Source organism: Lactuca sativa, chromosome 8, assembly GCF_002870075.4.
Source record: "Lactuca sativa cultivar Salinas chromosome 8, Lsat_Salinas_v11, whole genome shotgun sequence".
NCBI classification, from domain to species: Eukaryota; Viridiplantae; Streptophyta; class Magnoliopsida; order Asterales; family Asteraceae; genus Lactuca; species Lactuca sativa.
In genome coordinates this window covers 125,093,838-125,165,926 of record NC_056630.2, presented here as the reverse complement: position 1 = coordinate 125,165,926, position 72,089 = coordinate 125,093,838, and the positions used below count along the sequence as shown (strand labels likewise).

The following is a 72,089-nucleotide window of genomic DNA, read 5'->3' as shown; positions in this document are numbered from 1 at the left end:
TGTTAAATAATCTTAGAATGAAGGACTTGGACCTATTGCACAACTCTTGTCTGAGTCGAACTAGTGTAGGGTTGAGTCCTTTAGTCAAAAGATTATTTAAGCTTTGTTGCATGTAATTGTATTCATGAAGTGGTTAGATGACATTAGTAGGGGTTCTTCAGCAGCTGATGGCAAGGGAGGTGGGTGGGAATCCTAGGATATCCTAGGGAGTATTTTAGTGTGGTTGTTTCGCTGAGGAGAAGGTATTGAGGATATTATTATGAGTAAGTCTTGTAGGACCGGGGCTGATCGATGAGGAAAGTATGGATAGGTGTGTGTCACACCCCCTAACCGGAACGGCGGAAACGTTCGGGGGCGGATGACGTCATGTATAGTATCACAAAAATTGCATAATAGTAATCAAATTACAACCACCATCACATTGATAAAGTATAGTCTTAAATCCGTGTTCAAATCAATGTATACTTGACACCAAAATGTATAGCAAAAACTAAAAGACATGAGTCTATGGAGCTCCGTCTTCTCAAAACCTGTGAATATTTCTTAGGAATACAAGTAGTTTTGAAAAGAGTGTCAACAATTAAGTTTATTAGTTCATAAGCATGTTTGTAGCTGAAATCTGCTATTTATTCCTTGAAAATGTAAGTATGTTTTCCCAGAAAATCCTATATTTTCTGTTGTAATGTGTTGTAGTCTTAATACTCTAAGACCAAAACATGTAAATGTTATTGTACTCTGAGATAGTATAATGTAGTTTTAATTCACATAAAACCATGAAAACTATGTTTTCTCTGTACTAGAATAGTATTTTGCATTTGTACTTTATAAAAATTGTGTAATTGTGAGTGTCTAGAATTACCAGTTGTAATGTAAAATATTGTATTATAGTTTTATTATTTAATAAAACTATGTGAAGTTGTTTACTTGTTCATACACTAATCGTATTGTTTAATACCAGATTGTGAGTTATCATAACCATGCTTGATGACCTAAGATGGTCTGAACACGACGTTCTCCAGGCGTCGTAATCGGTACGATATTTTGTCACCCCAGGCTTGCCGGCCTAACTGTAATGAATAGTTAAGGTGTGGGATTGTCAATCCCGTATAGATCTATACGCAAGTGTTACGCTCTCCCTCCAGGAGACTCTGATTATAATTTCAGGACTTGGTTGGTACTTAAATAAGTACGTGAAGCGTGTCTCACAAATGCTATATGGACAGTTATATGTAAAATAATGAAAAGTTATCATGTAATAGATAAATTGTAAGTATATCTCATAAACTATATTTATTATAGCTTATATGTTTTTTATCCACAATATTTTATGAGTAAGTAACTAGTGCATGTGATCCATAAACTATATCTATTATAATTTATATGTCGATTTTCCGTATTGTATTATGAACTTTGAAAAATAATATGTAAGTTCCATAAACTATACCTATTATAGTTTATATGTTTGTGTTTGAATATAACGAAAACTTTTGTATTGTTAATAATTCGTTAAATTTAAATTATAAAATCCATGATACTGTTGTCCCGTGAAATTCACATTTATGTTCAAATAGTACTGAAATAGATTGCAAAAATAACATTTTTGTTTTACAAGTTTTAAATGGTTTTATACTTATATAAATATAATATTTTTATAATAATGATTAAAAAGGCGGTCGAATAAATAATTTCACCCTAGGCCCACAACCAAACAAGGAACATGAAATAGAGTAAAATTATCAATTCTAAGCATGTTGAACCTTAATTATAATATATATATATATATATATATATATATATATATATATATATATATATATATATATATATATATATATATAGGAGTAGGTTCAAATGAGAACGCCAAAAAGGTTGAGAATGCGAGAACAAATCTGAACCATATAAATATTAAAATCTAAGGCTATTATCAAACAGACCATTTATGTTAATTCTAAATTTTTTGGCATTTAAGTGTAACTTCAAAATGTTAGAAGGGCATGTTAGTAATTACAACTTTCCATGATCCTATAATTTCTCACTCTCTCACCCATTTACTTCCATTTTCCCGTATTTCTCTGTCTCTCTCTATATACTTAGGGTTTCTTCAATAAGATCGCCTCCCTCATCTGCACACCAACATTTTCGTCCACCATAGAAATTTTTTTCGGCCGAGCAAAAGCTCCGATCTGCGTTGTTATTGACGAAAACGATGACAACAGGGTTGTCGGCGATAGACGATTGCTCAGAGCATATACATGTACATTTCTGATTCCAAAAATGAAGACTCTATCGTGCGAAACATGTTGCGGCTGATTCTTTTTAAAATCGATTGTTCTTTTTTTTTTTTGTAGATGTTGTCGGCGATAGAGACAATTGTTAAGAGCATACACATGTATATTTCTAATGCTAAAAATGAAAACCTTATCGTGCGAAAGGTTGTTGCTGATTCTTTCAAAATTGATTGTTCCTTTTTTTTATTACCGGTTGATCTTTGCATGTTTTTGTGCCTAATTGATTTTTACATTTGATTTTCATGAGTTAAAACAAATGATGAAGAATTTTGAAATGTAAGAACTCGTGGAGCATAATTTCCTTTAAACACATTATGGGCTTTATCACTAATTATTTTCTTATTAATTTGAGTTTATTGGTATTGCTGCAAGTTTGGTTTTATGGGAGTCACTGTTTATTCTTAAATCTTTATTGTTAGAAAATAGTGGAATTTAAACTTAAAATATTATGTAGAGCACTAGCCCTCAATTTCAAGTAAATAGACTACCGGATTTTGTTATAGTTGGGTTTGAATTTTGAATAGAAGCCATTTGTAATGGTGTATTTTGTATAATTATTTAAGAATGTTTTGTTGTATTGTTCTTCTATGCATTAATCATTTAGGAATATACAGTTCTTTTATGCATTAATCATGTATGAAGATGTATTTTTTTATTAATGTGTAAGTCTTTTGTTTATGTATTAATCATTTGTGAATATGTGTTTTTTTGTGATTTAAGTCTTTTATTTAGTCAATATTAATTTATGAATATACTGTATTTTAGATATAATTGTTGTATAATAAATATTTTTATTCATTAATCATTATGAATATGTCGTTATTATTGTTTAAATTTATTATTCGTTAGTGAATATAACAAACACTACAAGAAACAAACAATGAGTTTTTCATTTTGAGAGATAACGTATGAAAATGGAACACAAATTGTGAACCGTATGAATAAAGTGATATAAAAGCTTTTATTTGTTCAAATTTATAAGAGATTACAAACTTATATTGTTAAATACCAAAATCAATCAAATTTAAAATTATTGTATTTTATTACAAACTTATATTTTACAGTATGTTAATGTGATATTTGAAAAATAATTAAGAAAACTTGACAAAATTGATATTTACCTTCCATTACTATTAAAATAATTATTTTTAAGAAAACTTTACTACGATTCCTAAATTTATGGAAACATAGATTCAATTTTAATTTCTCATTAATTAATGAAAATACATGGTTATAAATATACCCTTACATATTGAGTGGTCTAAAATTATTCTCGCGTTCTCAACCTTTTTGGTGTTCTTAATTAATCCTCTCCCTATATATATATATATATATATATATATATATATATATATATATATATATATATATATATATATATATATATATATATATATATATATATATATATATATATATGTTTTTAATAACAACAACGATTGACAAAATACTGAAAACATTTAGATATTAACACAAAATCTCTTGTATTACACTTGTATTCCCCCCTTAAAACAGTGAAAATTCATGAAAACGTAGGAGTATGAACTCACCTTGAGTGTGCTCTTGGATGTGAAACGGTGTAAATGACGATGTTCTTCGCGTTAAAATACGTGAATTATTCGATGTCCTAATAGTATTTAAACATATTATAATATGCGATTAATATGATACAAGTAATATAAGTGTTGTATAACACAAGTTTTTATGAATAAACTTACCGAAGCTTGAAGTATTTGGAAGCAAAATAGTTTCCTAAAGTTGTTTGATCTTGGAATGAAAGGAAAATAAGTTTGATAATTTAAGAGTGTTTGGGGATTGCTTTTCGTTTACTGGAAGTAAAAAGGACATGATTTCTATTAGGTATCTTAAATATGAAGTAAAATACGAGGCGGTCACTTGGTAAATCTGTAACAGCCCGGAATTTCAGGTATTGTTATAATTATGTTTTGGGTGTTTTAAGAGGGGACTCGGCGAGTTGGAGCCTAGACTCGCCAAGTAGGATCGCGGATCTGGTCGCGGGTTCGCGACTGGACTCGACGAGTCCGGATATGGACTCGGCGAGTCTGCGCTATTTAGCGAAAACCCTAACCGTTCAGGTATGGGACGTATATGAGGGACCTTATGGCCGTCATTGTTCACCCTAGCCTTCTGAGAGAAACCCTATTTCGATTGTGAGCATCTGGAGCAAGGGTGAAGACCATTGTTGATTTTGGAAGTGTTGTTTTGCAAGGAAGAAGAGGCTTGGTTAAGGGAACAACAAGAGAAGCCACGTTCTGAGGATTTGGGGACATAGAGAGCACGTTATTCAGGTAATATTTCGAGTGCATTCTCTTATGTTGATGTGTATATGGATTTAGGGTTTATGGAACCCTTTTGTGGCTAGATTAAATGTTACCTTAGTCCCCCAAACGATTGGAACCCTGTATTGGGACCTTTGGAGGTCCAGAATGTCCCATGCCTGAGCATTTCGGGAATCAATGAAGGTTTTGGATTGGAATCCGTATGCCTTAGGTCAAAATGTAAATTATGAGTCATGGGGTGTATTATGAGCACCGAAGTGAGGACATTACATGATGAATCAGGCTAGGAAGGCCAGACCTATGAATGGTCGGAGCAGTTCTGACCTTAGAAAGCAGTTTGAGCGGTTGCATGGCATGGACTCGCCGAGTCCGATGAACAGACTCGGCGAGTAGCTTGAAGATTAACTGGGACTCGTCGAGTTGTTCTTCAGACTCGGCGAGTTGAGTCGGGGTGGCCCCGCGATTCTTCCAGGAGGAACTCGTCGAGTCAAGGAGGATACTCGACGAGTAGAAAGGGAATCTTAGAGAATTGGTGAGGACGTCTAGACTCGCCGAGTCGCCCTAGCACTCACCGAGTCCGGTCAAGTTGACCATTGACCGTTGACCGTTGACCAGAGTTGACCTATGTCTGACTTCTTAGGGATAGTCAAACTTAAAAGATAAACGTGTTAATAAGAGATATATGATGTTATAGGGAGATTGTAGTTCGGCGGATCGAGCACGAGTGATTTCGGGATTTGCCAGCTTTCGATATTCACGAGGTGAGTCTTCTCACTATGCTGTACCCGGAAGGGTTTGACTGTGTGACCGGAAGATCAAATATGATATGTGATATATGTGCTATATGTGGTAAGTTATTTATTATACGTGCTATGTATGTTATGGGCCGGAAGGCGATTATATTATGGGCCGGAAGGCATTATGTTATGGGCCGGAAGGCGATTATGTTATGGGCCGGAAGGCGTTGTGTTATGGACCGGAAGGTCGGCGTGGGTAGGACCGGAAGGTTTACCCAGCAGGGACGGAAGTCCCCTGAGACACATGGACCGGAAGGTCAGGGCCTGGAAAGGCGTATGTGCGTAAGTTGTATATTGGGGAACTCACTAAGCATTTATGCTTACAGTTGTTATGTATGTGTTTCAGGTACTAGCGAGGACCGTGGGAAGGCGCCGGCGTGATCTGTATACACTGAAGGATGTTTTGTGATCTTGGGATTTAGATGATTTGTATTTTGACATGACACTTGAAATGTTTATGCCTTGTTTTGAATGAAACTACTATATTTTGAAATGAAAAATTTGTTTGAAAATTTACGGTGTTACAAATTGGTATCAGAGCCTTGGTTTGAGGGATTCGGGTGCACCTTCGTGCGTAACTGAACTCAAACCGAGGATTTTAGGAAAACTTTTAAAAATAAAGGCATAAACTTTTACGAATGATTTTGTGGTAAACAAGAAAGAAGCAGTGTGTACGATCAGTCAGCGCCCGAACGGTAAAGATCCCCAAAATACCTTACAATGTTATGTTATGAGATAAGTTATGATATGAAATGTTATGCATGCTAGAAGACTAGGTATTCATGATAGGACTAGAGTGGCCTGATTTGTGATGCCTTAGTCTAGGGAGTTTGCCGATATGAGATGCTTGATAGCGTGCAGGTAGATAGTGCATATCAAAAGTAGAGTACTCACTATCCGGGGTTTGGGGAGGAAGATTTGGGATGAATGCTGATGCGGTGTGGTCGGTAGTATTGGGCCCGTACTACCGAAGACACCGGGTCAGTGGGAGACCCAAGTAAGAATCCCTGGATATCGGAGACTGAGTATGGTTGCGTTATCAAGTGCGATTATACTCGATGGAGTCTCTGATAGTTTTATGTTGTATTTCAGAGACATCATGGTTAGACCACGCCATGGAGCGAGTTCGAGCGGTGTGAGTGACGAGGAGATTCGTCAGATGATTCATGAGGAGGTGGCTGCAGCGACCCGGGCTGAGATTCCGGAGATGTTTGGGTCTATTAAGACCACCTTGATGGAAACTTTTGAGGAGCGGTACGCCGCATTGACTGAGGCTGCAGCCGCTGCAGCTACCGCAGCTGTGGCCGCTGCCAGGCCACAGGGGGGGTGACTCGTTGCTGTTTCGGGAGTTCAGCAACACGAAGCCACCTGAGTTTGATGGGACGCAGGATCCGATTGCTGCGATGAGGTGGATAGCTGATATTGAGGGGTGCTTCTACACTTGTTCATGTCCGGAGCATCTGAGGGTACGGTTCGCCTTAAACCAGCTCCGTTTGGGAGCGAAGGATTGGTGGAAGTTCGTGACGGCGAACTTCACATTGGCAGAGATTTCAGCAGTGACATGGGAGGGGTTTACCTCTATGTTCAGAGACGAGTACGTTCCCCCGGTGGAGAGGGAACGATTGGTTCAGGAGTTCTTGACCCTCAAGCAGGGTACTGATTCGGTTGCGGTGATCACGCGGAAGTTTCATGAGAGGGCGATGTTCTGCCCCGAGCTGGTGTCCACAGAGCAGGCTCGGATGAGCCGGTACTTGGGTGTTTTGAGGAGGGATATCCGGGAGTTTGTGTCAAACTCCACCTATCATACCTTTGCTGAGCTTCAGGCGAATGCCAGGAAGCGCGAGATTGAGTTGGAGACCCAGGCCAGGGAGGAGGCCGAGTCTCAGCGGGTGGACCGGCGGCCGGCTCAGTCTCAGCCGGCAGCCAAGCAGACCAAGTCCGCCGATTCGAGGACGGGAGGTTCGAAGGGCCGCACTTGCGGAAAGTGCGGCAAGGGTCATGATGGGGCGTGTCGATCTGGTGCTTGCTACAAGTGTGGCAAGGAGGGGCACATTGCTAGGGAGTGCCCCAAGGGGTTTACGATTTGCTTTCATTGCAACCAGACAGGCCATCGGAAGGCCGAGTGCCCTCAGCTTCTTCAGGGATCCGCACCTACTGCCAGAGCTACATCGACTCGACCGGTGAAGGCCGAGGCCCCGAGGGCTCGTGGGAGAGCCTTTCAGCTGACTGCGGAGGAGGTCCGCGCTGCGCCCGATGTTGTGGCAGGTATGCTGTATTTCATGTATTTATTTTGATGTCGAGATGTTATGCTTATGTTATGATATGCGTAGGTACTTTCCTCGTGAACTCTGTGACTGCTTTAGTGTTATTTGACTCGGGTGCGAGTAGGTCCTTTGTATCTTTAGCTTTTAGTCAGCATATCAGCGTTAGTCGTGAGTCGTTGAGTCGGCCTCTGAGAGTTTCTATAGCTGACGAGAGAGTGATTTGTGCCACAGAGGTTCTCCGGGGATGCGTGCTAGAGATTTTCGGGGTTGAGTTTCCGATTGACCTGATTCCTATTGCGATGGGTGATGTCTGTGTCATTGCGGGCATGGACTGGTTGAGCCGATTCGGCGCCGTCATCGACTGTGAGCGTCAGTTGGTGACTATACGAGACCCTAGTGGGGGAGTTCTTTCGGTGTACGGCGAGGGTACCCGTTCGGGATCAGCTTTTTGTTCGGCCGCTAGGGCGAGGCAGTGTCTACAGCAGGGCTGTAAGGGTTTTGTGGCATATGTGATGGATACGCGGGAGGTTTCCGAGAGACCGAGATCAGTTGAGGAGGTTCCAGTGGTGCGTGAGTTTCCAGATGTTTTCCCCGAGGAACTACCGGGAGTACCTCCTGTGAGGAAAGTAGAGTTTGGTATCGATATGGTTCCGGGGGCCGCGCCCATTGCTAAGGTGCCTTATCGTCTTGCACCTCCCGAGATGCAAGAGTTGTCCTCGTAGCTTCAGGAGTTGCTGGGGAAGGGATTCATTCGGCCGAGCAGCTCGCCGTGGGGAGCGCCTATTCTGTTCGTCAAGAAGAAGGATGGTTCACACCGGATGTGCATTGATTACCGGGAGTTGAACAAGTTGACGGTCAAGAACCGTTACCCGTTACCAAGGATCGATGATTTATTCGATCAGTTGCAGGGAGCATCCTGGTTTTCCAAGATCGATCTGAGGTCAGGGTACCATCAGGTGAGAGTGCGGGATGAAGACGTCCAGAAGACAGCGTTTAGGACGCGATATGGGCATTATGAGTTTGTGGTGATGCCTTTCGGGCTCACCAATGCCCCGGCTGTGTTCATGGATCTCATGAACAGGGTATGCAGGCCGATGTTGGATCGGTTAGTGATTGTATTTATCGACGATATTCTAGTGTATTCGAGATCTAGAGAGCAGCATGAGGAGCATTTGAGAGAGGTCCTTGAGGTATCGAGGTTGGAGAAGCTTTATGCAAAGTTCTCCAAATGTGACTTCTGGTTGCGGGAGGTCCAATTCCTAGGACATGTTCTTAATCAGGAAGGGATATTGGTCGATCCGGCCAAGGTGGAGGCGGTGATGAGTTGGGAGGTGCCGAAGTCACCCTCTGAGATCAGGAGCTTCCTTGGGTTGGCAGGGTATTATCGGAGATTTATTAAGGATTTCTCTAAGATCGCAGTGCCGCTCACCAGATTGACCCGGAAGGGTGTTGCATTCTCATGGGGACCCGGGCAGCAGACCTCCTTTGAGACACTTCGCCAAAGGTTGTGCGAAGCCCCGATATTAGCCCTCCTGGAAGGAATGGAGGATTTTGTGGTATATTGCGATGCATCAATCTCGGGGCTGGGTGCAGTGTTGATGCAGAGGGGTCATGTGATAGCTTATGCGTCGAGGCAGCTGAAGCCTCATGAGGCGAGATATCCCACACATGATTTAGAGTTGGGGGCAGTAGTGTTCGCTCTCAAGATTTGGCGTCACTACTTGTATGGGGTTCGATGTACGATATACACGGACCATAAGAGCTTGAAGTATTTGATGGATCAGCCCAACCTAAATATGCGTCAGAGGAGGCGGTTGGATGTGGTCAAGGATTATGATTGTGAGATCCTGTACCACCCAGGCAAGGCTAATGTGGTAGCCGATGCATTGAGCCGCAGGGCGGAGAGCACTCCACTGCGAGATGTATGTTTGAGGTTGACTGTGATAGCTCCAGTATTGGATGCTATTCGTGGGGCACAGGCCGAGGCTGTGCGACCAGAGATGCAGAAGAAAGAGCGGGTCGTTGGTTTGGTTTCAGAGTTCGTTGCGGATGGACGAGGGCTTATGACGTTTCAGGGTCGGATCTGGGTACCGTTCGTGGGTGGTACACGTATTACTTTGATGGAAGAGGCTTATCGATCGAAATTCTCGATCCATCCCGGGGCTACGAAGATGTATTTGGATTTGAGGAAAAAGTATTGGTGGCCCTGTATGAAGAGGAACGTCGCATGGTTCGTTGAGAGGTGCTTGACCTGCCGTAGGGTCAAGGCCGAGCACCAGAGACCGCATGGCAAGTTGCAGCCATTGGAGGTTCCCGAGTGGAAGTGGGAACAGATCACTATGGATTTCATCACCAAATTGCCAAGGACTGCCAGAGGAGTCGATGCCATTTGGGTGATTGTGGATAGGTTGACGAAGAGTGCACACTTCCTTGCCATCAGTGAGAGTTCTTCAGCGGAGAAGTTGGCGGAGATATATGTGAGAGAAGTGGTATCTCGGCATGGGGTGCCGATCTCGATTGTTTCAGACCGTGATGTGCGCTTCACTTCCAGATTCTTGAAGAAATTCCATGAGGAGCTGGGTACTAAATTGCATTTTAGTACCGCATACCATCCCCAGACAGACGGCCAGAGTGAGCGAACGATTCAGACGCTGGAGGACATGCTTCGAGCGTGTGTGTTAGATTTCGGGGGTAGCTGGGATGCATAATTACCCTTGGCAGAGTTTTCCTACAACAACAGCCATCATTCGAGCATTGGTATGCCACCCTTTGAGCTGTTGTATGGTAGGAGGTGTCGAACCCCCATTTGCTGGGGAGAGGTGGGGCAGAGAGTGATGGGCAGTACATAGATCGTGCTCCAGACGACAGAGCAGATTCAGCAGGTTAGACAGAGGTTATTGACCGCCCAGAGCCGACAGAAGAGTTATGCAGACAGACGTCGATCCGAGCTTGAGTTTCAAGTCGGCGACTTCGTTCTCCTAAAGGTCTCTCCTTGGAAAGGAGTGATTCGATTCAGGAAGAGGGGCAAGTTGGGACCCCGGTATATTGGGCCATTTCGTGTGATTGCAAGGATAGGCCGGGTAGCCTATCGTTTGGAGTTGCCAGCAGAGTTGGGGCAGATCCACGACACTTTTCATGTGTCGCAACTGAGGAAGTGTATAGCCGATGAGTCGGCAGTGGTTCCATTAGAGGATATTCAGGTGGATGCGAGCCTGAATTATGCCGAGAGACCAGTGGCCATCAGGGATCGGAAGATCAAGGTTTTGAGGAACAAGGAGGTACCTCTGGTGTTGGTTCAGTGGCAACACCGGAAGGGATCGGAAATGACTTGGGAGCCGGAGCGTGAGATGCGGGAGCAGCATCCAGAGCTATTTTCAGAGTGAGACTTCGAGGGCGAAGTCTAGTCCTAGTGGGGGAGAGTTGTAACAGCCCGAAATTTCAGGTATTGTTATAATTATGTTTTGGGTGTTTTAAGAGGGGACTCGGCGAGTTGGAGCCTAGACTCGCCGAGTAGGATCGCGGATCTGGTCGCGGGTTCGCGACTGGACTCGACGAGTCCGGATATGGACTCGGCGAGTCTGCGCTGTTTAGCGAAAACCCTAACCGTTCAGGTTTGGGACGTATATGAGGGACCTTATGGCCGTCATTGTTCACCCTAGCCTTCTGAGAGAAACCCTATTTCGATTGTGAGCATCTGGAGCAAGGGTGAAGACCATTGTTGATTTTGGAAGTGTTGTTTTGTAAGGAAGAAGAGGCTTGGTTAAGGGAACAACAAGAGAAGCCACGTTCTGAGGATTTGGGGACACAGAGAGCACGTTATTCAGGTAATATTTCGAGTGCATTCTCTTATGTTGATGTGTATATGGATTTAGGGTTTATGGAACCCTTTTGTGGCTAGATTGAATGTTACCTTAGTCCCCCAAACGATTGGAACCCTGTATTGGGACCTTTGGAGGTCCAGAATGTCCCATGCCTGAGCATTTCGGGAATCAATGAAGGTTTTGGATTGGAATCCTTATGCCTTAGGTCAAAATGTAAATTATGAGTCATGGGGTGTATTATGAGCACCGAAGTGAGACATTACATGATGAATCAGGCTAGGAAGGCCAGACCTATGAATGGTCGGAGCAGTTCTGACCTTAGAAAGCAGTTTGAGCGGTTGTATGGCATGGACTCGCCGAGTCCGATGAACAGACTCGGCGAGTAGCTTGAAGATTAACTGGGACTCGTCGAGTTATTCTTCAGACTCGGCGAGTTGAGTCGGGGTGGCCCCGCGATTCTTCTAGGAGGAACTCGTCGAGTCAAGGAGGATACTCGACGAGTAGAAAGGGAATCTTAGAGAATTGGTGAGGACGTCTAGACTCGCCGAGTCGCCCTAGCACTCACCGAGTCCGGTCAAGTTGACCATTGACCGTTGACCGTTGACCAGAGTTGACCTATGTCTGACTTCTTAGGGATAGTCAAACTTAAAAGATAAACGTGTTAATAAGAGATATATGATGTTATAGGGAGATTGTAGTTCGGCGGATCGAGCACGAGTGATTTCGGGATTTGCCAGCTTTCGATATTCACGAGGTGAGTCTTCTCACTATGCTGTACCCGGAAGGGTTTGACTGTGTGACCGGAAGGTCAGATATGATATGTGATATATGTGCTATATGTGGTAAGTTATTTATTATACGTGCTATGTATGTTATGGGCCGGAAGGCGATTATATTATGGGCCGGAAGGCATTATGTTATCGGCCGGAAGGCGATTATGTTATGGGCCGGAAGGCGTTGTGTTATGGACCGGAAGGTCGGCGTGGGTAGGACCGGAAGGTTTACCCAGCAGGGACGGAAGTCCCCTGAGACACATGGACCGGAAGGTCAGGGCCTGGAAAGGCGTATGTGCGTAAGTTGTATATTGGGGAACTCACTAAGCATTTATGCTTACAGTTGTTATGTATGTGTTTCAGGTACTAACGAGGACCGTAGGAAGGCGCCGGCGTGATCTGTATACACTGAAGGATGTTTTGTGATCTTGGGATTTAGATGATTTGTATTTTGACATGACACTTGAAATGTTTATGCCTTGTTTTGAATGAAACTACTATATTTTGAAATGAAAAATTTGTTTGAAAATTTACGGTGTTACAAAATCATCTTGAAAAGTGTGTCAAAAGGAATAAAAGTTGCAGATTTCGGCCGAGAAAGGGTTTGCGGTCATGATGGAAATCCTGATTTTGGTCTGAGGAGTGTGGAGCCAGCGAAGGTTTTCGTTGGGGATTTCGGTTGGTGCGTTCTCGGTCTAGCATGAAATCACCAAGTGGTGATTTCGGTCCATACATATTGGGACTTAATTCTCAACATCGAAGTTTATAAAAATGGAATATAATTCATTATATTTTGGAGTTAAAATTTAACCATTTATTTCGTTAACTTATGTTAAATTCGTTTAACAATGCTTTATCTTGTTTGACTTTTGTTGACTTGAAATAACTGGTTGTTACAGTGTGGAAGGTAGCATTGGATTTGTACTACTAGAAACACAAGATCCATACTTGAATCAATGAAAGTTTTGGGGATTCTGAAGGCTGGTCGGGGAAGATAGCATGGTTGGATACCATGATTCGTGGCAATAGCTCCGTATCTGACGATCTTTGGTTATGGTTTCTCAGGCATGGAGTTGGATCTGGAAATTGTTTTGGGCCTCAGTGGCGAAATCGATTTGGGTTGTTTGGTGCAGACCTAAATGAGCTTGTTGGTGTTGAGGTCTCGAAGATTTCGCTCGAGGCCGTGTATTCGAGTTGCAGGACTCAAGAATGGAATGACAATTATGATCGACGTGGGAATTACAGTTGGGAGTAGAATGGTTGAGTGATGGTTTGGTATGTCACTATCCATGGTGGGGATTTTGCCTTTTTCGTTTTCCGAGTTTGGGGAAGGAGTGAGCAGGCTTATGACCTTCAAGATGGGATGTAAGACCAACGTGGGTTCTGTTGGTCGTGGGGTCTGGCAACAGTATGTCAGCACAGGAGTGCGCAGGTGGATTGATGTGTTACGGATGTTTTGGGATGTGATTAAGGGTTCGTGTTTTTGGGTTATAGCAGGTTAGGTATCGGATCATCGGTTGGGATTGCAGGCAAGGAAGGTACGTTTTGGATCGTAAGTCGGTAGTTGCTTATGCTTTTGTGTGAAATCCTTAATGATAAGAGGTCATGATTGGAAAACTTTCAAAGGTATTCAGCTGAAATTCAGGATTCTCTTAGGATTGGTTTGATCCCTATCTGGAAGGTCATCCTACGTGTGTTATTCATTCCTAGGTTAGGAATGGTAGTACATGCTTAAGCCGGTTTGAGTTATGATATGGTTTCAAAACCAGTGGGTGGTTTTTCGAGCACTAAGTGGGGGAGAACTAGGTATTCTGCTTGGAGGAGCATTGACCTATTCGGGTTTGTGGAATGGAAATAATGGTCTTTGGGGATCTGGCAGTGCGAGTATGAGGGATCTCGGTTCAGGGTTGGACAAGAGAGGAGTATATAGCAGGTGGTGATTGTATGCATATGTTCATAAGACACTTTGATTGTCCCTCAACAAGAAGTGGATAATCAAGGAGCTTGTTGCAACTATTGGTTCCATTCGGGGCACCAACGAATAGACAAGGAGCCACTGGGATTACTCGGGTTAAGAATCTGGTGCGGAGGGAAATTGTCATTCGGTGGTATGAAATTCTATTTATGGTCTAGCTTGGGCAGAGATCGATCAGGGAATCCGTTTTAGAAACTGGTACATCCAGCTCCGCGTAGGTTTTGGTTCATTGGATTTAATGGCAATGTGACCTCAGTTAATGGTCGCATCATGGTCATTTAGCAAAGGTTCTCTGAAGGTTTTGAGTTGTGGCAGTTTAATTTTCGTTGGTCTTTGGGTATGTTCACCCTCAGTGGTGATGTCGAAGTTTGGTTCATATTAGGCTCAAGATTTAGTGGCATTCAGGGTACTTTGGATGTTTTTTCGAGCTAGTTATGTATGGGTGGAATCTATTCAGTCTCAATCAAGTATGGGATCTTTTTTCGATCATTCATGAGGATGTCTTCTGATTATGTTTGAGAGTTGTCGTTTCGTTGGAACTCTGGTATTCTTTCCTTTTTGGGATGAGGTTATGGGTTCCCTAAGGGTATGCATTATGGTAGATTCATTATATTTCCGAGAGCGGTGTAAGCGGTCTGGTTAAGATAACTTTGGTAGCAACTTGCTTTCTGAAAGGATTTGTGCATGGTAAGATTTTACTATGGTTGTGCTCAGTTCGTGTTGAGAGGAACATTGATTAGGTCCCTGCCAGGTGAATGAAGTAATGTCGACGAGATCGATGTAGTATCAGGAGTGTTCCAGACATTGGTTGTGGACTCCGTATCCATGATTGTTTCATTTCTTATAATAATGGTAATTTCGGTATTCATGCATTAATGGAGGCCGGGAGGCTCACCAATCAGTGGGTTTAGATAAAGGGAACATTTAAAGGTTGATGGGAGTAAGGATCGTATATCAAAAAGTCCCTGTCTAATGGTTGTAGCATAACTCCCGATTGTTCGCAAGTTGTTATTAGGGGTTGGTTACCAAGGTTGGGTATCAGTAATGTAGTCTCAAATCATGAAGTTCATTGTAAATGTTTCGGGTGATCTGCTAGGTGGAGGTACACTTGAGTTGATTAGGATCGGAGGTAAATGTGGAAATTCTTGGACTAATCATAATTACTCGTAGAAACGGTGGTTGGAATGACGTGTTAAGTAGGCAACGGTTCATTTAAGGTTTTAATTACATCTTATGGATTTGGAATTTGGTTGAAACTCGCGATTTATGTGTTTTGGGTACTTTTTTCCGTGGGTTTTGTGGTGTTCTTAGTCAAGCCAAGGGGTGGGTTCAATAAAAAGAATGAATATCAGTTCTAGAATATGGGTTTTAAAGTTTAGATCTATTGGGTTCCAAGTCTAGGGGATCATATTGATTGAGGCGATTCGGTCTTATAGTTAGGAAGTTGTAGATTATGTTGGCGTTGATGGTGTTCATCTGCATCGGTTATATAGTTGAGACTCGCATAGGAAATCGTCACCATATTTTTGAATCATATGTTTTTTTTTTCAGCAAGTCAATGTTAAGGAATATGTATGAAGGGTTATTAGTTGGAGGGTCAGAGCTAAAGGATGTTTCCAGTTCAATTGGTATAAAAAGACTCCTGTGATTGTGGTTCAGATTGATTCCACCTGTGTGGAAGTTAGGCAAGTTTTGGGGTTTCGGAATTATAGCATTAATGTTTTGACTCGTCAGTAAAAGGATCCGTATTTGTTCTCGGTTCGGAGTGCGTGGTTTCCAGGTGCGTATTAAGGAGTGATTTCGAGGACGGAATCTAATTTAGGTAGGGGAGAGTTGTAACGCTTTGTTCCGAATCGATTCCTAATTTGTGGTTGTGGCCCGAAGATCGATCATCATAAGGCTTAGGGCCTTTGTAAAGGTGAGTTCTAGGCCCATTTGGGTGCGAATAATGTAATTGAGGTGATATGGGTGTTCGGTTTGTGTTTTGGATCCTAGGGGTATTTCGGTAAAGTATCAGTTCGGGCTTTTATGGAAATTGAATTTTTATTCGGGAAGTTTTAAGGCGATTATGAGATGATAAAAGCGTAGAGTTTCTCTTTATCTTTTCATGGATATAAGGATCGTCGAAAACGGATTTGTAATGAAGAAGTTATGGCCCTCAGAAGAATTTAGGGTTTGGGGAAAACCCTAGTACACGAGGCGTACACGGGAAGTACGTTGGGGGTATTGGTGCGAGGATCATTACGCGAGGCAAAAAATGGCGTACGCTGAGCATAGTCGGCAGATGGATCGTGAAGCATCAGCCTTGTACGAGGAGTTCAAGAAACCATAATTTAAATGTGTTATACCCTATTTAAGCACCTTAAGTCTTTTGGGTTGGCCGCTTTACCAGCCTCCAAACTTCCTAAACCCCTAAATCGACCCTTAAGACTTCCTTGTGGTGTTCTTGAGCTCTGAGAAGATTTTAGTGGTTATTTTTCCCTTTGTGAAGGAAGTAAAGAAGATTGGAGGTGTCTTGCTTGGTGGGAAGTTTTAGATCCAAAATCATCACCCTTGTTGCCAGCTTTTTGAGGTATCAAGTTCAAACCTTGCCTTTTTCATGCTTAGATCTCTTCATATCTTGGTTTTTATGCTTTTGGTCCCTTTTTGGGGTTGGTTTGAGGAGTTGGGACGTTTTAAGGACTTATTCTTTTAGATATGAGCTTATTATGGATTCATTAAGCATAAAGGTGCAAGATTTATGGAATTTTTGGTCACTTGCATGCATTAAGTCACCTATAAGTCCTTTTGAGTTTTAAGAGTTTCATTTAGCCATGCATGAACGTAAAGTTAGCAACTTTACGTGATAATCCAGCTCAGGATGTCAAATCTACATTTTGGAGCAATGTCTTAAGGGATTAAGGGTTGAATGCGAAATACAACTGAATAGGAGGAGTACAATGGGCATACAAGCCTGTACATGCAACGTACAAGCCCTGAAGCATGTACGCTTAGCGTACAGCTGAGTACACCCCGCGTACTCAGTCAGTGGGCTTCGGACGTTTTGGCTTCAGTTTGGGCCATTCTTTTAGGCTTTGATGCTTAGGGATTTGTGGGCCATTTGAATGCAATTATTATTTTGGACCAGGAATGTTGTTGGGCTTTGGGGCAAGGCTCGTGTATGGGGTTTGAGCCCAATTTGTAAAAGTGGGCCATGTATGGTTAGTAAACTTACATTCCTCCTGAAAAATCATTGTACTCCAACAAATATTCTTATTCTTCAAGTTTATCTAAATCTAATGTAAATTTTATACATGGAAAAAAATCATATTTTTTATTGCTTTTTATTGAAGCTTGTAGACTCTTGAGACTGCCGAGGAAGAAGAAAGTCCAAACTTTTAAACAAATCCGCCATGCCTAAGAAACTAATCATATACACAAAGAGAGAAAAAGACATGTTAAAATCTCAAACTATAGTTTTCAAAACCAGAGATGTACAAACCGTAAATTCTCAATTACTAATTTTAGGTTTAAAGAGATAGTAACAGAGAGCTAATTAATAGTGTTTATATTTATGAATAATGTCATGGAACCATAAATCAATAGAAAATTGCTTAACTATTCAACATACAAAAAACTAGAACCTAAGAAATAAATACATAAACTCGAACCTGGAAAAGTAGAAAAACATAATGGTTATGTGTATTATTAGCTTAATGGTTTGGACGTCTTAAAAAAATAATATTATTATATTCAATCTTATTTATAGAAACAATGTGATTTATTTTATAACATAGTATATATATATATATATATATATATATATATATATATATATATATATATATATATATATATATATATATATATTACATATGCATTTCTAATTCTAAGAGTTCATACAATACAACTATTATATGAAAATAATACATCACTACAAAAATACATCATATCCAACTATGAAATACATGCCGAATACGAAAAAAAACAACCCATTTTGGAAATGTTATTTGGATTTTAGTTTGAGTTTTCATGTCGGGCAATGTTTTCATGTTCTTAATATAACTACATAACCAAATACGACTTGTATAACCTATAGACAACAAAATATATTTGAAATACCTATTATAATAAATAAAAAATAACGCATTCCGAAAATATTCTTTGAATTACGAGCTATGCTTTGCATTTCGGACACTTTTGTTTTCCAAGATTTGAACAACAAAATATGGAGAATAAAAAGTATTGTGTTAATATAGTTCACTATAATTTTCTTCAAATGAGAATCTATACTTTATTTTTTCCCTGTAATTTCCTTCAAATGAGAATCCATACTTTGTTTCTTCACCGTAATTTCCTTCAAATGAGAATCCATATTTTGTTTCGTCGAAATCATTGAGAGAATTTGAATTTTTATTTCGGGAAGTGGACATGTCATATTCTCTTTTAAAAAATAGGGACTAACAATGGGTAGAACCTTATTGTCAACCGACTCGAAATAATCCATTTTATATTAAAAATAATTTTGTAAATAATAAAATTTTTGGTTATTCTTTTATAATTATTAAAACATGTAGTTATTTTTATGAGTATTAGTCCTTAAATCCTTAGGGGGTGTTTGGGATAACTTTTCAGACCAAAAAGTCCTTTTTAGAAAAGAACTTTTTGATTCATATCTTTTTCCAAAAGATGGTTTTAAAATGTGTTTGTTTAAACTTTTTGAGGGGGGAAAGCAAAAAAGGACAAAAGTTGTCAAAAGTCACACATACGTGACTTCTTAAAAGTCTCATTTTCTTCTTCTCAAAAAGCTATTTTAAAAGATTTTTTTCAATTACCAAACAACTTTTTAAACTTTTGACTTTTTGGAAAAGCCAAAAGCTTCCAAAGTCATTTTAAAAGCAAAGTCAAACACCCTCTTAATGTATCCACATGATTTAAAACATTTATCATTGTCAATAACTAATCCAAACTCTATTCGTTATTTATTGGTCCATGCATAATTCAACATATTAATTGGGTCTACTATCTTCTATTAATTAGGATCAATCACAATATGCGATAGATATCGTTCGAACCCGGTCTTTCTTATCATCCTTATTCCAATCGACAACAAATCAGTTTATTATACAAAAATACAAATTTCATTGCATAACATACAAAACAGTAGATCACTACGGTTCTAAAATTTATTATATATTAAAAAAATGAAGGATTAACCGAAAACATAGAATAAAAAGCACAACTATATATTGCGTCGTGAATTATATTAGTTAGATGGCTAATCCAAATAATAATGGGGTCTGAAAAAGAAAATGTATCATACATCAGGTGCCAAATCTGAAAACACGATAATTCGTTAGGGGATAATCGCGTAACTACTTCTTTTCCATTTTTAAACTGTTTGGGCGGAGCATCGAATGTCACGTTCACGGGCATCCATACTTACAGCCGACCACCCTCATCTTTTCATCGTCTTTAAAGATATCGAAAATCCTTAATTATAACAAAATTGCAAGATTGATCATCCTTTTCTATCCAATCACATTGGTCCACGTGGACGGTCAAAACTAGGTGATTAAAAAATATTTTAAAACTTGTGGATTTGTTTATCAATGCTGGAAGCATGGAAAGGCACATGGCATCATGCAGTTGCTTTTTGGCATGTCTGTCCTTTGATTTATTAATTCGGTTATGATGTTTATTTGTGTTATCGATTTGGAAAGAGAAAAAAGTTCAGTTTTATAACGACTTTTTGGCTGTATAGAATAAGTTGGTTTATGTCAGATGTAGCTTAGCTTCTGAAACAGATATATATATATATATATATATATATATATATATATATATATATATATATATATATATATATATATATATATATATATATATATATATATATATATATATATTTTTACGAATATATTCATATTTGAGAAGTAAATTAAAAAAGAATCTCCAAAAGAAAATCAAATGAAAACTGACTTTTCGTGTATAGTTTGGCGGGCCGGTTGAATTCGTTGGGACGTGGCCAGCGGTCGTTGATGCCAACGACGGGACCATATGCCACCACAACTTGTCTTGGCGTCAAGATTTATGTATTTTGAAATTAATGTATGTTAAATTCTTTATGTATAATATATTTTAATTTTTATCCCAAAATAATTATTTTACACAACTCTTAGTCTCTTACTAAAAAGATTATGAAAATATCTATAGTTAAAACATCATTTTTGTACAAAAATTCAAAAATTCACAAAAATGATAGGATTTTTTTTAACAACAAAGACACGCTCACTTTTTTACGTCAAAACCATTCATTTTGTCTTCATCAAAACCTGAAACTTCAACCAAGAAACTTGTTTTTTTACGAACATATGATAATACTTAGTTATAAGACTTCGGTGATGGAATGATTCTATTTTTTTATGCATTCATTCAATTAAACATGTAGGGGTCAACTATGGTGCATTTAATAATGAAGATATGAATGATAGCACCCAAAGTGATACCATCTGTAATGCGAGCCGCTTATAAAGAAATTATGTACTTTATGTGGAAAAAAAAAACTTTATTTCACAAAGTCCATTTCATAAAATAGGCTATTATTTTATAATTTAATTTTTTAATGGTAATAGAGTTATGATAGAACCACAAAAGGTGATGGCATAAGTAATAATTCTTTTCCCCCGGATACTTTTAAGAATAAATCTTGAGTCAAATAAAATATCATTTGAAATCATATGTATCTTGATCCTTGAACGTTAGAAGTACCAAGTATAAGAAAGTAAATGTATCGAGATCCTATTTTAAATTTTAATACATCAAGTCTTGTTAAACATGATACAGAACATGGAAGATTGGATGTCCCTACACCAAATTATCGATCTTAAAGCGCAATGCAATTAAATAACATATAATTTAAGACGATTCAATTGCATTTCGCATCATTTCAGAACTTTAGATAATAAGTCACAATAACTATAATTTGACTTAAATGCATTAAATAACAATATTTTGGTGAATTTTCCCTAAGTTACGATTAGTATAACAAACTCATGTTACGCTTTTAAGAAATTATTTATAGCATATAGATCGCGAAGATCGTAAGAGAAAAATCTTCATCAATAGTCTAAAATCTAGAAAAAAAAAATATTGCTAAAAGAATGCAAATGAATACGTCATGATTCTTGTAATTAATATTTCATTTGATATGGATCAAATTACGGTGATAATTGATTACATGAGACGACAAAAATACACGACACAAAATGAAATTGAGACGAAACTGAAATTTGAATTCGTGTCCGTGCCGTATTCATGTCAATTGTAAAAAACACGATGTCGTGTCGTGTCGTGTTCATGTTCAAATTTCAACACGAATTTGACTCGATTTAGCATTTGTTTGTTGTGTTTATCGTATTTGTTGTGTTATGGATGATTAAATATTAATTAAATAAATTAATTGTTATTTTATGTTGTCTTTGTCACGTCTTGTTGTGTTTGTCGTTTTTAATTGGTTCGTTTTCGTGTTAATTAAAAAAAAAAAAAAAAAAACATGACATCGTGTCGTGTCGTTGTAACACCCGTTGCCAAGTATTTTTCATTCCAGTCCTTGTGTTTCTTTTAAGTTTGCGTATCAGGTCCTTACGCGTACAAGGGGTATGTCGGGCGTAAGTCAACCAACTTTTGGGACGGGTCAAAATGTGAGTACGTTGGGGGTACATAGGCGTACGCCAGGCGTACTCGTGTTGTTTTCAAACCTTAGTCCTTTGGGTGTGACCACTATTTAAGCAACATAAACCCTCGTGGACCTTATCATGGCTAGCCTCCATATTCCCCAAACCATAAAATCGAACCCTAGCTTGTATATGAGAGTTTTGAAGCTTGGAAAGTGATTCTTGTGTGTTTAGTGTTAGAAGGAATATCTTTCAAGTGGAGGTGGTGCATTCTAGCTTGTAGATCCATCACCTTCGTCTCTTTGTGCACCTTTTCAAGGTATAAAGTTCAAATCTTGGAGCTTATGTGATTAGATCTTGCTTATTTTTGCATTTTGGTTCTTTTTGTCCCAAAGCTTGGATCTTTGTTAGTATGGAATACTCCAGAGCCATTATGTTGTCCTTTCAGACATTCTATGAAGTCAAAAGGCATAACAATGTTATCTTGGCTATTTCCTTTCTTCCATGTATGAGATATGGGGTTTTAATGAAGTAGAAAGTTAGGGTTTTTGGGGTTTAGCTCCTTGTAGCCATGCAAAGGCTTAAAGTCAGAGAATTTATGGGTTAGGGCGTTCTTTAAGGGATAAATCTGAGTTTTGGATGAAAGCCTTAATGATTAAGACGTTATTATGGTAGCTATTGAGATTAGCTTACGTATGTTGAGCGTATGCATGGCTACCCCCCGCGTAGCCAGATACGAGCCCGACGGACCCAACTTGCTCTCTGCGCCCATGGTAGGGTTGAGTACATCGAGCGTACTGACCGATGCTTGACTTTCGTTTACCTTTGTTGACTTTGACCACTTGTGCCTTAGATGGATTGTAAGGGGTTTTGTAAGGGCAAAACGGTCTTTTCATTGAGTGTGGACTAGTCTTGAATTGGGTTTGTTAGTGTGTGAGAAAAACATTAATTGAGGTTAATTGGTGTATTTAATTAGGCAAAGTCTAGTTCCGGTAGTTCGGGTGTGAGTTCGATCAGTCATCAGTGTCAGGTGAGTCTCTTAACTTGTTCTTACATGTGTGGTAGAATAGTTTTATATGTATGTGACGATGAACTGGGTCTAATATGTTATTACTGTGATTGTGTTGTCATATGTGTTGAGACTTTGAGTAGTCTCCAGAGTTATTGATAACCCACAGGGCATGTGGTTTACCCACTGAGACTTCGGGTTGTCTCCTGGGTTACTGATAGCCCATAGTTGATTTATGTGTTATGTTGTATGTGATATTTTAGGGAACTCACTTAGATTTGTGCTTACAGTTGTTGATTAAATGTGTTTCAGGTACTTCTGAGGACTGCAGGAAAGTGAAGGTTTGATTGCACATTCGTTGGGAGATTATGTTATTGGATATTTTTGGGACACTCTGATATTTTGATGTGAAATTGTATTTGACATTATGACTTTTCTTGGGTTGGTTATAATGAAAACAGTTTTATATGGATTTAAAAATGAAAAAAATTGGTTTAAAAATTTGGATGTTATAGTTGTATTCCTGTGACATAAAACATTAATGTTGTGTCGTTTAAGACAAAAACACGACATAAATACCCCATTTGTCACCCCCAAATGAAATATTTGTGTAGAAAATGTACTAGATTATTTATTTTGGGAAATATCCAAAAAAAATCATAATATTTTATCCTAATATACGAGAAAGTCTCAAACTAAAATTTATTTACGAAAAAGTATGAATTACCGATAAAAATAACGATTTGATATATTTTTTCCGGTTTCGTTACTTACATGTTTCTATTAAAGTCTCATTATTTTATCCTAATTTACAAATAAGTCTCAAACTAAAATTTAGTGATGATTTGACATTTTTCTCCATATAACATATATTTTACCGATTTCATTGTTGACCTAGACAAATCAGCTGAAAGAGATGGATACGATGGGTTATATAATGTTACGTTTACCGTAAAATTTTGATATCCATATCATTGGCTCATTTATAACTATGTATCTAGGTCAGAAATGAAACTGGTAAAATATGTGTTTTTGGAGAAAAAAAAAAGCGGAAAATGGGCTGATGTTTCATGAGATGGATATACTAGGTTACATAAGATTATATAGAAAATTTGAAATTTCTTATAAACTTAAAAAATGACGAAGTTTTGCTAGTTTATGTAATTATTGCAGTCTTCGTTGGATACATTTTATATTCCAAAAAATATATAATACATTAGGATATCAAGTTTTATGGTAAACATAAAATTATATAACCCAACATATTCATCCCATGAGATCATTTAATGACTAGGCATTCATGAAATCGATAAAATGTATATTACATGGAGGAGTAAATTACACGAATGGTCCATATGGTTTGGGATAATTTACGCGTTTGGTCCCTAACTTATTTTTTTAACTCGGAAGGCCCCTAATGTTTGTTTTTGTTACGCGTCTGATCCCTACTGTTTGTTTTTGTTACGCATTTGGTCTCTGTCTTACACAAAAAGATTATTATTCAAATAAGGAAAAATGACGGGGTAGATAAGGTAAGGTGAGGGGAGTGGGGTTGAATGTGTGTTTATTTAAATAAATTAAAAAACCAAGGGCAAAATAGTCATTTTAGGAACGACAGGGACCAAACGCGTAACAAAAACAAACTATAGGGACCTTCCGAGTTAAAAAAATAAGTTAGGGACCAAACACGCAAATTATCCTAAGCCATAAGGACCATTCGTGTAATTTACTCTACACGGAGAAAATGACCAAATCATACTAAATTTTAGTTTGTGATTTATTTGTAAATTAGATTAATATAATGAGACTTTAATGGAACCAGATAAGTAATGAAACAGATAAAACGGAAACATGGTCAAATCGTCATTTTAATCGGTAATTCATGTTTTTTCGTAAGCAAATTGTAGTTTGTGACTTTTTCATCAATTATGTTAAATATTAGGATTTTTTGCAAGTGATCGCCATCTTAACTAATTGTGATGCATCCTGGGTTATTGGGTTATAGGCCTCAGTGGGTGAGGTTAAGAGTTTTACTCTTGGCTGAGCACATTTGGGGGATTTTTTTTGGAGTTGCGTGGGTTCGATTATTCGTTCCCTTTGGTGGTGAGTGGTGCCCCTCTTGGTGGCCCACCAGGTATTTCTGATCCATCAGGTCGGGTTACCCTCTATTTATTTGCCGGTTCAAATATATATATATATATATATATATATATATATATATATATATATATATATATATATATATATATATATATATATATATATATATATATATATATATATATATATATATATATATATTAGGACTTTTTTTTTGGAGATTTTTCATTTTTTTTATAAAAATAGATTATCCACAAAGTGTTTAAAAATGAAAGTTCTTAAAAAATATTTGATAAACACATATTTTACAAAAAGAAAATATGAATTCTATAAAAAATAAATAATAGCATTTTCTTTCATTAAATCAAGAGTTATTTTAAGATATGTTTTTATTAACTTATATTAAATTTTGAAACAATGAATTTCTATAAACGGACAAACAATATTGTTAGATCTTCACTCTTTATTTTACAATATTCTATCTTTTATAAAAACTAGGATCAATGCATTCATATCTAAAATTGGGATAAAAAATGTATTCGAAATCAAAAATCAGCAGGGAATGTTAAGAAAAGAAATCCAAGTACTCCAGTTTTTTATAAACAGACAAACAATGTTCTTAGCTCTTCACTATTTATTTACAATATCTATCTTTTATAAAAACTAGGAACAATGCATTCATTTCTAAAATTGGGGTAAAAAATGTATTTGAAATTCAAAAATCAGAAGGGAATGTTAAGAAAAGAAATCCAAGTATTCCAGTTTTTTATTTTGTTTAATTGAAATGATAAAAATCATATTTTTCATTATTGTCTTTTTTAGAGGAAAAAAAAAACATTATTGATGCCGGTTTTTAAATACTAAACTCGGACATAAGAGTTCACTCGACATGCCAAACTTTGTTAGTGATCACCTCTTAAGTATAATAGTCTCTTGTTTATGTTGTTTCGTCACTTCTTGAATCTCGGTCATCTCTTATTGTTGTTATCTCACGTATAATTAAAGTACAATTCTTATATACGTCATTTTTTTTTTGCGTTTGACTATGATTTAATCCTCTCTAATAAATGAAGGTTTTTTTTTTTTTTTTTTTTTTTTTTTGTCACTTGTCAATCTCTTATGAGTTTTGACACTTGTTATTTTATAGTATTTTTAGAATAAATAATATTCACATGTCATTTTATGGATTTTTTTTTCAAATTTTATATGCATATATTAAAACCTAACACATCTGAAAACAATAAACTTCCAACATTTTAGACTTTCACCACATCAATTTGGACATAATTACTGTTTCGTCCTTCTACGTTTACAACATCTTAATATCGTATTCCACAAAAACATCGACATCAGTTTATAACCATCTACATCACTTTGTAAATTTCTCCACCCCTTTCTTTTTCATTCGTCTCACAATATCTTCCTTTTATTCTTGAATCGTCTCCGACTGTTCCTTTGATTCTCCCGACGAATTCATCCAAGAATATAGGAATTCAATTGCTCTCACCAAAAAAACTTATGCGCTCTATTGTCGCCACATAACGCCTGCAACCATGCAACCAAGCGACTGTACCCTGTTGTATGAGGAATTTCGGTATGTTGTTGGTTGTTTCACTTTTGTTTTGATTTTCGTACAATTGGTCTTCTTTCTATTCCTATTATGTTTCTGAGCAATGTCTCCGACTTCTTTGGTTTGACGGTCGACAATTTGCCGCCCAAGAAATAAGGATTTCGATTGTTGTTGCCAACCAACTTTGCTCTCAATTGTCGCTACCAAAAATCAGCCACCAATCGCCTGTTGTCTGTTATTTTTTTATAATTACGTTATGTCATATGTTTCTCCAACATCTTTGAATCCATCCTTCTTCCTTTCCGACTTCATGTGTTTGATGTTATCAACGTCTTTTCCTCCAAGAATTTAGGGTTTCAATTCCATTTGTTCTCATTGATAAGGTATTTCAAATGCAATATGTATATCTCTCTTACGCACACAATAAGCGCACTTCTAAAATAATTGACAAAATTGGGTCTTCTAATTAGGCACTCTTTTCTTTCTCTCTGTATTTTACAAAAATGAAGACAAATATGGTTTCATCGCTTTCACCATTCGTGTAGGAAACTCGATAAAGAGAGACTTCTCAGACTTAATTTCAACTTCCTGTTGTTTCATGTAAGTCTGATTCTCAAATTTGAAGCAATTTTTGCATATGCACGCGAATTGCAATTCTTTGCAAATATCAACCACATTGACAGTTAGAGAATCATGTAATCCATTTATTATCTATTTTTCTTTTAGTTTCCTTGTGATTATGTGATGTAATTGGTAATTTAAAGGTTTTACATTTATGTAGACAAGGTGTTTGTTGTTTTGTATTTATGAATAAGGAACTAATTTTGCTATTTTGTTTCATAACTTATAAGTGGTTGTGGATATAATATGTATGGTGACTGATACAAAGATGACAAGCATGACGTTATTTGGCTGATGTTTCAGAAACTTTATCAAGAATGTTTTTCCTGTGACTAATTAGATTGTAAATTTCATGCTATACAGGGTTTTCCAAACGGTAAGTATTGGTTTTTTAGTTTTTAAAAGTCAATTGCTACAATTATTTTTGTTTATATATATATATATATATATATATATTAATGAAATATTATTATTTTTCTTCTTTCAACAATTGAAACCACAAGGAATAGTCAACCCATCATCTTTGACTAACCTACCTGTTTCTTCACGAGCACTTATTCTTACTACTAACACTTCATGTAACTTAATTAATTTGTTTCTTGAATCTTGATAATGTCTCATTTTAAGCATAGGTTGATGATTAAATTTGAAATTGTAGATTTTGAGCATACCTTAAGGAGGGCAAGGCCTTTTGGGGTGTCAGAAGGTATATTTTTATTCCACAATTCTCATTAACATGTTTAAGAGCATGCTCAAATGTCACAAAATCTATAAGATTGTGTTAGTTGAAGAAAACCAAATCTATAAGATTACGCCACCTCTACATTGTCATACTCTAACTTTGATCATCTATTGATACATGGCAGCAATGCACTCTAACTTTGTTCATCTATTGATAAATAGCAGGAAGGCTGAAACCTGTTTTTTGTTTCTTTTTTTTTCCTTATTGAAGAGATATCCCTTTTAGGTCTTTTTGTTTTCCTCTGTTGTGTATAATTTATCTAAATGAATTTTGTATTTGATGGATTCGGCAACCACAGATTGATTTGAAGTTCGAGCTTGAGGTTGATGTACCCTTCAACAAAAATAATTAAATTGTAATTGTCGGTTTGAAGGTTGAATTTGAGGTAAACCAATTAGTTTTTTTTCACCCCTCATCTTATTGCTTTTGTTTATGGCTGGAATAAACCTGAATCATTCAAATTCCTAAGGTAAGGATCCCATTTGTTCCAAGAAAAACTAATAGTTAGTTATGTTGATTCCGGTGGATATGACGGAAATTGAAATCCTTGATTCCTTTATGCTAGACCCATTTTTTTGCTTTATTAATGGTCAAAAAAATCAATGAAATAATCCGACTTGCAAAGTCTAGTGGGCTTTTAAAGTTGGCTTATAAAGAGCCAGAAACTGTCCTAGTCTTTTTTTAGAAAAAAACCGGATTAATTAGTGGTAAACGGTCCGGTTTTAACTATTTTTTTATCTGTCCGCTGGTTTTCAATGGTTCAGTACACATCCGGTTTTTGAGACTTATAGAACCGGTGACTCAGCCGATTCCCGGTTGAACCGGTTTGACCGGGCAAATTGGTCTGATTTTCAAAATAGTGGTTATATCTTCGACTTCATCTTTCAAATTCAGAAACCAAAACTAGAATTTCTCACCCCAAAAACCATGAAATGGAATCTAGAATTCCAGTTCCATCAGGATTAAACGAAACACAATGTAATACTCATACCTCCACCCAATATCGAGAATAATGGAATAAATCAAGATTATTTATATCATACACAATATCTCTCACAGTCACACATCAGTAATAAAGTGGAGCCAAAGATGCAAACCTAGAAAAATACACAAACATATTTATTTATTTATTTATTTTATTTTTCTATAAGAAGGTATGAAAGATGGGAATCATGTACACCAAATCAACAAAAAGACATGTGAAAGATGGAAATAATACACAAAATGAATTTTATTTATTTATTTATTTATATATATTAAGGGTATTTTGGTCTTTTATTAGAAGATGTTACATTCAAGGTATTACCGAACGACAACAGTAGCCAATACCAAAAACCTAGGAATCGACTCTCTTCAAAACACTATAAAAGTTATGTACATTATGTCATTATCTTAATCTCCATGTTTGTTAAACTTGGATTGTATCTACGCACAATTACTAGCATTTTCATTAATCATATTAATACATAACTTTTTTTGTTTCAGACCTCTACGTCCGTCATCTTTTCCTCTAAGCACTTACAGTTTGGACTCTAACAATTCTAACTCAAAATTTGAAGTCTGGGTATGTTCTCTATCCTTTTGTATTTAATATTGATTTTCTATTCCTTAATCAATTTCGATTTTTCTCTCTTTCTTCCTTTCCAACTCTTAGGTTTGACATTTTAAAAGCCTTCTCGATTTCTCATGAATTTGTGTAAATAAAGAGTTATATAATTTTTGTGTTACATGAATCTGATATTCAACTCTACCTTGCATCAACAAAAATTAGGTAAGTTATTTTTAACCCTTTCACTATATATGATTTGTGTACATAATGACTACATGGATTAATACATTCACAGAGTATGCTATTACTTTGTTCTAAATTTTTGTTAAATATATACTAAAAATTAGTTACTAATAATTAGAATAGTTAGTTTCAAATTTACCTTTTTAGAATCTAATTTTCCATTTGGATTACATATAAAGTATGTTAAAAGTCGACGGAATTTTGATTTCTATTTCAGTAAATGTCTTCTTGTGATGCCTCCAAAAAGGCGACAAATGGCTTCTACTTCCAATACAATAGTTCCCCCGTCGTTCACATAGGAGTTCCCTTTTAGTAGAGATATCAGCGTTGCCTGTTTATTACAATTGTGGGAATTGTTCCTGTGTGTGTGAGCATTGTGAGGAGTTTTTTTGGTATCATGAAAGAGTATTGTATTTATCCTGAGCCAATCATCCGCAATATACAAAATGTTGTAAGTCGGATAATGTTCCTCCCTACCTTCTTCGTCTGCCTGATGTGCTTCTACAATTTTACGAAGATGATCACTTTATGCATAACATAAGAGCTTATAATTCCATGTTCTCTATGACGTCTTTTGGTGCAAACGAAGATGACTGAATCAATAAAGGTCGTGCACCATATGTGTTTAAGGTCAATGGTCAGATTTACCATTGGATTGGATCCTTTTATCCTCAAGACGTTCATCGGCCCCCTTTTCTATAGTTGTATATGAATGATACTGAAAGTGAGGTTGCTAATAGACTTCATTCTTTTCATGGTGATAATGAAGTACTTTTGTCTACAAATCTTGTAGATTCATTAAGTCATATGTTAAACACACATAGTGAGTATGTTCGTACGTTTAAGACTGCGAAAGAAATTGCTCAGTCATTGAATTTAGATTCATATGGTGTACGGTTATTTAGTCATTAAGCGAATACCTGCGCGTTGCACATAAATACACATATATAGTTGAAGTCTTTACAAATATATGTTTTTTTAATATAACAATAACATTGTTGTTAAATTTGATATAATAATTCGTATACTAAATTGATATAATGTATTGATTATTTTCAATTATATGATAATATATATATATATATATATATATATATATATATATATATATATATATATATATATATATATAATTGCATCATCTCAATCGTTTGAATAACTTCTACCCGTGAGTTACACATAAATAAAATTAAATATAATACATGGTTTAATGTTATTAGTTGTATTGTTAATTAATTTTTTAAAATTTATTTGCTTAATGTTTTAATTTTTATCATTATAATTATTTAAAACATCCAACATTGTTTTTTGATTTTAAAGGTAACAATATAATCATTTACATTGAGTTATTTTTAACTATTGTTATTGTAAGTTATTTTAAGCTATATATTTGAAAACTTTTAACGATTATAAAAATATATTTTGGAAATATTTTAGTTAAATTGAGATTACAATTTAGTTTTTCATTTATCACTACAATTTATCACTTTTAACTATTAACAAAATATTATTTGGTTTTTTAAGTGGAACATAAATTTATATTTAAGTTGACATTGTAATGTTATATTTAAAATAACAATTTAAATAGTTTGTTCAAATTGTACAAAAGTTGTAGCTTTAAACTGATAATATGTTACATACCACAACATATTAAATCTAATAAATTAAGTATGATATGTTAAAAGTTAAATACATAACTTTATAAGTAGAAATAAAGATATTATTTTAAAATTGAAATTTAGTATATTTATGATTTCACTTTAGGTTTGATATTTATTTAACCTTATTAACCAACTTGTAATCATTATTAGAAAAACACTACAGTTAATCATTTTTACTTATTTACAAAATATTATTTGAGTTGTTTAAGTTAAACTAAAATTTATATTTTAGTTGACCTTATAATGCTATATTCAAATTAATAATTTGAGTATTTTATATAAATTGTTCCAAAACTGTATCTTTAAAACAATAATGGTTTACATACAATATATTAGACTTAATTAATTAAGTATAATATGTTAAAAGTTAAAAACAAACTTTATAAGTAGAAGAAAATATATATTTTAATATTGAAATTTAGTTTATATATGATTACACTTTAGGTTTGATATTTATTTAACCTTATTAACCAGCTATAATAATTATTAGAAAGAAATTGAAAAGTCATGAGAGTTTCAAATGAATGTGGTGAAAAAAAATGCATGAGAGTTTCAAATGAATGTGGCTCAAGAAAAAATGCAAGCTTTATAAGTATATAATGAAATGATGTGCCTGAAAGAACCCTGGAAGTTTGGGTTGTATCGTTTGTGATGATGATGTTACTGGGGCTGTTTATGATATTGTTGTTTATTCAAACCTTTGCAGTATCCATTACTATTCCCATACGGAGAAGAAGGATGGTCTCCTGTCTTGCGTATGCGTATTGACTCTAATAGAAGCTTAACAAATAATATGTATTATAGTTATCAGATTCACGGTCGACACACTTACACTCTTATTTTACATGCACATCGCCTTTTCCAGCAATATTTGGTGGATGCCTGTACTTGAATTGAACAATCTAGACTTGACTTTATTGAACACCACCAACAACAATTACGTTTAGAGTACATCAGCGGTGTTTATGACGCTTTGTCCAAAGGCGATATGGACAACCGTGTCATTGGTAAGCGTGTATTTCTATTTGCAACTTTTGTTGGGGGACCTAGATATATGTATAAACATTATCAAGACGCTCTAGCCATATGTAGGGTTAATGGTAAGCCACAATATTTCATCACTTTCACTTGCAATGTAAAATGGTCTGAGTATAGAAGATACATGGATGCTGTTGGTCAGCATGATATTCAAGACAAACTAGATATCATTGCACGCATCTTTAAGATCAAAGTTCACGCTTTCATTAACTTCCTTAAAGAAGACAAACTTTTGGAGATGTTAATGCATGTACGTTTACACCTTCAACCATAATGGATCAACAAATCACCACAAATATCGAGTCCCTCACCCCTACTAAATCACATGAAACCGGAAGATGCCTCCAATTGGAACATACAGGTAAAAATAACATTTAGCAGTATATTTATATCCAACACGGAACCAACATCTTTCCATTTCACAGATACTACACATAAAAGACCACGTCCCAAACGAATGAAATACGAAAAACACGGCGGAGCGAACGAAGGGACATATGCCAAAAGTAGTAAACTATCTGATCTTTTCAAAACATACATACACTTAAACTGTACTCTCTTTGCTGTATCATTTTTCATCTAATCCGTAAATATTTAGTAAACATATCGTATTGGGACGAACATATATAACACAATTGTTGTCATCTCTTGTTGTATATATGAATTTGTTTGATATCAAATAATATTTACTTGTCATCTTTTGTTTAAATACCTTTTGCGAAAGGAAAAGACGAATAAATACCAAGAGTACATATCATATTACAAAGAGTTTGATGTACTTTTAACTTGATTATATTCTATGGTAATCTTGATTTCTATGCGGCTAATATATGTTATTATTCCATCCATGAAACATATTTTGAATGTGTATTCAATTGGGATATGTTAAATTGGAATGAAATGGTTTACACATCATATATGTGTATATCACTTATGATGGGTTGACTTTAGTGTTTTCGGGCATATATGGGATAAACTCTCATTTTCGTCTAAGTGACAGTTCATCTTAGTGACGCTATGTATGTGTAATGGCTAAGCTAAAATGCTTATGGATGGACTTTACAAACTCATTTCATGGTTACATGTAGGATGATGACATGTCTCTAAGATGTTAGCTTAGTGTCAGGGCCTCTAAACCAATTTTGGATGTGATGCTACTACCTTGTTTATGCTCTTGGACCATCAAGAACTTAGAATTAAAAGACTTGTTTGAGAGTACTAAACTTGGGTTGTGATTAGAAGCATATGCATTGCATATTTTGTTGGTTTAACTTGAATAGTACAAATGCTTATTACCATTATATACTTATACTATAAGATATATGGAATAGTTTTGGTAGTTATGACTTAGGAATTTGATTATTGTCATTACCTAATTTCATTCCAAAGTTTATCTCCGGGTTTACTTACTAGACTTTCCAAACTTAATGATATAATTATGATATATTCTTAGATCAAGAACAAGAATCATAGATAGAATGGTAGCTTGGACTTTTAGAAAGCTACAATATATATAGACTTGGACTTTTAAAGAATAACAAAAATACTTTTAACCCAAGACTATAATATATCAAGACTCATTTTGAGAAGCAACAAATTACCCCACCCATTCGGATTAGACGCTAAAAACCACGTCACATCTTATTACTTTTGGAATTTCATACTTTTAAAATGAGATAACTAACTCAAAATATGCAACCATTTAAATATTCACCAAATAGAGGATAATTTGGTTTAATTTGTTTTAGTTTTTAGAAAAGGTTGAATCAATTTGTTAATAACCAAGAGGCAAGAGCCCAATAAGCCAACCAACAATACTGAGTTACTCGAGACTCGAGTTACCCAATGGCCCATAACCAACTAATTGGGGTTGGCCCAAATAGATAGAAGTATCCTCCTAGGGTTTAATTTCTGCGATACCTGTATATAACTCAGGGTTCTATCAATCGATTTTCTCGTACTCAAGCTCTCAGTTCCAGGTAACATTTAAAGTAAAGTTATGTTTTTGTTGTAACTCTGGTTGGAAATGGGGTTGCAGATGATGAAAAAAATTCATAATATTTGGGCTGATTTAAACCATGAGGCTCCAAATCGAGCTTTTTAAAACTGATGCGTTCCCCTTCCACCACAGTAATCTATTATTCCTACTGATTAATGGTTTTCTTTCCTTCATGTGATTTACATCCCTGTAAGTCGGTTTATGTTTCTATAACCATATCAGCGTTTTCTTAATTGTATACTCGATTTATATGTTAGAATTTAAGTTCAACATTTGTTTTTCTAGAGGAATGAGGGTTGCAGATGATGAAAAAACTTGATATTATTTGGGCTGATTTAAACCATGAGGCTCCAAAATCGAGCTTTTTAAAACTGATGTTACCCCTTTTCATCATCTATCATGCTATCTATGGCTGCTGATTAGTTTTTAGTGGTTCGATTTTTAGCCAGGAGGCAAAAAACAGTGATTTTAGTAGGCAGAAACTGATGATTTGGATTTAGTTTTGATGACATAAATCAAGAAACATTAACTATGATCTTATGGTATATTTATAGTCATGTACAAGAGGTTTGTGCAAAAATGTTGATTACATAGAATTTATAAAATATTTGTTCCTCAACGAACAAAAAATATGGTTTGAGGCGAGATCGTTGATGCTGATGGTCTTATGTTCCGAACAATAAACGTTCGTTGACTTGAGTTTTTGAAGTTGGATTCGTCTATCAGAAAATTAACCTTAAACACCATTTCACTTTGAATCATCACCCTACACGGAAGAAATTACGAATGATTAAGGTTTCACGAATTGAAGGCAACTCTTACTAATAGATTTGGTGATGTCAAAAAATGACAGTAGGGTAACAATCTAAAAACATCAATCAAAAAACATCATTAAGGGCGAATATGATGTCATTGGATATATCATGTCTAACAAGTAACAAGTGAAAAAAGATAGTGATTGTATGGTCAACATCTGAAAAGATGGTGATTGCATTTCTCTCTCTGACGCTCTCTCTATCTCTCTCTAGATGGAGGAGTCGATGAACACCGTCTCCTTATGTTTAAGATATAGTTAACAAAGAAACAAAAGGTTTCACTTGTTGCATCACTTTGGTTTAAGGCAGAGAATTTGGATAGGATGTACTTAGGATATCTCTCTTGTTCATTGTTTTGGTTTTCTTCTTGTTCCTTGCTTAAGCAGCCAACAACCACCCACCACAGTTGCTAGTGGAGGTGGCTGTTGGTGTTCATTCCACTGCCACCACAGACCATTGGAGGGTGGCTGTGGGATGTGGTTCCTCTCCAACAGTTTTCATGGTTTACCTACTTGTAATTTCTTGTACTTTTTTTCACTTTTAACCCACTTAATGAAACACTTATTTCATGACTTAAATCATCTCTAATAAGTCATTTTGAAGCTTGTTAAAATTGGCCTCCATATGGTCTTAATTAGTGGCTTAATAAGCCTTTAGTAGTTAGGAAAAAGGATACAATGTTTGTTGTAATCATAGGAACCAACTCTTTAAATTGGATGTACAATAATAAACTAAAGTTTGGTAATTCAACCCAGAAAATTTAATTTTATTGGGTATTGTTTTGGTGGCATGATTGAGTGGTATGGTGGGATCAGATGCCACCTCATCGACAAACGAATCAAAATTTATTATCTGTTGATATAAATCATCCAAATTTTACCTAATAGATAAGGCGATTGTTGATATTTGGTTTATTCTGAATATCTATCATGGAGACCTTGTAAAAGATTGGAAATCTTTCAATCAAAAATTCAAAGAAAGTTTATATTATAATGGTCTACTAATGTCAATGGATTGGGTCTTCTATTTCATTGGCATAGCTGCTAGCCCTGTCGAAAATATCAGATATTCGAATCACCTGCTTGATTTTTTTTGGGTATCGGGGTAAATTGGGTATCGGGTAAAGTTTTCCGGGTAATCGGGTTATCCGATTTTTTTCGGGTCGGGTAAAGGGTATATTTTTTGGGTTCGGGTATACCCGAATTATCCGAATTACACAAATTATTTTAATAATTATTTTTTTTAGAGCTTGTACTATATAACAGATATTTGATCACGCTTAAATTAACTATCATTATTGTAAAACATAAATATATTTATTATGACAATACGACACTAATAATATTAAAAGTAATTTTTATATATCATTATGTTCTTTAAAACTTAACCGTTTTCTAGATTATAGTTTTTATTACAACTAACAAACTCATTATCTTTACGAAATTTTAGAACATGACGAAACTTATGGACATTTATCTTAAATATTTTAAACTTTTAAATTAAGATCTTTAGGTATTTGTTTTTTTCACATCTTATTAGATTAGATTAAGTTGTTAAAAAATTACTTGATATCTCATGTATCATTGACTAGAAAATCTCAATGTTCAAAGCTTGAGTAACTTCGTTTGTCTCGTTTGTTTATAAAACAACACTAATAAAGTACGACGTATTTATTTCATTAAATTTATTTGTAGGTGAAATTAAAAAAAAAAACCATATATTTCAGGTAATACCCAAATTACTCAAACCCGACCCGATACCTGAATTACCCGAATTTAGTTTGGGTAGGGTAACAGATAATTTTTCTAACTTGAAAAACCCTATTACCCGATCCGAATTACCCGAAACTCGAAAAAATTACCCGTTCAACACCCCTAATAGCCGCCAACGACTAACTAATTGTGGAAAGTCCTTTATGTAATCTACATATACATACTCGCGAGAATCTCAGAGTTAAATTGAGATTGGATAGATAATTTAATTTTTATAGAAAAAGTGAATATATATATATATATATATATATATATATATATATATAGGTTTAAAATCTAAGAATAGCCCCATATTATAGGTTTAACCTTATGGAATTAATTGATTAATATATATATATATATATATATATATATATATATATATATATATATATATATATATATATATATATATATAATATGGGGTTATTCTTAGATTTTAATACTTAAAAGACAAAAGTTTATAATTAGTCTTATGTTTGTATATATAACTATTAATTTATGATTTTGACATATATAATTTCTTTAAAAATATTTCTACATGAATTATTGGATCGGAGTATTCCCGAGTTCTCGCGACTTGATAACCGGCCGAACAGGTACCGAGTAAAGAGTTCTACAACCTTTCAGGGACCATAATTGTAATTTTAGTTAAAACCAAATTTAAATGATCCGTGTTTGAATGCTCCTCTTGACCTGTTTTTTTGAAAAAAAAGGTGTAGCCATTGATAAAGCTTAAAGCTTCAATCTCCTTTTTTTTTTACACCATTTAATTATTTGTAAGTTATTTCTCCATTTACTGTTAAATACTTCCACTAATCAAATGCTCTGTGAACGTTCGTGAGAAGAGCCACACCACCACACGCCTACGAGGCTTGAGACGGTGTTTACGCGTCATCAGGTGCGTCAGCTCGTATTCCACACGTAGAAAATGCCTCCACACTGGATGACCTTAGAAATACCCTTGAATTATTGTTAATGTCCTATACTTGCTACTTAGGCTCAAAAGGTTATCAAATCTAGAGGGTGTTTGGGATGACTTTTAAAACAACTTCTAACTTTTAACTTTTTCAAAAAGTTAGAAAAAATACAAAAGATGTTTGGGTATTAAAAAAGATCTTTTAAAATGACTTTTTGTATAGAAGGAAAAGAGAGTGTTTCAAAAGTCACAAAATTCTATCTTTTTGTGACTTTTGGGACTTTTTAACTTGAAAAGTTAGCTTTTACTTTAAAAGCAAATACAAACACTTTTTTAAGATTTTCTTTTGACAAAAGTCACTAGCCAAAAAGTCCTTTTACAAAAAGGACTTTTAACCTTGAAAAGTTTTCCCAAACACCCTCCTATTCAACTCGTTGTCACATTAATTTTTTTGTCTATTTTTTCTATCTTTCCAACCTACAACATATGTAAATGATATATTTGTCAAAAAACAAAATAACTAAAAAAACATATTACAAACAACAAACGAAAATTAAAGAAATACTTAAATTCTAAAAACATGTAATGTCCGGTTCCTGAAATATATTTAATTAAAAATTTATTCACTTTTGTATAGAAACTTGACGAGTTGGAGGCCCCAAACCCGTCGAGTAGGAATGGAGTTGGACGCGGGTTGTGAAGTATACTCAACGAGTTGAGAGTCTCAACTCGACGAGTAGGACTGACATAATGAAACCCTAATTTTTAGGGTTTTGCACCATATTTAAACAACTTAACCTCCATAGGTTCACCTCATTTACAGCCTCCAAGTCCCTAACCCTAAATCTCGAAACCCTAATGCATTATGTGAGTTTTGTGAGCCATCATTGAGAGAGTTTTGTGTGTTTAAAGCTTGTGGAAGAAGAAGACGCTTGAGGACTCAAGAAAGAGTTTGTAGATCCATAAACTTCACCCCATCCTTGTCACTTTTTGGTAAGCAAGTCTTAAACTTTCCAAATGATTGCTTAGATCTCTTTCTTAACACTTTTATTGGGTTTTTGGTCCAAATATCTCTTTTTTAATACCCTTGCAGATCTAGGGTCTTGAAGGGCTTTCATTGCATAAAGGTGCAAACTTTATGACCATAGAAGCTCCATACAACCTTTAGACTACCATTTTGGCCTTTTAAGCTCCAAAGGGCCATGCATGAAGAGAAAGTTGAAGGCTTTACTTGTTCATCTAGCCTCTAGGGTCCAGATCTCTGTTTGTACACCCTATCTTGAAGTATTGATGGCTTTTGGATCAAGATTTAATCTTTTAGAGTTAGGGTTTGAGCTAAATATCTTGGAGAAGGGTATTAACGGGTAAAGTTGGAAACTTTACCCTTCTAAGGACATTTTCAATCGATATCTAAAATATGGGACTTAGATTCGAAGAATAATGGCTTAATACATTAAGAAAGCTTAACAGACTGAAGAACTCGACGAGTTCATAAAGGAACTCGACGAGTTGGGTCGAAATCTCCCGATTCTGTAAAAGGAAGAACTCAACGAGTTCAATGATGACTCTACGAGTTGATTGGAGAAGTCCCGATTCTGTTGATAGGAGGAACTCGACGAGTTGGATCGCGATTTCAAGGTTTTATGATTTATGGAACTCGGCGAGTTGATGGACCAACTCGACGAGTTGAGTCAATCTAGATATTGACTTTGACTTTGACCAAAGTTGACCCTTAAGGGGTTATGAGTATGAAAAGGGTAATTAAGGGGAATATTTTATATATAGGAGTTTGAGTGGGGTTGATTTCAGAGTCGAGGACAATTCAACTACTTCACAACATCTGAGGTGAGTTACTTTCCAGTAGAAGTGGGTCGAAGGCACCAATGCCGACCCACTAATAATTGATTATAATTGGGATGATTGTCTTCGTGATAATTGTCTAGTATGTCATTATCTGTTATGCTTTATGTGCTAGTATGCGATAATATTATGTGATACTGGTAGAAGGGGTAGGTTAGACCCCGTAGTCGGTTGAGATAAACAGGAGGGTAGGTCGGACACTCAAATATGTCTGACAATATGTTTATGCTATGTATTATGTGGTAGTGATAGGGGTGAAATAGTCCCCGTAACCGGTTGAGATAAACCGGAGGGTAGGTCGGGCGCCCATATATGCTTGGCAGGGTAGGTCGAGCACCCATATATGACAGGGTATGTCGAGCACCCATATATGCTTGACAGGGTAGGTCGGGCACCCAGATATGCTTGATATGGTAGGTCGGGCACCCATATATGCTTGACATGGTAGGCCGGGCACCCATATATGTCTGGCAGTATGTGATTATGTGATATGATGGGGGAACTCACTAAACTTTGTGCTTACAGTTTCAGTTTTGGTTTTAGGTACTCCTCTTTGAAGGGAAAGGAGTCGGCATGATCGCAACGCATCACACTATATTTTTCCGCACATGAGATCTCTGGGAGTTATACTCCGATATTGTTTTACCATGACATATTTTGACTATTAATACATTGGTTTTTATATGAGTTGATATTATGGATGTTTTAAGACAAATGGTTTTATAGTTATTAAATTAAAAATGAAATTTTTGGTCTTAAATTTTGGGATGTTACAAAACAGAATGATGGTTTTTTGAAATATTTCATGCAGTCTCATAACGAAAAATATTTAATGTTCTCGTGTTCGCGATACTCATTTTTTGTTGCGTTTAAAAAGTCTTCATCAGAAACTCTAGACTCCCAAGTATTCATCCTTTTTGGAAGAAAGAAATGTGTGGTTTTGAAATGTTTGAAAGTGGTATTTATAATAGGAAATTTTATTTTAATAAAATAATAAAGAAAAAAAATTCTAAATTTTGTCCGTTGGAGAGAAGAAATCACGGGTTCCGACGGTACCGCCTTCCCAAAACCACTGACCAGTTGCTACTCCCCACTTTGTCGACCCTTATGGAAGAAAATGGAAAGAAAATTTCTTCTCTTGCTTCGTAGTTTTATACACAACATAACTTAAGCTTTTCTTTTGCAAAAATAACAAAAAACATGTTTGAAAATTGAACTAAATGAAAATAATCGATTAAATCAATTATCAGATTAAATTAAATGAAAATAATCAATTTGAAAATTTTAAACTTAATTAAATTAAATTCCTATAGAGATAAATAGTTTCAACCCACCTATCTTTTACATATATAGATTTATACATAAAACTGTAAAAGAATAGTAAAACTCTAAATTTAAAGTGTTTCTATTCAATTTTTCTTGGTTTTGTATATATGGGTTTGTTTAACTAGTTTTAATATCGTGTTTATGTAATTTAAGAATCGTTAATTATATTAGTAGGTGTGAGACCCATGTATTACATGGGTTTATTTAAAAAAAATAAATATGAAATTTTAACAATTTGAGAAGTTTGAATTTATAAGAAAAATGAGAAAAAAATTTTAATTATTAAAATTAATGACGCTTTAATACATTGAATATATTACATATATAAATCATTTATAATAAATACCTTACATATATATTACGTTACATATTAAATGTGGAATTTTAATTTAATAAAATGAAAAATACAATAAAATAACAAGTGGAAAATAGAAAATTCAAAAATTCTAGAAAATGTCATGTGTCAAAATGAAGGAGAAAATGACATGTGACAAAAAAAACCTTAATTTATTAAGGAGGATTATAATTTAAATGTGATTAAATTTTAAAATATTAGTAATACTTTTTAATAATATATAACCTGATAACATATTTCATAAAATGTCAAATTGAGATAAACCCATATATTACAAAAATTCAAATTGGCATCAATTAACTTTAAATGCATATGTAATATTTCTTCAAATATATGTAAAATATTTTTCTATAAACAAATATCTAAAATAGTGTGTAATATTTCTATATAAATTCAAACTGGCATAAAAACTTTTGTAACTGATTATATTTATTTAATAATATAAAATTTAATGTTATTGTAACAAAATGGTTTTAGACAAATTTGTAAAACATTATAATTTGAAGGGGTATTAATAAAAATAAAATAACTTAATATTTTAGGAATACTCTTTTTGGTTTTGAAAAAAGAATAGGTTGGAGATGAATCATTCTAAACTTTATTTTATTATTTAAAATAGAAATTGGTTAGAAATACTCTAAAGGATAGGAGTCGACCTTTTCAAAATATGAAGTCGAGAGATGACTTGCTCTAAATGTTGATGGAATGGAGCAGGGTTGAAAACAAGTTGCCTTTGGTATCGACGGTGCCACCGGGAACACCATTACGTAAAAGCTGTAACTACCAAATTTGAGCCAATTGTAGTTTAAAGGAGCCGATGATCCCTCTCTCTTTTCTCTCATCTCTACATGTACCATGAGCTTGCATACTTGTACCTAATTGTGTGGGATGGGAGGGTCCTATTTTCCACATGAGAGGAAAGAATTGTGTAAATGTGGACTTATCTTAACCACATTCTGGACTTGGGATATTAACTTTCATGGTTTAAATAAAAGTGAAGGGATTTAGAATGTCAAGTATTGGTTAAATTAGAAAATAAAAAATTGATGGACCATTTTTGATAAATCACGTAAATTTCTCTAAACACCCAAACCCTTCATCGAAATGAAAGGACGAGAGCTAGAAATTGAGTGGTTATTGGGTAAACCTAAGTTGAGAGTGAGATCTAACACAAAATCACTGAATTATTGTAATTTTTAAATGTTGAACTGATAAGAATTCATTGCCAAAATTAAGTTATAAAGCTTTGATGGGTAAATTTTGAAACCCTAGCTTCATTAATTGTCCATGGATTGACTGGAATTTGATTTTGATCATTTAATTAGGTTAGTAGTGTGAATTGGATGTAGGTTTTATAGTTCTAAATCCAAAGTATGGTAGTGACTATTGAATCCATCAAAGGGGTTAAAACTAAAAGTGAGTTTATGGTTTATCCCTTCATATATGGGCTGGATATGTAACTATCTGGTCCACATCATAAAGGCAACATAAATGTTTATCGGTTTAAATCCTTTTCCAGAATTATGAAATGACATTCTCTAAAAAAGATGCAAAAAAAAAAAGGAATAAATTGGGCGGGGTGAAATTTGGTGAAAAATGATAAGACGTGAATAGCTTTTTGTACGACTTTGTACGTGACTCACAATATTCCATTACCATTAGACATTAGTATACCATCAGCAGCTATATACCTAAAAACATAGCCTCCGCCACCTCCAAATTTTTACTCTCTTCCTCCCCATCCCCATCCCCATCCCATGCATTATTCATTCCCTCTCTAAAAGGTAAAAAAAAGTAAAAACTAATCTCTATATTCCATAATCCATCCTATACCCTCCCAACCGGCGACGGCGGTGGTTTGGAAGCATATTTTCCGGCGACTACTTCCACTTTGTCATCAATTCCGGTTAACATTCTTGACAATTCCGGAACTGAATTCACCTGAAAGATATGAGTCAGCTTGTGACTACTTACAACCGCCACACACACCGAGAACGCTTGAAGCAAACTCATCGATTGATCGTATTCAACCGAATAAAGCCCATCCTCAAGTGACACCAAACTAAAACCACACTGCTTCTTCCGTCCTCCCTAAAACCAATTAACAAAATTCTATTTCTAAAAAATTCTATAACATACAATAACCAATTAAATTAGCAAGTATCAAGTACCTGGTAAGAAAGGTCCACCCGATTTGAATTATTTGAGCTACATGGAGATGGAGGAGGCTTGCCGATTTCATTCAGATGAGGACCTAAAACACGAAATTGACAACCGATGTCCCATCCACCACAGTCGCAAGCTCCACCCGATCTCCACCGGCTAATCAACGGAGAAGGCAATCCAAAGTTAGGTAAGCTGTGAACACCATCAGGAAGAACCACCACCGTGCTGTTGGACCTCCCAATATCTCCACCGCTTTCATCGCTTAAATTCTTAACAATTATACCCGCCAACTCCCTGTCCACCATGCAATCAAGCATTTTCTGATCCGCCTGAACAGAATCGGTGCTATACAACACCGACTCTCGCACCACGTACAGGTCTTTCTCCGCTCCACTAAACTCAGCATGATAAGAACTCGAAATCTTCATCTGTCCAACAATGGTGTACCCGAACCTGTAATTTTTCTCTTTTGAACCTTGATACATCATCCAACTTCCACTCTTCTTCTTGTTCTCGTGTACTGAATAGAACGCGTAGATCAAACTCGAATCATCTTTTCCAGATGGTAGTTTTTTAACAGCAGCAGCTAGAATGTCGCTACTGCTCTCAATAACAAGTTTGAAAAAAGGGATTCCGTTCTTCATTGTAAGCTGTAAAAGGGCCTGTACGTTTGACGATCTGTTGTACTGCTTCTTGCTATGAATCGATTCATTATCGTTTAAATCTAATTTTGGTTTCTGAACCTTATCTGAAAAATGAGCACCTCCTTTGAGCTTCAGCAAAGGATCTAGCAACCTCCTTAATGGACTAGACCTCGATGGAGTCGTAGCATTTCCCTTCTTCCATCTATGATCCTCGGATTCAAGATTAACCGGTCCAGATTTCACAGATATATAAGTTGGACTTAGCTGTGGAATTGATGAGCTTTCCTTGAAGCTAAAGCTTCTGGTCATCTTCCCGAGGCTACTAAAGCTAAACCTCCTCATCGGAGATGAATGTCTCCCTTTTGCACCACTCTGCTCATCTGTCGATGGAGTCAATGGTAAATCTACCTCAGGCTCTGCCACGGAATCGAGAGATAAAGGAAAAGGGCAAGAGTGAGGAACATCGGAATACGGGATTACTGAATCAAACTCCACCTCCGCAGGAGAAAATGAATCGGATACTCTGCTCTCATTTGCTTCAATCAGATGAACATCAGATGAAATCAAAACATCATCGCCATGATTAATATCAATATCCTTGGATTGAATTTTTGTTTCTGATTGTTTCCCTTTTTTAGCGTCGAGCTCCACCGACTGAGTTTGCATATCATCCAACATTTGTCCAGAAGTTTCAGGAATTTGCAGTTTTAGTACCTGGCCTCTAGGCCATCTAACACCTGGGGGAAGTCTTTCTGAAGAAGATGAATTTGGAGTGGTGTTTGATCTTTGTTGATCCCTCCGATGTGGATTCATCTTTTTCCTATTGTGATTATGAGAGGGTGATGATGTCTTCTTCATGTTATATCTTGGTGGAATGCGTTTTTCGTTTGATTTCCAGTTTTCTAAACGACCCCAGTCAAGAACACCAAAATTTAACGCTTTCCCTTGAATATTTTTTTCACCCTTTTCTTCACGTTGGAGATAACCAGGCAAATTTCTCATGTGTTTCACAAGGCTTTCATCTTTTTCTCCGGTATGAATATGATCTTCACTTGCATTTTGTCTAGGTTCATGACGTTGACCAACATACAACGGGTTTTCCAGTTTAGTGTAGTCTAATGATTTTCTGATCCTATTTGCTCGTAGAGTTACTGTTTTCTCATGTAGCCCTTTGGGCGTTTGTTGTTCTCGTGAATTCATCATAAGCCGTGCACTGTATCTGATGCTTTCATTCATTCATGGCAACTGGCAACAATGAACAAGATAGTGTTTCAGTAAATACATTGCATATACTCAAAATCTAATATCCATTATATGTGTTTGCATTTTACAAAAGGCATAATGTTATGAAGAATACTATCACTAAGTAATCTATTGCAAGCAAGCTCTGAAAATCCATATACCATAAAAAATTGTTGGATCTACTCGCCCAGTTGCATTCAGTAGAAGACAAGAAGAAAATGACAAGTGAAATCACACTAACAACCAAAATTACTATATGTTTATACAAGTAAAAACTTTAGGGAATACGTAAAGACAAACAGATAAGGCATCTTCTTCGCCACCATTAATAATCCTTCAAGTTGCAGCGAATACTTTAAAATAAATCTAACACGGATGGAAAGAACATGAAAAAGCTATGTGAACAAACGTTGCATTTATTGATACTTTTTTTGGCAAGCACGTTTGGAATTTTCTGAAGGCATCTGAATATAGTTCTACCGGAGATCGGATAGCAACGAGGTAGATCCTATTTGAAACGAATCTGGAAGCGAAAGCATGTGACGGAAATAAATCAATAATACGAATCCCCGATAAATCTTCAAGTTCATACACAAAAATCACAGATCCAAGGAATCAAATAGCTAAAAACGAAGAAATTCAAACATACATTATAACTATATATCTGATAAAATAGGAAAGGGGAAAAAATCAAACAGAAAGGAAAGGAGTACGCCGACGCAAACAAACAAATCAAGAAAAGGAACGGAGACAAATCAAAAATCACAAATCTAGAAGCTACCTTCATTCGAAGCTTCAAGAAACCTAGTTCTATTCAGTCGCATTACACGAATAAGCCAAGAAGAAAATAATTACACAATAAGAAAGGAAAGAGAAAAACAAAAATCAACGAAATCTTACTCTGCAGTAGACTAATGTCCATTTCAGGAATAACACGATATGATTATTTGTTGTCTCCAATGGCGGAAAACGAAAGCAATCGAGAAGGTAACGTTGAATGTGAGGAAGAAAACCCCGCGAAATCTGCACCACTGTGTGGGTGAGTGTGTGTGTTTCTGTGAAAGATGAGAGGAGGAGAGGGGGGTTTTCGCTTTCAATCGAACGGTTAAAAGGGGAATGAATGGGAATCGATAGTGGGGCCCAGACGTTGCGTGCTGGTGGGGCCCACAGGGCGAGGAGGTGACGTCATACGGGTTTCCCGTGAGCCAAGAATGAATGCAGTAGTCGGACTGTAGGGACGATGAGCAGGTGAGTGGGACGGAGGAGCAGCGACTTCAGATTTGTCTTCGTGTGCTCTCGCACCACCAAATTTCCAATCATATTGGTGGGTGGTAGGAGTAGAAAGAATTCTACTAACCAATCATCTCATGCCACGTTGCCTATTTCATACTCTATGGGAACAACATTTATACAGTGTTTGTTAGTCTTTTACATTTTATATTGGATTGTTAATATTTCTATATTTGTAGGAACGAATGCAAGGTTATACCATTAATTTTTAAAGTTACATATGTGGGTAAGTGTTTTAAAGTTACATACGTGAGAACGTGAGAGGAACAATAACATATAGAGTTTATTAGGCACGAAGCGTTTAAAAGCTTCTATCTTTTATTATTTGACAAAACGTTTTGTTTTGAATAGGAAGCCTCGTTAGACGCTACAAGCTTCTAAGTAACGTTTAACAAGACCTTACCTGCTACCCGCTACCAATTATTTTTATTGAACATGCTCGTAATATGCAACAAGAATATTTTACAAACATGATTGTTATATTATCAGATAAAATAAACATAGTAAAAAAGAGAAATCAAATATTCTTTTTTTAATCATTTTTCTATATTTTATTTAAATTTATCATATTTAATAAAATTAATAATTTTTTATTAGACTTGTGATATATATATATATATATATATATATATATATATATATATATATATATATATATATATATAATTTTTATAAAAAAAGACATCTAACGGGGTGTTTGGATAGGAAAAAAAGAAGGTGTTTATTACTTATTGTTTATTCCCACCATAATAAGCTAAGTTTAAGTGTTTGAATAAAATTCTTAAAAATCAATTTTTTGTGTTGGGAATAAGCTAAATAAGCTAATTTTAATAAGCATCTCCCCTTGCTTATTGTTTATTCCCACCACAAATAAGCTAATAAGCAATAAGTTAATAAGCTAATCCAAACACCTCTTAAATAACTTACATGAATTAATTGCAAACGTAGTAATTTACATGAAGTATATGATGAACAAAAGATAACAACCTAATAGAACGAACATCTCCATGTTATTTACTTGATTTGAATAAGTAAAATGGATCGAAAATGATTAATATTGGAAATTGAGTATGTAAACCATTTTTGTATTGTTTATTTTAAAATATTATCAATTTGATTTTTTATATTTTTGAAAATTGATCATCTTGTCTAGAAAGGATTATTCCAAGACCATTTTGGTTGATGTTATCCAACCCAACCCATTTTGATTGGTTTCCAAATACATACAATTACATAACCTATTTCAAAATGCATATATTTCAAAATATGAGATCTCAGACTCAATGGACAAAGAAGATATGACATATGATTCCAATGAGTTTGAGGTTTTATGGGCAAGTTCTTGACTCCTTTGCTTATACTTGTTTAGTTTTTTTATTAAAATTGTAAAATCGTTAGTTTGAAACATGAAGAACAAGTCCGTAATGTTATGTTAATTTTTAGAATGTGCCTAAATTAGATAGTTTTTTTGGTGTTAGTAAAACCAAAGTATTAGAGAAATAGTTTTTAGTGTCTTACGTTATCCCACATTAATTTTTCGTATTCCGAAACACATCGACAAGCTTTTAAACATGTATGGAATACAACAAACTAGTCCAGAATACGATGAACTAGTCCGTAATACGAATAACTAATTTGAAATGTTCACCGCAATGTGTTCCGGAACACCATATACAGTCTGAGATTATCTTGAAAGTAATTTTTTTCTTTGTTTTTTGCAGCATGACGACATTTTTTATGCTTCTCTTACAATATCTTGCAAATCTGTCATTGTTACTAAGCGAGGCTATAGAAATGCATGTTTTGGTAGATGGTAAGATATTCCTTCTGTGGAAAAAGGGGATCTTTTTCATTTACATTATGTATTCTGCAAAGAATTTGTGACAAACCCTCAAAGCCCAGTATAAGATATGCTTTTAGAGATCGACAAGTACGAGTTGATGTTTGGGAAGATGGAATTATGCCTTATCATCAGTTTCGAGTTTAGTGAATATTTATAGCCTCATGTTTCAGTCACGCCTTCCAATCACAATTATTGGTTTTCTAGGTTACATTAAAAAAATATTTTCACATCGGAATCCACATAAAACAATTTATGAGCACATGCAACCTAGAGATCTATGGCATTTTCTCATTATAGCAACATACTATGAAAAACAAATATAGTCTAGGTATAATAGAAAATACATTATTAGAAGACATGCATTTTAGTATATTCAAATATACTAACTTTTTTTTATATCAAATGGTTCATAGAAAGCAAACATTCAATAGTGTGAATGTCTCTAATGACTCACACCAATACCATATAACACTTGAAATTGACAGGAGATGTGAGATATTTATGAAATTATTATTTCATTATTCCCAAAGGCTTACGAACGAAATTGTGATGTCAATGGGTCATATTTATAGCTAGGGAATCTCCATATAAACCATGATTTGAATAATAAAATAATCAGATGTTATCTATTTAAGACATTTATTCTTATCAATTATATAAGGCTTTTAGAAACCCTAGAATCCATCCCAAAACCGTCCATATAATAGAAAATACATTATTAGAAGACATGCATTTTAGTATATTCAAATATACTAACTTTTTTTTATATCAAATGGTTCATAGAAAGCAAACATTCAATAGTGTGAATGTCTCTAATGACTCACACCAATACCATATAACACTTGAAATTGACAGGAGATGTGAGATATTTATGAAATTATTATTTCATTATTCCCAAAGGCTTACGAACGAAATTGTGATGTCAATGGGTCATATTTATAGCTAGGGAATCTCCATATAAACCATGATTTGAATAATAAAATAATCAGATGTTATCTATTTAAGACATTTATTCTTATCAATTATATAAGGCTTTTAGAAACCCTAGAATCCATCCCAAAACCGTCCATACCATGGATGGTTTAGAATTGCTTCTTTTGTTCAACTATTGAATAATTATAATTCATCCCTTTCACTTTTCATTAATTCTAATTAATTCCGGTTTGGAACTAGAACCAGTTTTCCTATATTATGACTTTTTACATTCTAAATTGAAGTATAAACACTAAATTACATGATAAAAAAGAATTAAGTAATTCCGACTTCATGTGAGTGAGTTATGCGCATTTTAAAAGCGGTACATATTCCAAAAAATAAAAAACAAAATGTTGAAACAGAAAATACGCAACATTAATATGCTATCTTCCGAGGCCTATAATTGATTCAATATCTAATCAAAATATGTGTTCGTACAGTCTAAAATGAAGTAAAAACACCAAATTACATGCTGGAAAAAAATAAGTAATTCCAACGTTATATGAATGAGTTATGCACATTTAAAAAAAACAAAAAAAAAGTGTTGAAATAGAAAAAACGCAGTATCAATATTCTTTCTTTTGGGGCATGTATCTGATTCAGTATCTAACCAAAATACAAAAATGAATTACAAACTCCAAATTACATGTTGGAAAAAAAAATTCCGACTTTATATGAACGAGTTATACGCATTTTAAAAAACGAGAAAAATGTTAAACCGGTTCCGCTTTTAAAACTGAGACCGGTTCCCATATAAATGGAGAACTAGTAACTGGACCTTATTACTAATTCTGGTTTCGGTTTCGGTTTCGGTTCCAGTTCCAGTTCTGGTGATTCTAATGCTCATCACTAATTCCAGATTAATTCTTAATAATAATTAATTAATTACAACTATTTCTAATTAATTTACTAATCATATAATAAATTAATAATAATTTTATTTTTCTCACTCCTAAAGTCAAATGATAACTATTTCTAGTTATTAGGGCAACTCAAAAACAACTTTCCTTTTATTCTATAAAGTTATACAAATTTAGTTATGATCTTGACCAATTTAGTTATGACCTTGGAAACTTATTTCAACATTTCCCCGTGTAGACAAGTCATCAACTACAATTGCTAATATAGACTTCGAATAACCAACATAGTGTGTTTTCCACATCCAATGTCGAACTATGATATAATCAAACGTTTTCCCTTAGATAAGTGACCAACTATTCATTCGGTCTACAAGATATCATCTGGACACTAGACATGGATACAAATCAATCTCATAGTCCAAGATTTTGTTTTCCAATTTCCGATTTATGATAACTAAATTGTAACAGCCAAAAAACCAAGATAAAATTTTTCATTTTAAAACAAGAGTTACAATCATCAAATTGTTCCAAAACCGTAACATAATAACAATGTAAAATTATCAGAGTACCATATCAAAAGGTGCAGAAAAATAGTAAGGAGATAATGATGTGCCATCAACCCATTAAGTGCTTAATACGTAAGCGTTTTTGTCCAAAATAGAGATCCAATTCACAAATGTTGTCCTTGACCATAAAGTTTCCAATTGTATTGCATGGCGCTAAAGTGCTTAACACCAAAAACCCCAACATCTTAAGCCATTAAGACAACCAAACTCATGCATGGGGAAGAACTAAAGGTTAAGAACACATTTTTGTCACTCTAAGCCTAGAAAACGTCCAAAAGGACAACCCATTTGCTTTATAGCTTGCCATGCACAAGAAGACCATATTTGGGGACAAAAATTCATAATATCATCATATACATAAGATCTAACGAGCTAATCACCAAGGTATTAACTTTATACCTTCTGGAGATTGAAGATGATGCAAGACTTCCATATCCAAGCTTGCTTCTAGCTTCTAAGCTTCACCACCACCTTCTTCTTCCTTTGAAACACACAAAAACACACTCTCAAGCTTCAAAATGCAACAATAGGGCTACGGTTTGCAAGGGACAACGTTTCAAGTGATGGGGGCTGGAAATGGGATGATGGAATTGGACTTAAGGTTCAATATGTAGGGTCCAAACCCTAAGGATTAGGGTTTATGTCCATTGACTCACCGAGTTCCTATACTCAGAAAATCCTCATATCACGACTCAACTCGCCGAGTCACCCCATGACTCATCGAGTTCATCAATCCCCGAGTCATAGCCTGTCTAACTCACTGAGTCACCACTCAACTCTCTGATCCTTATCATAACCAGCTGGGTTAGGGTTTTGCGACCCGACTCAATATTTGACAAGTACGCCCAGTGTACATGTGTACGCATGGCGTACTCCCCCAAGGCTTATTTACGAAAATGCTACTAGGGCTCTTTATGTACATTTTCTTGAGCTTAGGGACCAAAATGCAACATAATTAAATTATAGGGTTAAAATTAGAAGTACCTTATTATAGGGATGTTACACTATGGTCATTGATTTTTTTCTTCTAGTTGGTGAGTTTTTCTTGGCGTCGTCAGATTAGGGGATGTGCGGAGATGGATCAACTTAACAATCTCATTAAGTTGTTAAGCTCAGTTTCTTTGGGTGCTCAACATGATAAATGGGTTTGTACTTTTGATCCTTCAGATGAATTTTCTCTCAAGTTAACTAGGAGGCTTATTGATGATGAGCGGTTACCCGGGAGGAGGGAGGGGGGGACTACTAGGTGGAATAAATTTGTTTCGATAAAGATCAACATTTTATTGTGGCATGTTTTGTTGGATCAACTGTCAGTTAGATTGAAAATAGATGAGAGAGGTGTGGATTTGGACTCGACTCCTTGTCCTATTTGTTAGGATAATCTCGAGACTATTTCTCATATTTTTTTTCTAGTGTTTGTTAGTTGTTCAAATTTGGAATTGCGTGGCTAAATGGCTGACATTTAGATTTATCGGTTTTTAATTTAGTGGTGGATATGATGGATTGGATTGACGTCAGATCAATGGCAAGATTGGAAAGATTGATTATTGACTCCATCTTCATGGTTGTTATTTGGGTTTTTTGAACTTATTGGAATGCAATTTTATTTCGGCAATCTAAGTTTAAGAAGCAGTTTATTTTTTATAGTATTTTAGATAACTTTTTCAATGATTTTCTTATGAAACTCTAAGACTAGCACTTATTGGGTTGCATGGTTGCGAAATCCAATTTTACCTTTATATATATATATATATATATATATATATATATATATATATATATATATATATATATATATATATATATATATATATATATATATATATATATATATATATATATATATATATATGCTAGCTTCTAGCTATAGCTTTTTCTCGATTAGTTTTAATATAATGTTGCTAAAAAATAATAATAATAAAGGTTCAGAGATTACATTTAATGAACATGTAAAATAGATTAAAAAAACAAAAAATGGTTGGTAATCTTACCCAAAAAATAATCCACTGGCCGCTCCAAATAATAAAAATTAACATAGATGTTACTAGTTTAAACTTTAAAATTCCGTAGGAGTGGTTCAATTTCAACAGTGACTAGTCAACACATAAAAAGCTATCAGCTTTAAGACAAAAAGAAAACAATTTTTTTGGGTTTGCATAATTGCATACTAATGAAGCTGCGTGATTTCCTCGAACACTTTTTTGAAAATTTAAACAATAAATTGGCTTATATTTGGCATGATAAAGTGGATGTCACTTTGTCAAACAAACGTTCTGTTTCACACAAATTAAAATAAACAAAAAAGTGATTCGGTAAGGACAATATTATTTTTGTAAAAACATGTGATAAAGTCATGTGACAAAAAAGATCATGGTCACCGGATAAATTCTATTTTGACTTGTCAAGTCAAAGGTTAAATTGTCTAAAAACATTTTAAACTTTGAGTTTACATATTTACATATTTTATAATATTATCGGAAAAACTTCAATAAAGGAATAGCATAGTGAGCAGTATGATTTGGGAGTTGGTGACAGTTGGCCCAACTTATAGAGGTTCTTTGGTAACCTCTGAATAGTTTGATTCAGAGACAATCTTTGAATAGTTTAACCATTAAAAACGTTTGTGCGGTTTAAACATCTTAATGAATCAAAGGCATTATGTATCATAATGGTTTAGATAAAACCTTTATTATGAACCCCAAATAAAAATCTTATATGATGAAAAACTATCGGCTAATAAACTATTTAGGTAAGTTACATGAAATAACATGATCATAAAAATTCATATCTAATCACAGCATAACAAATTATTTTAAAAAACTATTCAAATGAAACGGATAATATTCCTTCATTAACTAATGAGAAGATGCTTCCATAACATGATACCAAACAATCACAAACTCAACAGTACAGGTAAAAGAAAATCTATGAGAAAAAAGTCTTGTTTGTTCGTTATTTGAATTCTAAATACAAGCTTATATATATATATATATATATATATATATATATATATATATATATATATATATATATATATATATATATATATAAAGAGAGAGACTTCAATTAAGAAAACAAAAATTGAAATGAAAGAATGAATACGGACCAATCATTTGGAATCTGCCGCTTAAGCGTTCTAGCATACCGGGAGGACGACCAGGAGCGGTCCTACAGTGGGGGCAATGGGGGCAATTGCCCCCACAACAAAAAAATTCATTAAAAAATAGTTTTTTTTTTTAAATTATATTTTAATCCTTCAAAATTATATATTTTTACTCATCAAAAAATTCACCCCCCTTAAAAAGTTATAAATTTTTTTTGCCCCCTCTTCGGAAAATTCTTGGGTCCGCCCCTGAGGACGACTATGAATACAAATAAGTATATACTTATTCATTTATGAATAAATATGTGTTTGTTCCCAAATGATTATTCATATATGAATATGACGGTTGGTGACAGTGACAATGGTGGCGACGGTTGCGGTGGCAAGGATGGTGGTAGCAGTGTTGGTGGACACGGTGGCGAAGGTGGTGGTGGACATGGTGGTGGTAGACATAGTGACGGAGGTGGGGGCGGAGGTGGCGAAGATGGCAGCGGCAGCAATGGCGGTCAGCGGACACATGAAAAGCATAAGGAGTTGTACAATTTTTTAAGAGTTGCACTACTAGAAAAAAGAAAAACTCATTTTCAAATACAATTTCCGTCGCAAAATCTGCCACTAAAAAGGTTACACCTATATGTTTACATTAAATTTATACTTATTAGGATTTAATTTGAAGAATTTCCAACAGATTTCTAATGGATTGGTGACGGATTTTGACGAATTTACATTAAATTTTTGCACTTAACTATAAAATTTAAAGGGTTGTTCGTACCATCCCGGAACACCATGTAGCTCCGCCCTTGAGTGGCAGTGGGTAGGTTGCGGTGGAGAGGGGAGGTGGTGAATTTATATATAAATATATGTAAATTTATATTCATTTCCTCATCATGGTCGTGCCGGTATGACGGAAGGTTTTGCAGCAAGATATGAATGAGTTGTTTGACATTAATTCTCCTATTGTGAACGTTTTTTTCAATCGAAATCTATATAGGATGTTGAATAATAAGGTTTGTACTCTAACAAAATAAAAAGTACTAATTATTACGATGATATATACATATATTTGTCCAAAATCATGAACCTGACAATTTTATCAAAGAGTAATCTTATGTCTTTAAATAAATAAGCAACAAACTTACAAACATCATGTTTTACGTAACATACACGAAAACATTACATGAAAGGCTGCTTTCTTATGGTTTTGATAGATAAAAAGAGTGTATTTAGATCATCACTTTTTATGTGCAACCATCTTTATTTCCGTGAGTGCAAACTCGACATGGAAATGATAATTGATCGAAAATCATGCCAACTTTTACGTAAACATCACAAACCACAACTATCAACTAACTATTAAATTTTAATAAATAACAAGAAACAACGATTTATATATACAACTTTTCAATATATAACATATTGGAGTTGATCTAACTTGTAAAAAAAATTGTTAATCAGCATTCTCTCCCATTATAAACACAGCCCAAATCCCAAAAACACTTGAAACCTTCTCCATATAAATTGATGTTTCATGATCATGGCAAAGATGATCATGCATAACGACACCATGGATGGCAATGACATGGTGATGATGCACATGAGTTTCTTCTGGAGCAAAGATGTTGTGATGTTAATCAATGGGTGGCCGAATGGGAAATTAGGTATGTACATACTGGCTTTAGCATGTGTTCTTGTCCTCACCATTGTTGTCGAGTTTCTGTCAGTTTTTCCAGTCGTCAAGCTGCAGGGAAGTAGTCCCTTCATTGGTGGATTGATTCATGCTACGTTTTATGGACTACGAATGGCTCTTGTTTATCTAATTATGTTGTGTGTGATGTCGTACAATGTTGGCGTTTTTGTTTTTGTGGTGGCTGGACATGTTATTGGGTGTTTTTTAGTCAAATATCGGATGATTTCGAGGGCGGCTTCTAAATCTAGAATGGAATTGGATCATGTGTAATGGTTATATATGGTGTTTGAATTTTTGTGCATTTGATCAAAACTTTCACTTCGAATTAGAAAGAAATGTACAATTTTTAATGCAAAACATACAAGTTACTATAGCACTCTTGGCCAAAGGTAATCTGCCCGAAATAACAACAAATGTGTTTCATAAAGAAAAAACGAACATATCAACGCCATATGAACTCTACATAGATGCAGTAGCATTTAACTACCCCGAGATTAATGATCTAATTAAAAAAAGTTTAGTGACTTACTGAATGCAATTAAATCATAGTAGTAACTAAAAATGCAAAACAATAGTAGTTGATTGGTATATATTATATAGTGACATTAATTCTAGATTTTTTTTTAACAATTTAAACAACAATATTCCAATTTGTTTTACGAATTTATGCATAAAATCAATTTCTTACATTAACTTTGAGTCTTATGTTAGAAAACCAAAGTATGTCTGAGTTTTGTGTCACATATTACATGGATGATATTTTTAAGGGGAATTTTTGGGATATTTACAGATATAACCTTTACGAATGAAGAAATCAATAATATTAATATCAATTAATTTTTGAAGTGTTTTGAAAAAAAAATCATTTTGTCTAAAATGGGTCATTTCAGTCCTATGAATATATACTGTGTATTTTTTACTCATTCGCATCAAAAAATATTTAAAAAGCGTTTTGCTTATGTTCGAAATTGTCATTTGGAAGTTTCTTAAATCAACATTTGTCCAATCAAATGTCACATTTTAAGTTATTTTATATTTATTATTTGCTATATTTCTTTAAAAAAAAATAGTTTTAAATAAAAAACGAAATGTTTTCTCAAAACTCCAAAATTATATATCACATTTTGGACTTGTTCTAGGTGAAGATTAGAGAAGGAAGATGAAATTTTGAAACTATATGTTTCATTGTTTTGAAATTCCGATTTTTTTTTCTTCTAACTGTAATCCAAAATCAGAAATCCGGAATGCATATTTTTTTTCTTTATAGAAACTACTTTAATGGGGGAACCATTATAACCGGGTCAGTTACCCAACAATTGTCGGGTACAAAATGGATTAAAATAAATCAAGTTATTTGCTTTAAATTTATCTTCAGACGTGCTTGGTTTTGTTAATATCCTTTTTTTATATAAAAGTTTTCCATTATAACCAGCTTTATTTCCCAAATGTAAACTTGACGTGGAAATGAGAAATGACAACAAATAGACAACCTATAAGTATCAAGTAACTTATATAATATATTAAGTTGAAGATGATGAGATAAAAGAGGATATGATAATTTTCAAAGAAAACATTATGACCCGCCCAATAGAGTTTGGATTTGGTGTGGTAGATATAAACAAAGCTTTTTTTTTATACGTGGAGAAATCTATTTATTATTATAATAAATGAAAGTTTTTTTTTTGCTCCATATCCTCTTCTCATTCATTTGGACACATAACATTTTCTAGAATTTTTAAATTTTCTATTTTCCACTTGTCATTTTATTATATTTTATATTTTATTAAATTAAAATTCTACGTTTAATATGTAAGGTAATATATATGTAAAGTATTTATTAGAAATGGTTTATATATGTAATGTATTCAATACATTAAAGTCTTATTAATTTTAATAATTCAAAATTTTTCTTATTTTTCTTATAAATTCAAACTATTCAAATTATTAAAATTTCATATTTATTTTTTTTAATTAAACTCATGTAATACATGAGTCTCACACCTAGGCAATACATTATACAAAAATAAAGAGTAGACGGAAATTTGATGTTTGAAATACCAAAATGTACGTAATATACAAGTAAACAACAAACAAGAGGATCCCCTTGAGAAAGTTTTGTCACCTCGTGCTTATTTAAGTGTGGGGTTTGAACTCGATTAGAGCAAGTTTTTTTTTTTTTTTTTTATAAATGTGGATCCAAAATACTTATCTGTTGTTGTATGATGAATGATTGAGCAATGATAGAAATTTCACCTTTATTTATTATGTTTCCAGTTTTAAGGAAGAAGGTAAATAAATGTTAAAAGATTAAAATTATGGATAAGATGTAGGATTTGGGTTGGACATGAGTGAGTTGTTGGTAATATAGCATATATTATTGTATAGAAATAGAAATTACAAAATGGAACATCTGTTTACCCCCAAAGACTTGAATAGATTCATACCCCTTGTGAATAATCGTGAAAATGATCCCATGCGAGCAGGAGCAGGAACTTCTTCTGGTGCATCAATGTCCTCGTCCTGCTCAGAAATCAAGGGTTCATGTGCATCATCATCATCATTTTTATTTTCAATTACCCCAACCTCTGATATTTCTCCAGGCTTCTTGTCAAATAGTCCTTTAAATTGTTTGCGTGCCTTCTTTTCTACTTCCTGTTTGTTGTTCATAATTCATATTATTAGAATAAAAATACATTAGAATTTATTTAGATGAAACGGGTGGATATTTTAAATTTAAAATATATAAATAAATAAACGACCTGTTCTGTTTGCTTCAGTTTAAGAAGAGCTGCCTTTGCATTGACTTCGGATGACTTGTCTATGCTCATCATCTAGTTTCAAGCATCAAATAACAAGTGTTTTGTTATTCAGTTTTATATTTACTACTTTCATGAAATTAAAAATAACAAAAACTCACTCTGTTGAAATCTCTTCTTGCTTCCTCAAAATCGCCAGTCTCCATGTATGCCATTCCTCGACGATAAAGTGCCTTCACATGGACAGGATTTGCATCCAATACCTGCACATACATTATTTATTAATATATATATCACCAATCAAACAATCTTCTTCTTTTTTTATTTATTTAATAATAATAAAATAAAAAAAAAAAGTAAATTACTTTATTACACGTCTCAATTGACTTTCTACAATCCCCCATCTTCAGGTAGCAGGCAGCCACGTTCAGATTCAACAGATTCTTTTCATGCATGTTATCTTATTAGCAACCACTCTTGGTAAATAAATAAAAGTTAAATTAAATTATTTTGTAATAAATAATGAAGGAGGCTCGTTCATACTCTTGTATTTGCAAACTCTTTTCCCTCCTCATCATCTTGAGGATTTACATGATTGAATTCACGTAGAACCTGCAACAAAAACCACAAATTAAATCATAATAAACTCAAACACACTAATTTCAAATTCTTTAATAATGATGTTGTGTACCTTATCATACTTGGCTTTGGCAAGAGCAAATTTCCCTTCTTTGAATAGTCTGTTACCCTGAATAAGAAGAAACATCAAACTGGATAAAAAAAAAAAAAAAAAAAAATTAAAATGCTCAACACCTGTAATCTAATTGTTAAAATACATACCGTGCTTTTCGTGTTCTCAACATCATTCATAATAGCTCTAAAATCCATACCAGTCCAATCCTACATATCATACAGATGCATCAACTCAAATACTAAATACTAAATACAATAAATTGGTTTACCTTTTGCATTTCAAAACCAAGAAGCTCAATCACCCATTCAACATAAGCACCTTCAGGAACATTATCTGGCCTACTCACACAAAGATTACTTCATTTCATAATTACATATTTATGTATTAAGTTATCAGAAATTTACCTGGTGAACTTGTCATATGCATAATCAGGAGGACAGGTGACACGTGATACCTCTTCAGGCAACATCAGCCGAACACACATCTCAAAACCTTCAGGTACCTAATCATAATCACAACCTCATATTACAACAAAACTTACAGCAATCACATTTTTTATTCAAACTCTCAAACTCAACTTACAAGCCCTTCCCCTGAGGAAAACTCCAAAGGTTCACCATCATTATCAACTTTTGTATCATAAAAAACTGTCTTTTTTTCATCAAGAAGCATGCCCTTGTAATGGACACGCAGTCTACTGTCTTGAAGAGGGCAATCCATAGGAAATTCACCTAATTTTTTCAAAATCACATCCACTGTCATTACTGGTATAAACCAAGGACTAATATGCAATTTATGTGTTAATTCAAGGACTGAAACAGCACCTTTTCCATCTCTTATTCGACGTTTGATTAGACGACCATCTCCTAGCACATCACGCACCTGTACAATCATTACAAAAAAAAAAAGTGGAAAACTTGTCTTTGATTTAAGGACGATGAAATATATAATTTGAAACACTTGTAATAACATTTCCACACCTGAATAAAATGGATGAGCTCCACTTCAAAGTGAGCTTCTTCAATACCTTCTACAGAGGGCAAAAGTGGGCTTTCACTTAAGTACTGACTTGTTACATAGATCACTGCTTTCTCACCACGTGACATTGTTCCTATACCCATTTCAAGACCTTTAGGTACCTGATATAGGAATAAAAGGAACACTTTATCGGGTACACATGAAAGATATAGAAAAAATACAACTTTGAAAAAGCAGGAATCTATGCAAACAGAGAGACCTCGGATTTTCCAAAAGTAAACAGAATTGGTTCGCCTTTCATATGTAACTGAAGTGATTGTCCATTCCCCAACTTGGCAGAAATCCTGGAATTAATCACACAGCCCACAAGTATATCAATGTTGAAGCCATTTCTGAAATAGTTAAAGAGATAGAGATAGAGACAACAAGTGAACCTGGCTTTTACTTCATAAAGATCTCGTGGATTCTCCCAACTTTGTGCCTCATGTAAAACCTGTCCCCAGTAAATGGCATGTTCAATTTAGAACTTTTCAATTGGAACAAATTGCTGATGAAGTCCCAAATTCAACTGTGGAGAAGTAATGCAAACAAGAGATTGAGGATTACATACCTTCTTCATTACTCCAAAATCTTCGGTTACAACCTGAGAATGTTATAAAAAGCAAAAATAAACAAGTTATGATATCAAGTATAAATAACAAGAACTATTAAACCCAAAGCAATCTGTATATAGCAAACTTAGTGTACAAAATAAAATTTGTAGCTCTTGCCTTGACTTTAGAAAAGTCTATCAACTCGATCTCGAAATTAAGTTCAGCATCCTTGGGAAAGCTATCTGAAACAGAGACTGGACAATCATCCTCACCATAATGCAATTCAGGCTTCATTTTTAACTGAAAAAAGTTAGCACAAATTCTGTTAAAGATCAATAACATAACAACATGAATTTATACAAAGAATTTCAATGTAAAGAATGTACCCTTTCATCAACAAGTTAATACGATACAAACCATATCCATAAATACATCACCACTACCAAATACTTACCATTGCAACTTCACCCTTCAACATTGTTGGAAGTCCTTCTAACAGCCCTAATATCATCTTGCTCTTACCCAAAACCTGCCTTATTGGAGTGCCTTTGCCTATAACAAGGAAATCAAAGAGAGCATCACACACCCATTTGAGCAGAGAGACAATGAAAACATATAAAACAAAATCATTCAAGTAAACAATTAACTAGGGCATTGACAAAGTATAACTTCATTTATATCAAGCAGATTAACAGAACTAATCTGTCATTGGATAAATGAGCGCACCACCAAATTCTGAGCGAGTAGACTCAACAACCACCCCATCTAGAGTACGAACAGTAGAATGATATATGACCTGCACAATGAATCTCATCAATAACATGTAGATGTGCTCTTTCAATTGTTACCTAACATAATTCAGTTCATATGAAGGGTGAATTAGGACATAATTAGTTCGATCGCTATTATTTCAGATTATTCTACAATTGGCACTCAGTGGTGTCGGTTAAGAGTTAAACTATCTACGCCCCAACTTCAGATAGCATAACGATACTAGAACATAGAACAGGAAATAGGTATGTAAAAGTAGGAACTAATTTCGAACCTGATCACCATCAGAAGGCATAGCATCACCACCGCCTGGTCTTATCATAGCCTTCATCAAACCTCCTGGAACCATCTTTTTTCTCCTAAAATTGAAGAAAAAAAAAAAGAAAAAAACAGAAGTTCATTGTTGATATACATACAATCATCTTAACGAAACACATCATCAGATTCATACATCTAACTACTACCTCTTATCATCCTCGTCAGAAGATGTTTTCTTCTTCTGCGGCTTGAAATCTTGTTCCGCATCTTTGACCACAGTCATTGGAGATTAGGAGTTGGTTTTAGTTTTTGAAGTGACGGAGGAACCTAGGCAGAAATTTGCAGAGACGGCAAACAGACAATTATCGCCTGTAATTCGAGCTACCAATGTATTAGGTGAACGGAAAAGATTGTTAGAGAGAGAGAGAGTAGTCGGCGTTTCAGTTGAACTTATGCTTGTGAGTTGTGAGTAAGTGAATTAAAAGCCCCCGTGTTACCTTACAATATGTTTACTTTTTCCCCATATATGCATAAAAAATCAAACAACTAATAGGCAACAACTAATAGGATTTTAGACCTTGTTGTTTGGTAAGCTGCAACTAATTGATAAAATAACTTATTTTTCGAATTTTTTTATTGTTGTGTTTGGCAAGTCAAATAGTAGCTTATAAGCTAGTTGTTTGAAAAGCTACTTATATTAGCTTTTTAAATTTTTTCCAAATATACTCCTTAGTTAATTATAGGAACATATACTCTTAAATGTTTATCTATGTAATTTTATATATTCCAGATAGCTTTTCAACTAGTTTTACCAAACATCAATTTTTATCAACTAGCTTTTTATTTAATAGCTATTTTTTCAGCTATCAGCTAGTACATCAAGCATAGCCTTAGTATTAAGCTACAAGTAACAAAGAGTTTGTCTAAAAGTAAAAATTATATAATTTACATGATATAAACAAAACCATTTTAACCAAACAACCCAAAATCATGAAATCACACATGGCAAATATGGCTATGAGTCTTGATATCTAAAACACCAAAAAAGCACAAAAGTGTGTTTAAATCATGTTGATCTCGCAAAGAAACATATCAAGAAATTCTAATGATTCCCTCAATATATCCCCTTCTTTATCCAGTAGAGAGTAATACCTCCTATTTGTTTTAGGGTTTTATAGATCATATAATATGTATGAAATATAGAAGCAAGAGAGCTCGAATCAGCCAAATGTCATTCCAAATATATGTATGCTCATTGTTTTTCTATATCATATCATACCAATTTGGCAATTTATTTATTGCTTTGACCACTTGTACACAAAGAGTCACCATTCGATTATATTTACTAAATAAATCATTATATGAACCCAAATTCAAACATTATAAAATGACAATGCATAAATTAATAATAGTATATGAATCAACCTCAAATATACAAGGAACCAATCAAATATTTATGTATTCATATGATCATCATGTATGATTAAAATAGAGAAACCTCACATGAAAAAAAACGAACTGTCACTTTCTTTGTCTATGACAAAAACGAGAATTGAAGTGAAAAACGGAGGCGCATGCTAAAATAAAAACGATTTAAACTATTTATAATTCTAAGGTTTAAAATCTGAAATCCTTAAAACTAATAGGTCAAAATTCAAAATTCATCTATAAAACATTTCAATATCCAACAACCATCACAACTATTAATATTTTGGATCGATTTGACTCACAAAGAATTTGGATCCTTAACAAACCCAATGCCATTAAGATAAAAAAAAAATTTGATTGGTAGCAAATAAAAATAAGACTAAATTTCAAAAATGGTCCATGTGGTTTGCAAAAAGTAGCAAGTTAAGGATGTCTTTCATTAGGGTTACACAAGTGGTCCCTAAGGTTTCCAAAGCCTACACGGATGGTCCTTGGCTTTAATGTCACCAACCTACCTCCATTAGAGGGGTACACGTGGCCCTCCTTTAAAGGACATTTTCAGCCTTGCACCCATGTCACCTCTCTTCTCTAACAAAAGCAACGTACATCTTCACCCCTTCCCCTCAGCCATCCTCATTTTAAACCCTCAGGATTTAACCTGACTTCGTACTCTTCTTCATCTTTCTTGTATGCATACTCTCAAAACAACAAAATAAATAAATAAGAAAATAAATAAAAACCCTAAAAATGGTGTTTGTAACTGTGGCAGCCAACAAGAATGGTGACATCATGGATGAATTTAAAACAGGGAAGGAGGTTCAGGTCATGCTCGATGAATGGTTCTAATTACATGTTTATCAGATGGTATGACCCACCGATGTGCTACAGGTCGGTTGCAGTCATTCATGGACTTATACGCTCTCTTAATGTGATGTGTGATCAAGCAAGGATTTGGAAGTGGCTCCTAATTTTCACTTGGATGTTTTTCTCTTTTATGCTTTTAAAAACTAAAAGGTTAGGGTGTTTTGTGGGAAATTCATTATATTTTTTATGTAATCTCAAAGATGGAAATTTTGATGTCGGATTTCCCTGACTTATGTATGTGGCTTATGGTGTATGAAATGAAGAAGTTTGTGTTTGTGTTGAACTCATGTTAAATGAAATGGTATAAATCTTGCGTTGATGTTTGTTGTAACGTCCTAAAATTATGAAGTAAAAATTTTATTTTTTTAATTCAACTAAAACATTAATTATCTTAAGTCAACATTCAATATCTTTTTTCTAAATATTCAAAAGTACTTTATAAAAAATAGTTATCAGAGTACAATCCTAAAATCATCATAATACGAAAACATGGGTGGATGCATTGCGATCAAGTTGGGTCTTTCCCTTTCGAAACAGAAGTACCTAAAACCATAACCATAAAAACCGTAAGCACAAAACTTAGTGAGTTTCCCAAAATACTGCATATCATACATACCATTGGGCCTATCTCTCACATTGGGCCCAACCCACATATTAGGCCCAATCCACCATAAGGGGCCTAGCCCCTTTTGATCCATGGGTCTAACCCAACATACAAATGGGCCTAGCCCAACATGTAATGGGCCTAACTGTAACACCCCATAATTTTATTTATTTTTTTCAAACAAAGTTTAATGTTATGGTTTAACCCAAAGGCAAGGTTTAACAAAAGAAAATAAACATTTAACAAATCGTCAGAGTTTAAACACAATTTCAAAAAAATCTTGTGGGTGTTACTAACATTGTATCAAATAAACCATAGCAAATAAATCAAGATTTAAAAGATCAAAGTCAAATGTAACTTTGTTGGATTAGTGTCTGTAACGCCCGTGTTTCTAGGCTTGCCATTTTAGCAATGTAATAGTCTAGGTTAACCTTTGTAACCCCAATTTGAAATAATAAAATGTATTATTTGTGAATTATGTGAATTATGTGATTTATGTGTTTATTTTCTTAATTATTATAATTTAATGAATTAAGAATAAAATAAGCGTCAAAATTTAAGTGTGAGATAAGCCCGATATCTTTGCATAAAGTTGTAGTGGTTGAAACAAGGATTCCGGAGATATAAGGAATGCCAAAATCCGAGTTATAACGAAGAAGTTATGACCTGTCGAAGTTTCGCGACGGGACCGGCACGACGCTGAGTGACGTAAAATATGAAATTAAGTTAGAGCGATATTTAGCCTTAGCGATCTAAACGAAAGTCGTAGATTTCGTTAAACCGAGAGCGTGCATAAAAGGAACGCCCAAATCTGACTTCGTGTGATGAAGTTATGATTTTCTGAAGTTTCGACGTGGCAGTGTGCAGCCCGAATACTCGATTCGAGATCGAGCAATTTCTAGCCGAAACAATCTAAATGAGAATCGAAGATCTCGTTGTTAGTAGCGAAACGATGAAAAGTTAGGCGAGAACGGACATCGGACGAGGAAGTTATGAGTTTATAACGAAGTTTTCCTATCCGAGCCTTCTAAAAATAATTAATAAAAATAAAAGTCAAAATTAGCTGACAGAGTCTAAACGAAAGTTGTAGAGCGCAGTCTCACCTTCGCGTGGATATAAAGAACGTCGAAAACGGAGTTCGTATGAAGGAGATATGAATTTTTGAAGTTTTAATAAATATTTAATATTTATTTTAATTTAAACCTCGATATTATCCGAAGAAGAAGCGAGGCGGTCTATCCGAAGTACGCAGCGCGTACTGCTGTACGCCCCGCGTATAGAGTAGGGCACTCGAGTCCTGCGGAGTAGTGAGTCGTAAGCGATGACGTAGAGGGCCCGGTGACGTAAGCGCTGACGATCTGCGAAGCACTACGCCCCGCGTACCCCCGAAGTTACGCCCCGCGTAACCCCGAGGATCAGGCTATAAAAGGAGGTCCGAAGCAGCTTCTTTTCTTTTGCAAAATCCTCATTCTCTCTAGCCTTTTCGCCTCGATTTGCGTGCCAATTATACCCCGAAGCCCCGGTATTATTCCCGAGCCCCGAAGCGAGATCCGAAGCCCCGAGAATCCCGAAGAGCGTTATTCCCGAGCCGAAGCCCTGCCCGCGAGGAGCCGGTTTTTGTGAAGATCTTCCAGATCTGCGGAGAGACGCTACTTCTATAAGCCGTAGTGCTGTCGGATCATCTTCTGATCAGGTGAGTGTATAGTCCATTTTCAATACGCAATATTATGAAGTATTTAATATAAAATACGTGCTACGTGTATATATTTTGTGGTTATATGTGTGAATGTATATTCTCTACGAAATACGTGATTGTGTGTATGCCTCATCTGTTATGTGGAATATGTATTGATTAAATCATGTTATACAGTTTTTTTCTAAACAATGTATAAAAATGTATATTTTTATCTACTAATATGTTGGGTAGAACATGGGTAGATAATTGGTGTGTAATAAACAGATGAGAGGCCTCGGTGTTATTGGTGTTATTCTAGTCATTCAGCAGAGTATGGATGACGACCACGGACTATTCTAGACTGTCCTGTGGAACACTAGCAGGCTCATTACCTGTAGGTGTTGTGAACGACGTGTTCACCGGTGTACTCTATCCCCCACATGGTTGCCTTTAGGACACTTATTGTTGAGGAAGCCCCTCTGCAGTAATGTCCGTCCCGATGAAAATCCTGAAATAAGTTCCTTATAATAGACGTTATTTTTAGGAACGTAAGGTGAGGATAACGGGAATGGGTAATCGGGTTTATTGTTGATTGTTGTAATTTAATATAATTATTGTGGGTTTGAAAACCCTATATGCTCACCAGGCTCCCAAGCCTGACCCACTCAGTTGATTTGTATTACAGGAAGTGGCGCAAGAGCTTAAGATGGGCGAATCATCAAGTCATTTTTGTTTACAAGTCTGCATATGTATATATTTGTTGAACGACTTGTAATGATATTGTTTATGCTTTGTGATCTGTATCAGAACATGACATCCCGACTTTTGATTATGAAATGAAATCATATGAAATGTTTTGATAAATATCTATTTTATCATGTTTTGTTTTTGGGAACAAATTCCGCATATCTTTTAAAAATCAAATGGATTTACTCTGAAAATGTTTTAAAAAGCATAAATGAAATCGGTCTTTTCTGGCCGAGATTTTGGGGATGTCACAGTTGGTATCAGAGCATTAGTTTAAGCGAACTAGGAATTTGTAGGATTTCTAGACTTAAACTTAGCATGCTAAGTGGAGATTGTGAGATGTGTGTCTGATAAATTTTAGACACGAGCACTAGTTTATTTTAGGAAGGTTGCCTAAAATGCTTTTATGTGCTAAATGTTATATGTTGCCATATATGATATTGTTTGTTCGGATCTACGGTTTGTTGCCAACCGGATCTGAAGTTTTTGTGTTTAGGATTCTAAGCGTATGTATACGATATTAGAACTAGCATGGAATCGTTTGGAGTAATAAGGTGAAATTATTCGGTGTGTAGATCAAAAATGGTGAGAACAAGAAGCGGAGTTGGAAATGCTGATGAAAACAGGAATCAACCGCCTGTAATTCAACAAGTACCTGTCGTAGCTGATGCACCTGAGCCGATAACAATGGCTGGTGTACAAATGATGATTCAAATGATGTTGGATCGTCAGATGGAAGAAACAAGACGCCTGCTTAGGCAGAATCGTGAAGAACCGTCAATTCAAGCGGAAGAGCCCGAGGAGAATGGAGGGCAGTCTGAAGGAGAAAACTTTAGTGGAATCATTGGTCAAGACGAACAACCAGTGGTTAGACGCAATAACCAGTATGGAGGAAATGATGGTCGTGGGTGCAAGTATAAGGATTTCATGGCATCCAAACCACCATGTCTATCCGGAAGCCCGACGCCGGTGCAAGTTATGGACTGGGTCTCCGAAATGGAGACTATGTTTGAAAGTTGCGAATGCAGCAACAGGCAGAAGACCGCTCTTGCGATCCCTCTGCTAAAATCTGGGGTGTTGAGTTGGTGGAAGCTGTTAGCTGACTCTATGCCCAAGGGAGAAGCAAGCAAAATGTCTTGGGAAGACTTTGTGGAACAACTAAAAATGCAATACTGCTCCGAGCAGGACCTTCTGGAAATCAGTAATGAGTTTCAGAATTTGAAGAAAGGGAAATTGAGCGTTACTGAATACGCTGCAAGTTTCACGGAAAAGATGAAGTTTATCCCCTATTTGGTGCCTACAGAACTCTCTAAGGTCAACAAGTTTGCCCTTGGACTACCAGCGGACTATGGTCCAATGGTTAAGCAAGCAACCACATTGAAAGCCGCCATCTGGGTTGCTAGAAATGTTGAGACCCAGATCAGGGAAAAAGGTCTGGAAAGGTCAGAGGTTGGCGAGAAAAGGAAAATCGATGGATTTTCAGGGTCCAGCAAGAAAAGTAAATTCTCGAAGTCTAGTTCGAGGGGAAGTGGAGGAAAGGTAGAAGCGAAATGGTGTGACAAGTGCAAAAAGAAGCATTATGGGAAGTGTGGCGGGGAAACCACATGCTTCAAATGTGGAAAGCTAGGGCATTATGCCAATGACTGCACCTTCACCAAGAATGTTTGTTATGGTTGTGGTGAGGAGGGGCACATCTCAAGGGATTGTCCGAAAAAGAAGGAAGCAGCAAGACCCAACATTCCGCCAAAGCCAAAGGCGAGAGCATTCCAGATGACACTGGAAGCTGCTAAAGATGAAGCTGATGTCGCTTCAGGTACCTTTCTCGTTAACAAATTGCCTGCCCAAATTTTATTTGATTCTGGAGCCAACTACTCCTTTATATCGCATGAATTTGGTAGAAAACTAGCTTTGCCTGTTGATAGACTAGATAATGCTTTATTAGTCGAAGTTGCTAGTGGCAAGTTTGTACCTGTTAGCCATCGTATGAAGAACATTTTAATTGACTAGAATGGGAATAAGTTCCACGAGGAATTATTGCCTATCGAACTTAACGGTTTTGACATCGTTTTGGGAATGGATTGGCTTAGCGCCAATGATGCGGAAATTTTATGCAAGAAGAAAATAGTGAAAGTGAACCCGCCTGGGAAGGAATCGTTTATGGTGTACGAAGATAAACGCAGAGTAAACTCTGGAATCATTTCTCTAATGAAAGCCAGAAAATGTTTGACCAAGGGGTGTACATCATACTTAGCATTCGTGATCGACGCTAAGAAGGAAAAGAAGGTGATGCAAAATATTCCTGTTGTGTGTGATTATCCGGAAGTATTTCCCGAAGATCTTCCTGGATTACCGCCCGATCGACAAGTAGAATTTCGTATCGACTTGTTGCCTGGAACAACGCCAATTGCAAAAGCACCTTATCGATTAGCACCGACGGAGATGAAGGAGCTAATGATGCAACTTCAGGAGTTATTGGACAAAGGTTTCATTAGACCTAGTTCATCACCCTGGGGAGCTCCGGTGTTATTCGTAAAGAAGAAAGATGGAAGCATGAGGATGTGCATTGATTACCGAGAGCTGAATAAGGCAACAATAAAGAATAGATATCCGTTGCCGAGGATTGATGACCTATTCGATCAACTACAAGGTTCAAGTTATTTTTCAAAGATCGACCTAAGGTCAGGATATCATCAGCTAAAGGTAAGAGAGCAAGATATCGAGAAGACTGCATTCAGAACGCGATATGGACACTACGAGTTCTTGGTTATGTCGTTTGGACTAACCAATGCTCCGACAGCATTCATGGATTTAATGAATTGGGTTTGTAATCCGTTCCTTGATAAATCTGTGATAGTGTTCATAGATGACATTCTGATTTATTCGAAAAGCCAGGAGGAGCATGGCAGACACTTGCGAGAAGTGTTGGAAGTTTTGAAGAAGGAGAGGCTGTATGCAAAGTTCTCCAAATGTGATTTCTGGATTCGTGAAGTCCAATTCTTGGGTCACGTGGTCAACCAAGAAGGGATAATGGTTGATCCAGCGAAGATCGAAGCTGTGATGAAGTGGGAACAACCGAAAAGTCCCACGGAGATCCGAAGCTTTTTAGGATTAGCCGGATATTACCGAAGGTTTATCCAAGGCTTTTCTTCGATCGCTAGTCCATTAACAGCTTTGACCCACAAAGGAGCTACTTATGCTTGGAATGATAAGCATAAAGAAGCATTCGAGAAGCTAAAGAAGAAACTATGCGAGGCACCGATACTTTCTCTACCCGATGGGGTTGAAGACTTCGCTGTTTATAGCGATGCGTCTGGGGTTGGATTGGGTTGTGTTTTGACCCAAAGGGATAAGGTGATCGCATATGCGTCTCGACAGCTGAAAGAGCACGAAAAGAACTACCCGACTCATGATTTGGAGTTGGCAGCGGTAGTTTTCGCACTGAAAATATGGAGGCATTACCTCTATGGCACAAAGTGCAAACTTTTCACTGATCATAAAAGTCTCCAATATCTCTTTAGTCAGAAAGAATTGAATATGAGGCAACGACGCTGGCTGGAATTACTTAAGGACTACGACTGTGAGATACTTTACCACCCCGGTAAGGCCAATATTGTTGCTGATGCTCTCAGTCGGAAGGTCAATCTTGAAAAGAAAAGGCCAAGAGCGTTGAGAATTGAAGTTGTCTCGACTATTTTGGAAAGTATAAAGAAAGCTCAAAGCGAAGCTTCTGAGAAAAATGACCGAAAGGAGGAACGTTTGGGCAAAACGTTGGTGTTCGGCGTAAACAGTCACGGACTGAAGGTGTTCCAAGATCGGATTTGGATACCTAAGACAGGAGGAGTCAGAGATCTTCTGATGGAAGAAGCTCACAAAACCATGTACTCGATTCATCCCGGTAGCACAAAAATGTATAGGGACCTGAAACCCTATTATTGGTGGCCGACGATGAAGCTCGACATTGCGAAGTATGTGGCCGAGTGTGTGACTTGTGCAAGAGTCAAGGCACAACATCAGAAACCATACGGGAGTTTAGAACCATTACCTGTGCCTATGGGTAAGTGGGAAGACATTGCTATGGATTTTGTCACTAAACTGCCCAGAACAAAAAGTGGTCACGACATGATTTGGGTGGTCGTTGATCGATTCACTAAGAGTGCGCATTTCATAGCAGCCAACGAGAAATGGTCTATGGAAAAGCTTGCGAATTCTTACGTGAAGGAAATTGTGAGGCTTCACGGTGTTCCGTTAACGATTGTGTCGGATCGTGACAGTCGTTTCACCTCACGATTTTGGAAAAGTCTACAAGAGGAATTGGGTACCAAGTTGTGTTTAAGTACAGCTTACCATCCGCAGACTGATGGTCAGAGTGAAAGAACGATACAAACACTTGAGGATATGTTGAGAGCGTGTACCTTGGAATTCCTAGGTAATTGGGATGAACATTTGCCTTTGGTAGAATTTTCCTATAATAATAGTTTTCACTCGAGCATAAAGATGGCACCTTATCAAGCATTGTATGGACAGAAGTGTCGTACGCCGTCTTGTTGGCTTGAGGCTGGGGAAAAGCAGTTTATGGGGCCGGAGATAGTCCATCAAACTGCAGAAAAGTTGAAAATAATTAGGGAAAGAATGTTAGCAGCTCAGGACCGTCAAAAGAGCTATGCTGACAAAAAGCGAAGACCGATGACTTTTGAAGTTGGAGATTTGGTTTTGCTTAAAGTCTCGCCGTGGAAGGGACTTATAAGATTTGGTAAAAGGGGAAAGTTAAGTCCAAGGTTTATTGGACCGTTTAAAGTTCTTCAGAGGATTGGGAACCAAGCTTACAAACTCGAACTACCAGAAGAACTGAATGGAATTCATAACACTTTTCATGTGTGTTACTTGAGGAAGTTCATGGGAGAAGTTCCCGACATA

At 35.3% G+C, this 72,089-nt stretch overlaps 3 protein-coding genes, 1 long non-coding RNA gene and 2 other non-coding genes across 7 annotated transcripts; 4 read left to right on the top strand and 2 right to left on the bottom strand.

Annotated features, from left to right (window-relative positions):
• The first annotated feature begins 34,325 nt into the window (after positions 1-34,325).
• On the top strand, positions 34,326-40,434 carry LOC122195658 (uncharacterized). Its single transcript, XR_006186134.2, has 2 exons — positions 34,326-34,385; positions 40,294-40,434. It is a non-coding gene; the product is annotated as an uncharacterized LOC122195658 (long non-coding RNA).
• LOC111887126 (small nucleolar RNA SNORD36) lies at positions 34,439-34,522 on the top strand. Its single transcript, XR_002848679.1, has one exon. It is a non-coding gene; the product is annotated as a small nucleolar RNA SNORD36 (small nucleolar RNA).
• On the top strand, positions 34,702-34,786 carry LOC111887127 (small nucleolar RNA SNORD36). Its single transcript, XR_002848680.1, has one exon. It is a non-coding gene; the product is annotated as a small nucleolar RNA SNORD36 (small nucleolar RNA).
• Positions 40,435-43,016: 2,582 nt separating the features above from the next.
• Positions 43,017-46,575, bottom strand: LOC111887117 (uncharacterized). The gene is made up of 3 exons (XM_023883286.3): positions 46,384-46,575; positions 43,603-45,486; positions 43,017-43,522 (listed from the first exon to the last, which is right to left on the bottom strand). The coding sequence occupies exons 2-3, from the start codon at positions 45,475-45,477 to the stop codon at positions 43,259-43,261; spliced, it is 2,139 nt and encodes a 712-aa protein (XP_023739054.1). The 5' UTR covers positions 45,478-45,486; positions 46,384-46,575; the 3' UTR covers positions 43,017-43,258.
• A 9,079-nt stretch (positions 46,576-55,654) lies between these two features.
• On the top strand, positions 55,655-56,077 carry LOC111887123 (copper transporter 6). Its single transcript, XM_023883292.1, has one exon. The coding sequence runs from the start codon at positions 55,655-55,657 to the stop codon at positions 56,075-56,077; it is 423 nt and encodes a 140-aa protein (XP_023739060.1).
• Positions 56,078-58,100: 2,023 nt separating this feature from the next.
• On the bottom strand, positions 58,101-62,331 carry LOC111887119 (peptidyl-prolyl cis-trans isomerase PASTICCINO1). 2 transcript variants are annotated; one of them, XM_023883288.3, is made up of 20 exons: positions 62,064-62,331; positions 61,874-61,958; positions 61,555-61,624; positions 61,283-61,380; positions 61,006-61,128; positions 60,846-60,878; positions 60,670-60,728; positions 60,495-60,579; positions 60,238-60,396; positions 60,082-60,139; positions 59,840-59,988; positions 59,662-59,759; positions 59,526-59,595; positions 59,404-59,463; positions 59,255-59,311; positions 59,107-59,175; positions 58,929-59,006; positions 58,725-58,826; positions 58,567-58,638; positions 58,101-58,459 (listed from the first exon to the last, which is right to left on the bottom strand). In XM_023883288.3, exons 1-20 carry the CDS (start codon positions 62,138-62,140, stop codon positions 58,202-58,204), a joined length of 1,860 nt encoding a protein of 619 aa, XP_023739056.2. In that variant the 5' UTR covers positions 62,141-62,331; the 3' UTR covers positions 58,101-58,201. The 2 variants fall into 2 exon arrangements, with proteins under 2 accessions (XP_023739056.2, XP_023739057.1); XM_023883289.3 differs by lacking the exons at positions 61,555-61,624; positions 61,874-61,958; positions 62,064-62,331 and adding an exon at positions 61,527-61,546.
• Positions 62,332-72,089: the final 9,758 nt, after the last annotated feature.

What these genes read in the sequence shown, in the direction of transcription:
- LOC111887117 (XM_023883286.3), bottom strand. Translation starts at nt 45,477, where the DNA reads ATGAATGAAAGCATCAGATACAGTGCACGGCTTATGATGAATTCACGA. An exon ending in GGGTGGACCTTTCTTACCAG is followed by an intron (nt 43,523 to 43,602) that starts GTACTTGATACT and finishes AATTGGTTTTAG; the next exon opens with GGAGGACGGAAGAAGCAGTG.
- LOC111887123 (XM_023883292.1), top strand. Translation starts at nt 55,655, where the DNA reads ATGGCAAAGATGATCATGCATAACGACACCATGGATGGCAATGACATG.
- LOC111887119 (XM_023883288.3), bottom strand. Translation starts at nt 62,140, where the DNA reads ATGACTGTGGTCAAAGATGCGGAACAAGATTTCAAGCCGCAGAAGAAG. An exon ending in TCGAATAAGAGATGGAAAAG is followed by an intron (nt 59,989 to 60,081) that starts GTGCTGTTTCAG and finishes TGAAAAAATTAG; the next exon opens with GTGAATTTCCTATGGATTGC. An exon ending in TTTCCTCAGGGGAAGGGCTT is followed by an intron (nt 59,760 to 59,839) that starts GTAAGTTGAGTT and finishes GATTATGATTAG; the next exon opens with GTACCTGAAGGTTTTGAGAT.